Source organism: Pteronotus mesoamericanus, unplaced genomic scaffold, assembly GCF_021234165.1.
Source record: "Pteronotus mesoamericanus isolate MK-2021 breed Mesoamerican mustached bat unplaced genomic scaffold, CSHL_Meso_final contig_202, whole genome shotgun sequence".
Classification (NCBI taxonomy): domain Eukaryota; kingdom Metazoa; phylum Chordata; class Mammalia; order Chiroptera; family Mormoopidae; genus Pteronotus; species Pteronotus mesoamericanus.
In genome coordinates, this window is record NW_026555086.1 from 2,524,920 (window position 1) to 2,593,409 (window position 68,490).

Genomic DNA, 68,490 nt, shown 5'->3' on the forward strand with positions numbered 1-68,490 from the left:
GCCACCTTTCCCGTGCTGTCTCTCTGTGTTGTGCTGTGACCCCTGCGTCGGGTGGCACAGAGCCGCAGACCTGGGGCGCCAGACCTGCTGGCCAGCAGCCCGCTGGCCTGGGGGCCGGGGTCTCCGTGTAGGCGGGACGAGGGCAGCCTGCTGGGCCAAGGCCACCGCCAGCCCGCGCTGCCCCGTGGCGGGGGCAGCCAGGCCCTGCCGACACGGGAGCCCGAGGCAGGTGGCCCCGTGCATCAGCGGGCAGCACGGTCCGGCACCGGACGGCCAGCGAGAGCGTCTGGTTCCTCCGCGTGCCTGGCCGACAGCCCCCGAGGAGCGCTGATGCTCGGAAGGAGAACGAGACGAGGCAAAGGGCCTGGCGGTTAAAAACAGAGCTTTCTTGACAGCTTGGCTTATGGAATTTGACAGAATTTTTCAAGACACAGAAAAACACCTTCTGACAGCACGTTTAAAGCGGAGATGTGCCTGTGGCACTTCCAACGTCAGTCACCGCCAGCCTTCGGGCGCGGTAGGGGTGGGGGGAGAGGCTTCTTGCCTTTCTCCTTCCTGCCCAGAGCCTCAGTCTGCCCTCTGCAGCGCATCGTAGGGAACAGGCAGAGCCATTTCCCTCGGGTTTCCACTAGTGTCCAGGGCGCGTCGCCTTGACATCCCTGTGCAACAAGGCCAGCAGTTCCTGGGGGGCCACAGGCCTGGGGCTTTGTAGGACCCCGAGCTTCTCAAACCTGCTCCTGAGAGTCTTTGCGCCAGAAACCAGGAGGTGTTTCCTGGCACAGCGCCAGCTGAAAGGCTTTGAGACGGAGCTTCGAGAAAGCCTTCCTTTCACTGAAGGGCGGGGAAGGAGAGGGCTAGTTGTGGAAACATGGATGCAGCATGCAGTGTGGCCTTCAGGCTGCACTTTCTCCAGGTCTGGGGCTGCAGACTACAAAGAGCCCCCGTGAAGCACGGGGGCCGCGACCTTGTGCTGCGTGGGGCAGGCAAGACGCCGCTAGCCCAGCAGCCAGGGGCTCTCCAAGCAATGGGAGGGAGAGTCTGTCACGTCCTCCTGCAAGTTGGTGGGTTCCATTTCTGTGTTGGGGGCGGAGAGCACTCTTCTGTGTCAGCGCTTGCATTGCCTGTTGCCCTCCCTTCCAGAATAAAATCCGTATTTGTGCACGGGGTTCCGTTTTCCCGACCGCTTTGCGGCACCTCTGGGCACGGTTGTGCTCTCTGAAACTTCTGCGATCACATTCCTGAATGATGGAGGCGTCAGCCATAAGCTTCCCACTCCTTCCGCGGAGAGAGAGGCAGCCGTTCACTGCTCCCTCGGGCGCCTGCCCTGCCTCAGCCCCGGCTCCGCGTTAGACTCAGTGACTCGCGCAGCCCTTCGCGGGCCGATGGCTCAGGTCAGGGGGCACCGCCTTTGTCAGACGTGGCACTTGGCCAGAAGTGAATGGGAATGTGTTTTAACTTTTTTTTTTTTAATTTATAATCTGTGCTCAAGATCACCCTTAACCTAACAAGTGGTTATCTCTCACATCAGATTAGTCATCCATCCATCCTTCATCTACTCATCTACCCATCCATCCATCCATCCCCCCATCCATCCATCCACCTACCCATCCATCCTTCATCTACTCATCTACCCATCCATCCATCCACCTACCCATCCATCCATCCACCTACCCATCCATCCTTCATCTACTCATCTACCCATCCATCCATCCATCCCCCCATCCATCCATCCACCTTCCCATCCATCCTTCATCTACTCATCTACCCATCCATCCATCCATCTACCCATCCATCCATCCACCTACCCAGCCAGCCATTTAACAAACATTTTGTAAAGTGAATACTGTGTGCAACTCATGAACTGATTTATTACTCTTCCCAGCTGCAATTAATATTCAGATAAAAACATCAAATCAAAACCCCATCTCTTTTCTATTTTAATTCATCCCAGCGCCATATGGAACCAGATCCATCACTAAGCACAGCCGTTCTTAGAACAACCGGAGAAACGATGGACTAGGCAACTATTGTATATGTAACTGGGCTTTTGGGGGACCGTGATCCCCAAATCTTTAAAAGTAATTGTTATTTGTGGACAACTATATTTTTTAAAAGAAAAACAAAAGGATGGAAGGAGGGAAGTGAAGGGAGGAAGGAGATGTGAGAACATCACAGACGTCCCCCCGCTAAGGTCCCCTTGCCCCCCGCCCCACCCTGCACCCCTCCCTTCTCCTCGATGCCGCCATTGTTCTGAGATGAGGGCTGCAGGCCTTTCTAGGTGCATTTATATAAACACACGATTGTATGATACAGTTTATATTAAAATACACAGAATGATGTCACAGATTTCTCCATGGGTCAATAAAAACACATGCACTCCCCGATTTTTTTATGACAAGAAATTGCAAAGATTCCCCATGACTTCAGCGGAAGTGGATAGGGTGCTCGGGTCATTTATTCCTTGCTTTTGGGCATAAACCTGGGAGGCCTTGGTTAAACATCCATTTGTTGAAGGGCAGGCGTGCCTGGGCTCGGGCCAGAGGTCGGCAGAAATGTGGAGACATGTAATTTGCCCAGACGGATCAAAATGTAAAAGCGCGCACTGTGACAGAAGGCGCCGCCTTAGCGACCGGCCTTCCCCGGCGGGGGCTGTTCCTCAGGAGGGGCCCCGGGACCGGGAGAAGCCGCCTTCCATCACCTCGACTTCACAGCGGCCTTCCCCAGCAGCCCACTTACTCTTCGCAGCTCACACTCCCTGAACTGAGAGCAGAAAAATTGCCACCCAGGGATAAATATACTGAACAAGAGAGAGCCTTAAAGCATGGGGCTGTCACTGTATCAGGCCCAAACGGGAGGTGGCGGCGGCAAAACACCGAGTCTTAAGTCACCGTGTTAAACTCGCTGTCACTGGCAGGGGCCGGCCCTTCCCGCTCCCCCCTCACGTTGCCAGCTCACGGTGTGTTCACGTTCGCTTCGCCCTGGCTGTGCTGGTCATAACCAATGCGTTTGCCTTTAACACAGGCGCGTCCTTCGCCCGCCGCTCTGGCTTCATCACCAGCTCCGCACCCCGACGTGACTTAAAAACGACGCGCGGGACTCTTCCTTCAGCGGGACGGAGCCAGCCTCGAACACGCAGAGACATTTCCAGATCGGAAGTCTTTAAGCTTTCGCCCTGTGTATCGGAGTCACAAATCAGCAGGATTTATAGTGTATTCAAAAAGTGATGTAAACATGAACGATCGTGCATGTTATCCTAAGAGTCCACATTAAATTATTCCTCTTGACAGCGGATTTTCCAACCAACCCAGAGACCTTTTCTTCAAGATGCCTTTTTGGAGGGTAATGATGGCATTTGGACTTTTTTTGTTTTAACAGTTTGTGTTTATGACAAAGAATTGGAGCAGTGCCAAATCTACAGAGAAGAAAATAAAAGAAATGACCTCACTTTAACCCCTAGAAATCGATGCCATAAAAATAATGTGAATATTTTTTAAACTACAAAAATATTATTCCAAATACCCTTTGTCCTTGTGTACGTACAAGTGAGAGGTGAGATAAATCGAGTCAACTACATTTCTAGGAAGTGGTTAATACTGTACATGCTATTGAAAAATAAATTTAATTTTAGTATAAAACAATGGCACTAAACTAAAAGAATGGGTGAGTTTCAAGTAAAAGTCATGGCTTCGCTGGAGGCATTTACTCCACATTGTGGAAGTCAGGGACACCAGCACCACCCTCCCCCCCGCCCCCGTCTTTGTTGGTGGCTGTCTTTGTTACTGATGTCCAAGGTTGATGGCAGCAGCGGCTGTCCCGTGGTTCTCACTACCAACTTCCCAGGTTCCGGTTCACACCGGAGGCAGCCCTGTGGGCAGAGCCGGAAGTGGAAGTCCTCCTCAACCCCTAACTTCTCCGGCTCCCATATATTGGAAATATAGGGTGTTTCAAAGTTGATTGTATTGTGGTACGAACGCTTGAGACACACCCTCTTAGCAAAATGTAGGTGTGCGGCGCGGTGTCATTGACCGTGAGTACAGCGCTGTGCCGATCTGTGAAAGCCGTTCGCCTCACTAACCGAAACGCCCCACCTGTGGGCTGATGGCCCTGTTTCCCTCCCTACCCCACCCCGGCAAGAGACGATCGCTCCTGGCTGAGTCTATGAATTTGCCTGTTTCGGAGAGTTCGCGTACGTGGGGCCATGCAGCGTTTGTTGTCTGCGGTTGGCTTGCTTCATTTAGCGCGATGTCCTCAACGCTCAGCCCCACCACCAGAAAGTGCAGAAGGTCCCACTTTTCTAAGGTGCGACAACATCCCACCGCAAGTGTTGCATACACCGCGTCCCCCGGACCGCTCGCCGGCTGAGGGGGTTGAGGTCGCTTCCACGCCTCGGCTGCAGTGAGCAATGCCCCAGTGAACGCTGGAGCGCGAATATCTCTTTAGGGTCCCGAGTTGAGTTCTTTTGGATAAATACCCAGAAATGGGATGACTGGATAAAAAAGAGAAGAAGAAGAAAGAGGAGGAGGAGGAGGAGGAGGAGGAGGAAATGTGACGTGGAGCACTGGATTCTCAGAGGTGCGAATCAGCGTTGAAAGCGTCGCTCGGACAGGCCGGTGAGCACAGGGGAAGGAGGGGTCTGAGGGCCGGTGGTCTGAGCACCGGCTGAACCCGGGGCGGGGGGGGGGGGCGGCACGGGGTCGGGGTGGCTCCAGGCGGGACAGGAGGAGCATTGTGTGCAGAGCAGCCGCGGTCACGCACGCACAGCTTTCCTCTTCTGCAAACACTTAGCATGGAGTGGGCACATCATAAATATTTGGCAGGTGTGTGAATTAATTGCTTTCCCTGGAAGAGAAGGGGCGGGATCACTGCCTGCGGCGGCGGAGAGCTCCCTGACAGCTCGTGAGCGACTGGGGAGGAGCTGCCTGGCTCGAGGAGCGGGGGTCACCTGCCGGGGCTGAAGGGCAGAGCTTCCTGGACCGCAGCCGCCCCCGGAGGGCCTGCGCAGCTGCCCGCGCAGCCCCTGGTCCATGGGGCGGGGGCGGAGCTGAGAGTCCGCCGTGTCAACAGGGAGACAGACGACAGGCCTCAAAGATGGTCGTGCCCATGATCACTTTCCGACACGTCCGTCCCTCAGAGTCCCTGCGTGTTGAGCCTACGCCAAGAGCGACGAAGCGGAGGGATCCAGCAGGTGTGCTGTCCGGACATGCAAGCTCATCTTTCTATTTGCGTAAATCCAGAGATCTCTGCGCTGGCAACGAGGAGGCTTTTGTCCCTGTGTGTTCCCAGCAGAAGAGAAGCACCCTGGCGGCTGTGCATCCACTGAAATACTCAGCCTCTCTGTCCCCAGCTCACTGTCAAATCTGCTCTGTCTCAGGTGCTGAAAATCTGTCGAGTGCCTTTCAGGTGGAAAATACATAACCCAGGCAGGACCCAGGGACACTCCGCCGCCCCAGCGAGGTCCCGCAGGCCCCTAGGGTCTGCGCAGGGCCTGTCTCTCCGAGTCGCCGGCTTCCCCTCCGGGCGCCCGCCCTGACACCCCCCGCGCCCGGCCCTGGAGAGCCTGGGGCAGCCGCCCTCCAGCCCCGTGGGCCGGCCGCGCTGGCCGTCCTGAACCGCCATTTTTTCTGCCACCAGAGATCACTGAGGTGACAGCGTCTGGTTGGAGGCAGCGGCCACTGGGCAGGGAAGGAAGAAGACAGGAGGGAGTCCCCCGGTTGAGCACCTACTGCGTGCCAGGCAACGAGCCAGGCCCGTTCGTCTCGCTTTCCCCGATGCTCACGGCACCTGTCGTTAGAGAGGAGAGGAGCATAAGAGAGAAAGAGGCTCCCTGGGGCCCGTGGCATCAGGGTGGGGTCAAACCTGGCCCTCTCCCCGCAGCTCCTGGCCTCGACAGGGTCCGGAGTCTCCCACTGTCCCCGAGGGGGGTCAGCAGGACGGGCACCCCAGCGTGCCTGGGTCCGGGCCACCTGGACCGAGAAGCGAGCGGCCGCTGGGTCCCTGCAGCGCCATGTGCCCCCAGGGAAGGGCCGCGGGCCGCAAGCGCCTGTCCTGCCTGGACTCTGCCCTCACGAAGATGACAGCTCTGCCCCGGAGCCCGGGAGCGCCCAACCGCCGAGCGCGGGGCGGGCCCAACAGCTGTGGCACGAGGACCCCATTACTAATTCTGCTGGTTTCAGGCCTTTTTCCAGTAGGGGAGGAATCAGTTTTTGTTTTGTTTTGTTTCAAATTGAAAAGAGCTAAATTGATAAGCAACGAAGCGTGTCTTTTGCGGACAATTGCTCACACTGGCAAAAAATGTCCAAGATAAGAATGACAAAAATAATAACAACAACAACAGTGCCACCGTGACCTTTGAGCAGCACGGAGGAAATCGCTCTTCAGCAGGGACTCGTTTCTCTGGCTTTCGTGGCTTCAGCCGCGGGACGTGTAGAAAGCCTTGCCCCTCACCCTTTAATTCACCGCTTCCCCGTCCCGTCTCTATTTCCTGGTAAGTTAAATGGATGCGATTTTACAGGCTTTTCTTACGTCCCTAGTTCCTGTGAGCTCGGTTTTGAAAAGCCCGTTGGCTCTTCCCCAGCACCTCCCCCCAAATTCCTAACTCGGCGGCTCTCCCAAAGGAACGTAGGTAAACATCACTGACTGAGAGCAAGGTCTCCGAACACAGTCAGCGCACAGTCAGTGCTGGGCTGGCTGAAACGGGAGCGCTGCCCGCCCCCTCTGGGGCTCTGAGCCCCACGGAGATTGCGGGATCTGGGGAGATGTGCTGACCCTCCCCCCGCATCCTCAGTCTGGCTCACCCTCTTCCATGTTCATTGCCGGAGACGGGCGCCCGGGGTCCGGCCAGCTCCGTGTCCTGGGGAGAGCGCGCTCCCCGGCGAGCGGCGTGGGAGGTGCAGCGGGGTCGGGCCCAGGTGGGCCCGCCGCAGCCACGGGGGCCTGGGTGTGCTGGCCAGAGCAGAGCCTGAGGGTCAGCAGGGACAGTGGGATGGGGCCGCTGTGCAGGGAAGGAGCCGCACGATTGCAGAATGGAGGCCAGGGGCCCGGCACGCTGCCCAAATGCCCTGAAATCTCAAAAATGTCCACAGACTGAAATAATCGAGGCTTTGTCCTTGTTTTCTCGTTTCCCTCTTTGTCAGCAGCTCTCCCTTCCTGCCTCTCCGCCCGACCACAGCAGCCCCTAGTGGCAGCCTGCGGGAGCGCGCAGGGCCGCCGGGCAGAGGACTGGGGCGCTGGGACTGCGCTTTCCTCTCTCTCACGCTCTTTCCCCCTAATCCCTTCCCCTTCCCCCCAGCCCGCCCCTACCCTTCCCTCCGACAGCCGACAGCCGTCAGTCTGTGGTCTGGTAGACTAAGTGCAGCCCCAAGCCCCTCGGAGCCTAAAGCCTCCACCCCGGTTCCCAGCCACCGTCCCGGTCCCTGCCTGATTCTCACTTCCTGGGGCTGAGGTGAGCCTCCTGGTTTGTCAGCGCCGCAGCCCACACCGACCGTGGGTGGGGACGGCACCCGGGTCAGGACCCCCGGGGCGGGGGGCGGGGGATCCGTGAGGTCACCTTGCCCGTGCCCTGGCCTGGGGTGGCCGGGGAGACCGAGAGGCGAGAGGCGACTCGGACTTGATTTTTGTCCAGAAGAATCAGCTGTCAGAGAGGGCGGGGCTCACGACGTGCTTTTAGTCTCAGGAGCGGCCACCAGCCCAGGTGAGGAAAGCGGAAGAGGCCCCGCGAACAGCGTCGCCTCTTCCCGGGCCTGAGGCCTCTGTTCCTCAGGCAGAACAGCGTCGGCCTTCCCAGGGAGTGACTTCGCCCAGCGCAAGCTCGGCCTTGGATCACAGCCTCCAGCTCCTCCCAGGGAAGCCCCTGTGACAGCTGCCCGGGCACAGTGCCCACGACCATGGGCACAAAGACGGCTTCTCCTTAGAGGGGCCTGAGGCTCAAGTCCCCAAGTCCCTTGCGGTTCCTTTCCTGCAGCCAAAGGCCAGCGTGGAGCCCCAGCCTCCTCCCCCGCCCGGACCCCTCAGAAGGGCTGAGAAGGAAGGGGAAGTGGGTTTGTGGGTGCCTCCGGGGCGCGGACCTTCTGCCGCGGGCGCTCCTTTCTCGCAGCCTAGCTCGCCTCGGGCCCACGGGCCCACGCGAGGGGCCCCGCTCTAGGTCTTGACCCCGACTCTAATGAGCCCTGCAGAGGTTTCCGTTAGCTCCGTAGGGCTGACAGGGAGTGGAGGGATTTCAACGTCGATGAAGGTGCTCCTGTGAAGTTAACAGAAGGGCCCTTTGAATTAAACTGAGCAGAACGGAAAGGAAAACCAGTCCTTGTAATCCCTGCTTTAAATTTTAAGAGCGTACACAGAGCACTTCGCCCAGGGCTGATCACACAGGCCCAGAAGACGTTAACCCCCAAGAAACAGCCCAGAGCTCTGCGTCTCAGAGGCGAACGTGAGCGAGCCGTCGGCGCCGCGACCCCTGTTAGCCAGCCCCGCGTGGTCCTGGCCGTGGGGGGGCCTGTCCTGAGCAGCCAGACCGGGCGCTTGCGCGTGAACCGAGCCCAGGGCAGGAGCGAAGGAGCCCTTCCAGGACCAGGCGCTGTCAGAACCTGAGCCTCCTCCCCTCGTGGCCCCTCCCGAGTGCCCAGATGTGGCACGCGCGTTGTTTCCTCCTGTCGCCGTGCCCACGGGCTCCATGCACCGAACAGGTGTGGAGAGGCTCCCCTGCCCAGCCCCCTCGGCTGCCAGGCCCACGAACCCCCTCTGTCCTGAGGGCCCTGTGAGTCCCCTCCCTGTGTCACTCCAACAGCCCCTCCAAGTGCCGGGGCTCGCCCGGTGCAGCAGTGAACCCCAGTCTTCACATCAGCCCCCTGCCACCCGCCTCCCCTCATCTATTCAGCCACAAACACGCACGAAGTGCCCACCGCCTGCCAGGCGTCCTCTGGTGCTGGGGGTACAACATCGACCTTAACAGACCTGGGTTGCTGCTCTTGGGGACCTGGGTTCTAGAGCAGAGGTTGGCCCAGAGAGCGCGCGGGGCCGGCCCTGCAGGCCAGAGGTCTCCGCAGCGACGGCTCAGCCACGCGCTGCGGCCGGGAGGGGCCGCAGGCATGTCACTGCAGGTGGCTGTGGGCCCACAAGACTTTGTTTGCCAGGCCGGGTTGCGGGAGGGACAGGTTCGGCCTGTGCCCCTGAGGAGGGACACAACAGCACCTCCCGTGTCCCCCTGAGCCACTCCCTTCTCTAAGTTCGTGTTTGGGGGGCCAGCTCACTCCCCGTGTGTCCGAGGCTCGGTCAAGGCCACAGTGGTCGCCCCGGGGGGACGAGCCCAGGCCCAGGGAGCCTGGGCCCAGCCAGGCGCGACCCCCTTTCCACGTCCTGCGCTCCCCCTGCCCCGTGAGTGCCTGCGGCCGCCTCTGGGCCCAGAGCCGCTCCATCTGTGCTCCAGGCCCTAACGTCAGCGCTGGGCCCGCGCTGCCTGCTGCCCGCTGGACCCTTCCCGTGACACACTGTCACCTGCCCGTTCCGAGCCGGCCGGGTCCCGCCCCCGCACGGCCTCCGGCTTCCAGGCCCGCGACCCATGCAGGAGAGAACGCGAGAGCCAGTCCAGGTGAGAGCCAAAGCAGGCGTCAGTCGGGTAGAGAAAAAGAGGCCAGGGCATGGCTCCTGGAGACAGAATCGGGGGACCCGGGACGAGCCGCTCCCCTGGCTGCCGGCCCCTCAGGGCGCTGGCGGGACTGAGCCGAAAGCAGGCGTCCAGGTGGGCCAGGGCCGACTCGCCAGGTCGGGATCAGTCCGTGCTCGGGGTTGTACAGGTTTCCACGGGCGGGGCCTCCTGAGTGTGTGGTGCTGGATTCTGCCCCGCCTCCAGGTCCGGAGGGGGTCTGGCTGCTAATGTGGCTGTTCCAGAGGTGTCGGCATCGGTCCCCCTGGAGGTGGGGCGCCCCCGACTGACGGTGTCTGTTTCCATGGTGAGGATGGCGTAAGGAGCTTCAGGCCATTCTCTGGGCGGGTTTGCCTCCATCTTGGGTTGATCTGGCTTTCGCCAGTCCTTGCTGTTGCAGGGGTTTCCTGCTGTGAACTGTCCTGCTCTGATGGCGGGGTCGGGGCACGGGGGAAGGTGGGGACCCTGGTGAGGGCGCCCAGCGGCTTCCGGGCCTGTGGCGTCAGCTCCTGCTTCCTCACCCACCCCCACCCCCTCCCCCATCAGGAGCCCTCCCCGACGGCCCAGGACCCTGCCCCAGCGCCGTGGCGACGTGCCACGATGCTGAAGTATGATCTGGGCGCGCGAGCGCAGCGTGTCTGAGACGCAGCCCGGCACGCTGCCCCGTCCCCCCAGCACCCTCTCCTGTGTGTCGCAGCGTCTGAAACGCCAGCACCAGCGGAGCTCTCGCTCCGTGCGAGGCCCCGGGTAGGCGTCGTCTGCCTGCCTGGTATCTGTCATCTTCCCGGCCAACGAGCAGGCCGATGACGTCAGCCCCTCTCTCCAGGCGGGAAACGGAGTCTCCGAGGGTCTGAGCGTGTTGGATCAGTAAGCAACGGAGCCGCCGTGTGACGTCAGGCCGGCTGCCTCCCTGTCGGGTGCGTCACACCACCACCCAGTCCCCCAGGCAGGGACGGTAACGTCCCGTGGGTTGCCAAGGCTCAGGGACTCGTCTGGCTTCCTCTGCCTACACGGCTTTGTCCTAATCAGGGATCTCCCTCCCGCGATGACGCAGCGGCCTCCGAAATGCCCTCCGTCCTCAGGCTCTTCCCTCCCCTCCAGCCCACACCCCCGGGGAGCAGAGCCAAACAAGGCTCCGCACCTTGCCGCTCGCCCACGCAGGCATCAACAGCCCCTCCACGCCCGCAGGGTGAGAGCCCCGCGCCTTAGCTGGAGGGCAAGGCCGTTTTCTTTGCTGAGCTGTACTTGAGGGTCAAAACACTGCTCGTTTCAATGTGTACAATCTGGCAAGTCCAGACACACTCACACCCGTGAAGCTATCACTACAGTCAAGGCAGCAGGTGTTCCTGTCCCCTCGGAGCTTCCTGTGCTCCCCCTTATCTTTGTGGCAAAAATTTTAACACAACAGCTACCTCCTTAACACATTTCAAATTTTCAGGTGCACGGTATCCTGTGGTTACGTAGAGGCGCTGGGTTCGATGGCTATAAATGTCAGCTGTGCCCAATAAGAAAGTTCTAGAAACCTGCCCTGCGACAGAGTCAAGGCCATTTTCCGTCCAGCCCCTGGCTGGCCTTTCCAGTCTCCTCTCTTACTGACCCGCAGCTTCATACGTTCCTCATCGCCCCGCCACCCCTTCCGGAGACGGACGAGTCCCATCAGCTTTCCTGGAGCTGTTGAGACCGCTGCCGCTCGATGATGCACCTGCGGTCTGCCTCTAAGTGCCCCCGCGATGTCCGGTCCTCCCCAAAGCGGCCCCGAACCCTCGAACCCGCGCTCTTCTCCACGGCGTCCGAACCTGTTTGTCCCTCCCACTCATCTGGCAAGTTCTCTCTCCCTCTTCCATGCCCCCCCTCACCCCCCAGGGTAAGTGCCGCTTTGAAGCATTTCTTGAGTTGTTGTCTGCCTTCATCACTTAACACATGCATCGCCATCTAACTGCATTTTCTCTCCCTTACGAGGCAGCAAGCACCTAGAGCCCAGAGTTTTTCTGTTTAATCTCTCTACTGTTTCTAGAACATTCCTGATGACAGCTCTTCCCAAAGGTGGCTGCATATTAGCGTCTCCGGTGGAGATTTATTTTTTAAGAAGGACGAATGCCAGGTCCCGCAGCCAGACATTCGGATTGAGTTGGCTTGATGTGAGGTCCCGGCCCAGGGTTTCTTATAAATCCTTCCAGGTGACTCTTACATGCAGCCAGGCCTGGGAGCTAATGGATCAGCGCATCGCAGGGCCTCAGAAAGCGGTTGATTAGTATTTGATCGATGGTCTGGAGCCCAGAGCGGGGCCCCCATCTCATAGTCAACTTCTCCACGTTTCTTTGGCCGCCGACACGAGGTGCCTACCCCGGCCGACTGAGTCGGCGCTGTCCGGCCTGAGGGTGGCCACGTCGGTGACGGTAACAGTGACGATAATAACCCCAAACAACGGCGCGCCTGGTCCGAGCACCAGGCGGGAGCTCTGCAGCAAGAAATCAGGTCAGCCCCGTTCGGTCTTTGCAAACCCTCCGCCTCCTGAGAGGCGCCTGTGGCTCCCAGCAGGGCTCTTCGCGAGAAGGCAAGCTTCCTGTTTCCGTGGAGCGGAGCCCTCGCGGGGAATAACCCAGTTCCGCCTCCCCCCGGGCCGCGCTATGAAGAGCTGCACTTCCTTTGTCGTTCCCAGGGACTTCTGGACGCAACGCAGCTCTTTTCTTAATGAGGCCTGGGTCCCGGGGAAATGGGCGGGGACGCGGCCTTCCGCCTGCGGCCTGAAACCTTCTTGGAAGGGACGGGGTTGGCGTCAGTTCTTGTCACCAGTGGAGAGGCATTTGCTAATGAGGCCAGTGACAGGCTCTGAGGCCCGAAGGGGGCCCACCCTGGCCTCCCCCAGCATCTGGCTGGCATGGGGGTAGCTGCTCCCTGCTGGGCGGGGACAGCGTCGGTAGCCACGAAGCGGCCCCGCAGCTAGAGCCGAGCCTTCAGGACCCAGGGCTGTTTCCGCTCTGTTGTGCAGAGCTGAGTAAGGAATTATCTTGGTTAGAAGCCAGATGAGATCTAAGACGCACACATCAGGCTTGGATTTTCTTCTTCCTTCGCTCAGAAGCCAGGAGGAACCAGGAGGGGTCTGAGCCAAGCCAGAGCAGAGGGCCCGGGGCCGCGCTCACAGAGGGCCTGTGGGGCGGATGTGTCAGCAGAAAGCCGGGTCAAGAGCCCAGCCCCGGGGCCGCAGGCCGACTGTGCACAGGCCCCCGGCTGGCCCTGCGCCCTTGTTCTTGCCACGATAGGCTTCAGGGTCCCTGTCGGACAGATGGTGGCACCAGCAGGTGCTAGAGACAGTCCTGGGTGCTCTGGGCCAGGGCAGAGGGAAATTGTGGCTTTTGTGTGATCATGAGTTTGACCCTAATCCTTGCTCCGGACACCTGGCCTCTGTGTATCGCAGCTGCCCAGTGGGGCGCGTCGGCCTCTCACCCCCGAGGCCACATCCGGTCCCCCACCCACAGGGCAGACCCCTGCTTCCATCGGGATCCCGTCAGAACAGCTCAAATCAGCCCAGGCCTTCTGAACAGAGGCGTTTCAGTGCAGGACGTGGTAACCCCGGCGATGTGAGAGCCGAGGCCCAGCAGAGGACAGCGAGGCGGGCCAGAAAGTATCGATGGCAGGAAGTCCCTGCCGTCTGAGGCTGGAGGGGTGGCCGGGAGAGATGGGTCCACCGAGTCCGGCAGCCAGGCCTCCGGGCAGGAGCTGAAGCCACGCTGGGCTGTGGGGAAGCACCCGGACCAGTGGAGGGAGGGATGGGGGAGATCCCCCGGTAAACACGGGAGGGGGAACCACCCCCTGGCTTGTCCCCTCCTCTCCTCCCTCCCAGGGAGCAAGGGAGTCTGGGAAATGTAGTTTCCCACGATGCAGGAACTGGATTTGAGAGAAGCAGGAAGTTGACAGGCATGGCCTCCTTTTCCTCTTCCTAAGCCGAGAATTTTGACTCCTCGGGTGAATGACAGTGCAAAGGGCGTCTCTCACCAGGAAGCCCCGAGACGAGGGTCAGCCGCGTTAGAGGGGCCCTGGGACCACGGCACACCTGGGGCTCCAGAACATTCCGAAACATTCCAGGGAACGCCGCTGCCACCAGGGGTTTCGACTGCTTGTTTTCTCTCTTCTTTTTCTTTTTCCTGGCAAACGCCTCGGCTTTTTTTATTATTAACCTGGGATTTTTCTTTCATGTGCTTTATGCGTCTTTGGAAGATGAATTTCAACCAAATCTGTAGGTTCTGAAGGAAATCCATTCTAATCCATTCTTCCGCCTCTTTGAACAAAGGACATCTATTCTTTCCGTCCAACGGAGAGCACACCGTGGGAGCTGAGAGCGCCCCGCGTGCCCTGCCGCCTTGGCAATCTGGGGGCCGGAGACGGGGGACTAAGCTTCAGTTCCGGGGGTGACGGCCCCCTTGCCGCCCCTTCTTTGGCTGCGTTTGCTTCCCTTCTCACGTCCCCACTGTCGCTCCCCATCTCTCAGGAATCGGCACGTCCCCGTCGTCAGCGCCCACGGGAGACCCAAACTGGACGCCGCCTCCCTGCACCGGGAGCCTCCGGCGGCTGCTCCCAACGTGCCTGACCGAGGGGCCCTTGCCCCGCAGCCCACCGTGAGGGACGAGGGTCCCCGAGAGCACCCTTTGGGAAGCACTGTCGTAACTCCCGGGCAGGGTGCCCCATCCGCGGAGCCGTCGAGCAGGGAGACGTCGAGGAGGCGATGCATGGCCGGGGTGAGAGGCGGGGGACACTGGCTAGGGAGACGCCCGGCCACCTCGGGTGCCTGGGGCAAGGGGTCCTCGGGGACAGCCCGTCAGACCCCGTCAGCCGGGAAGGAGGTGACACGGGCTTAAACCGGTTCGCCTGCTGTCACGGGCCTGCTCTGCATCACCGTTCGCACACTTCAGGTGCGGCGTGTGGGCTAAGCTCCTCCCCAGAGGAGTCTCACTTCACACAAAAAGGAGACACGCCGTGGCCTGTGGGGGACCAGGAGGCGGCCCCCCCTCCTCGGGCCGTGAGGCAGGGGCAGGGGCAGCGGGTCGGCGAGGGTGTCGGGCAGTTCAGCGGCAGAGAAGAGCGGTGACGGCCGGGGGGTTTTTTCCCAGCAGCTTGGCCTGAGCAAGACTGGTTCTCAGGTCTGGGAGGCGTTCAAGGGCCGCAATGCCTGCAGCGCCACAAACAGGCCCTTTTAGAGTTGGGAGAGCTAAGGAGGGTGTCCACCTTTCAGGGAACAGCCTGTGCCAGTCAGCGGGCCCTCGGGGACCCAGCACTGGGGGGATTCAGGACCCTCAGCCGCCCCCCCTCCCCCACTCTTCGGGTGCCCGGGGGAGCGAGTTTGACCCTTTGTGGGCCTCAGTTTCCGAATCTGTGTGCAGAGGGGATGGGACGGCGCGTGGGCCCTGGGGTGCGAGCCCCGTGCGCGGTGCCTCCTGTCAGGGTGACCTTAGGCAGGGGGCGTCACGTCCCGGGCAAACAGGAAGAGCCGCTTCCACCCCGTGAGCCGCGTTAAACCACGGGTGAGACGTAGGTTGGTGCTCGGCCCGTGGCTGATCGTGAGTCTGTGCTCCGGTCCACGTTCTGACACAGGACGAACGTTCCCGCGCAAGACGCCGCATGAGAGAAGGAACTCGGCAAGACGGCAGAACCGCATCTTCTCTGTTAAGGTTCTTCCACGCCGGGCACTTGTCTCCTTGAAAGAAATACAAGGCCAGCCGTCACAGGAGAGATGCTCGGTCTCACTGAGCGTCAGGCACAAATGGAACCGCAGGGAGGACCGCTGCGCCCTGACTGGGGCGGCCTGGACAAGGGAGGCCGGGCCAAGCATCCCTGGGGACAGCGTGCCCAGACGCCCGGCCCAGTCACACACGGCTCTGTGATTCCGCTTACGCAAGGGGCGTGGAGCCATCAGGTCCTGGAAACAGGAGGGTGGATGCAGGGCACCGGGCAGGGTGGGGGCTGCGTGGGGACACAGGCTGCTGGGGGCACAGAGCTCCCCTTGGGACCGTGGCAGAGGCCTGGCGCTGGGCGGAGGTCCAGGGAGCATGGCAGTGTGAGTAAGTGGGGCAAATAGCAAATAGGACTTTAACATAATAAAAAGGTTTTTAAAGAAATGTAAAACAATGGCCGCGATGTTTAGGTGTCGGGGAGGGGTGTTGCCAGGTGTGTGAGGCCCAGGGTGCCCGAGGTCCCGGAGCTGAGGGCGAAAGCCAGCCCCCTCCCCCGCCCCGCCCCCCATGCTTTGTGCAGAAGCTGCGGAAGAGCCCTGGGCCTGCCCTTTGCTGCTGGTCCCACGGGGGGCAGGGGCGGCGGGGGGGCGGGGGGGGTTGGGGGGAGATTCTCCGCAGGAGGTCAGGCAGACCCTCTCCGTGGAAGGGGGCACATCTGCGGAGACTTTGGTGCCCGCTGGAGGCTCACCCAGGGGTCCCCCGCCCCAGACACACAGGAGAGGGATCCCTTTGATCTGTCCATCTGTCCATCAGACCCCGGGTGACCTGTGTCCTTTTCCGTTCACCTAACCCCTGCTGTTCTGGCCAAGGCCATCCCACCTCCTAGCAAAGGGCATGTGACATTTTAGCCACCAACTCTGGGCACTTTCAAACCTGTTTCCTTGAAGAGGAAAAATAAAATCGGTGCCATCTTGCAGTGGCCCCCTGACCTCAGGCAGCAGGGAGGGGAGGGGAAGAAAATATCCCTCAGTGTCAGGACTTGGGGGGAGACAGGGGTGGGGCCTCCCGGGGCGCCAGCCGGTGTTTGAGCGAGTCCCCCCGGGGCCTGCGTCCCTGCGACTCGTGAGGGCGCACGCGCGCCCAGCCCCTGCCGCCCTATTTGCAAGGGCTGGAGGAGTGTGGGACCAGGCCTGAGAGCAGGAGGGGCCGGAGACGTGGACTCGAAGCTTTGCTGGCCGTCACCGCATCACTGCCCTGTGCCTCCTCCAGCGCTCGCCCGCCGGGGCCTCCAGTCCCGAGGGCGAGGGACAGCCGGGCGGCGGCAGGGCCCTGGGCAAGCACCTCACAAGAGCCCCTCACGTTTCCTTATTTTTCCCCACAGTGTCGCTGTGAATGAGCAGCTCTCAGTCCTGGGCCCCGGGAACACGCCTTCGCTGCCCCTGTCACAGCGAACCCTGGTGTGGGAAGAGCTTCGCATGCGAGACGCGCGGCAGGCTCCACGGTGGCGCCCGTGGAGAAAGCAGCAGGCTCCGGCCGCAGCAACAGCTCAGGACCGAGGGCGCCTTCGGTAAAGACAATCGCGAGACGACATTTCGAGGTAGTTAAATTTCCTGCTACATTTTAATGACCAACAGAGAGGATATAAAAATGTCATTTATAGAGAAACGCCAACATTTCACCCTCCTAGTTATTTGAATAGGTCCACTGGAACCTGCAATGTGATTTTTTTTTTTAAAGTTTTCTCGCCAAATTCTGTCATCCGTTTTTTGTGCTGCGAGTCCATGTAGGTCCTGCTTATTGCACTCAAGATGCACTTGAACCGAAGGTGCACGTGAAGAAGACTCAGCTCCTTCCCCTTCTGACAGCAAAGCAGGAAAGCTCGGCAAACTCCATCCTGGGAATTTGCCCATTCTGGTTACACTGACCGGTTTTTAACCGAAGGTACTATTTTTCAGGGCTGCACGTGGCGCTGGCAAGGACACGGGAGGGACCCGCGGGGTTTCGGGAGGCGAGGGCAGTTTGGTGGCTTTGTCTGCGTCTGTTCGCCACGCAGAACCAGCCTCGAGCCCTCCAGCGAGGTCCGGGGGCGCGGGCCAGGCGAGGGAGGCAGGGGAAGCCGCCTCTGCCCAGCTCAGCCCGGGCGCCAGGGGTGGGGGTCGGGGACCAGGCCGCCTGTGGGGGGTGACAGCCCTCCTCCTACAGGCTCCTCCTCCTCCTCCTTCTCCTCCAAAACCAGCTGATGCGGCCCCCACAGGGGCCTTCACAGTCGGACTTTGTTTTCTGCTGCTAGCAACGTCGCAAACGCAGAATCTGGGTTCTCAGCAAGGACTTCGGGCCTGTCAAACTCGACCACCTGCGGGTCCGAGGGGGAGAGCTGCCGCTGCCTGCAAATAGCCGCGCCGCCCCTCGCCCCGCCCCGGGCCAAGACCATCGAAGGTGGTGACGCCAGCAGCTCCCTGTACCTTCCCGCCGTCCATGACCAGGACGAGGTCGCAGTTGAGGACGGTGTTGAGGCGGTGGGCGATGGTCAGCACCGTGCAGCCCGCGAAGGCGTCCTTGACGGTGCACTGGACGAGGCTGTCGGTCTTGGAGTCCATGGAGGCCGTGGCCTCGTCGAGGAGGATGATCTGGCGAGGAAGAAACGTTGGAAACGTCACACTGGGCCAAAGATGCTCCTGAAAGGAAAGGGATAGTCTCGGCTCTCTCTATTTTCTCTCTCTCTTTTTAAGGAGAAGGGCTGAAAAGTAATGAGCCAGACATCCATCTCAAAACGTTAGAAAAACCATGGCAAAATAAGCGTCGCCCCACACCGCCTGCGCCTCCTCAGAGGGACTGGCCGGGGAATGCCTGGCTGTACCGCCGCTACTCCTGTTTCAAAGAAAGCGGTTGGCGCTAACCCTGCAGACTCAGGGGAAGACGCGCCCAGGGTTAGCTACCTACTGCGCGGCAGCGTGCGGCGTGGTAATGCCGCTTACGCCCGCTCTGTGCTGCCGCCGTGACACCTTCCCACAACGCGGAGGTTTAACATGACACGAATGGATGGCCTCCCAGTTCAGGGGGCCAGGAGCCCCCCAGTCAAGGGGAGCTCCGGGCTGTGCTCCTTCCGCGCCTCGTCCGGCTCCTAGACGCCGCCCGCCCCCTCGGCAGCCCTCTGACCTCCACCCCCACGGTCAAGTCTCCTTTCCCTTCTGGCCCTCCGGCCTGTCTCTTCTAAACACCTGGGCCCACCCAGCCGCTCCAGCACAACCTCCGCATCTCAAAACCCTTGACCGAACCGCGTCCGCAAAGCCCTAGCCCAGGAAGGGCAGCACAGCCAGGGCTTCCGGGCCGTTGCTCCGCGCGCTGCAGTGCCCGCCTGCCGGTCAGAGGGCCTGAGCCCCGCGCTCCGCTTGCCTCACTTTGGCTGAATTGCTTAACTTCCCCAAGGCGCCATTTGTCTCCTTGTGGGTGAAGGGGGTTACACCTCGTTGAGAGCATGAAACGCAACCACAACACAGAAGGCCATTCAGCACTAAGCGGGGGCCGGCCCCTCTCGGCCGTCAGCTCATCTGCAGGACACACACGAGGGGCAGCCCTTCGGTTGGGGTCCAGGGAGCGGGCTTCCCGCAGCCCCAGCAGCCCCTCCCCAGGAGCTGGTACGTAAGGATGTCCAAGTTGCTCAGAATGGTGGGCACACCTTTGACCATTCTCGAGTGTCAAATCCTGGCATTCTTGAGTGGCCCGGGGACTCTTCCTCAGGCCTCAGAACCGTTCAGGGACAAAGCGGAGACGTCGAGAGGGAGGTTTCTCAGACAGAGACCCCTCAGGAGGACAGAGAATACCCAACCAAGAACCCCCAGGGAGAGCCCTGGGCGAGGTAGGCGGTCTGGCTGGAAATGGCTTGCGATGATTCAATTTTCACCTCTCACAACTTTGTCTTAAGAAAAAGTGATTGGTTTTTAAGCGGCTCAATTGCTCTCTCTTTGCTGGAAGACAAAAGCTTGTCTCTACTCTCCCCCCCCCCCCCCCCCTGCATTGAGCGGTGCTGCGGGGAAATCGACCGATGCGTTTTGCATGCTGTTTCCTTACTTTTGAATTACGGAGGAGTGCTCGGGCCATACAAAGCAGCTGCCGTTCCCCTACCGAGAAGTTTTCTCCGTTTTCTGTGACTTCTGCCTCTAATTTCTCCGGGAATTTCATTATCTATAAAACAGAGAACGCCGCGTTTATCCCGCTGATCTGTAAACCGGCCCTGCGTCATCTGCGTGGACCGGCCTCTCCTCTCGCCTTCATCAACTGCTTGATTTTACTGAGGGAAAGGAAGTGCAAAACAACAATCACTCCAGCGCTGCGACAGGCACCAGGGAAAGACCGGGGAGGAGGCAGACGTTAATAATGCAAAACCGCAGCGTTTGCGTTCACCCCATCGACACCGCGCCTAAAGAAGACAAACGACGTGCAGCGGGGTCTGGAGGAGCACAAGAACCCGTGGCTTCCAGGGCCCCGTCCCACGGACAGAGGAGAGGCGGGGTGGGGCGGCTTCTGGGTCATCAAGAGAGGTAAGACGGGGTCTGGTTATCCCGCAGGACAAGTCGAAGCGGCTCAGGGACGCGCTCAGCTTGGACCCGAGTCCGGGGGGAAAGGATGCCCTGTGGGGCCCAGCCGCCTGCATAGCACAGGGGCCCTCAGACCAGCCCGCCTGCCGGTGCTGGGGCGCGCCGCGCCCCTCGCCTCCCTGGGGCTTAGGGTTCCCAGAGGCAACCGAGGCTCCTGGCAGAGCAGTGGGGCACTTGCTGGCCCTCCGTCATGTGGACGTGGGTTCGCGTCTCCACCCCGCCCTTCACTATACCCGCACCTGCCACTCCCGAGTATAAATTTCTGTGTCTCGAACGAAGGAGGCAGGTGCAGAACCTCAGAGGGTCAGGACCAGGTGGGGTGATAGGTATGGAGGTCCTGGCTGAGTCGCTGCGGAGACCTAGTAAACCCGATCTATTGCTTTTTAAAAACCATAACAAGGAAGCAAGGATTGTGTCTTCTGACGTGTCTGGGGCCAACAGGAAAACCCGGCCCGGTGCTGGCCCCGTGCCTGTCGAACGCGGGCCTGGGCCAGGCGCCTGGGCTCGGCTGCCAAACAGACCCATCCGGACAGCGGCCCGGGACCTACTGTGTCTTTCATGAACGTTCTTTCCAGAACCTGCCAGAGCATCTCGTCCGTGTGCCTCTCAAAGGGATCCAGGTTGTACCTGCAACGAAGGGAAGCAGGGGGAGCTGGAAGGCTGCGGGCGAGGGGGCGGGGGGAGCAGGCCGTGGCCAGGGCCCAGCGGCTCCCCTGGGCGGTGCTTCCTCAGCCCAGGACAGCGACCTGTGAATTACCAACCTCCGGCCCAGGGACCAAGGACCGCAACCCCGTGGTGGCGCGGAGGCCGCCCAGGGGGCCGTGGGAAGGGCTGCCCAGACGCAGCACTGAGCCAGGAGCTCAGGGGGACTCGCTGGTCCTCCCAGTGGCCACAGGCGGCTGAATGGCTTCAACCTTCTGCACATTCGTGGCAGAGAGGAGGGGACAGGGAGAACGCGACAGGCCATCGCATTCACTCTGCCTTCAGAGGCCGCGTCTGCAGCTCCCGGTGCTCCCGAGGGCAAGTGGCTCGTTCGTGGGATGTGAGTGTGCACACGGAATGTTTTCGTACAACACTAAACGCGGCCCCCGCCTCACGACCCTCTGGGAAGAGGCTCAGCCGTTCCCTGGGCCAAGTGAGAAACCAGCTTCCGCCTGGAGCCTGGGCGTGGGGTCCCCGGCCCTGTGGAAGCGGCAACCCCACTGCCCTTGTAGCCGAACGCCCGCTCCGACGCGCCCCTCGGCAGACAGGCGCCTACGCCGGGTTGTACGGCACAGTCTCAGAAGCGGGGGTGCTCCTGAGAATGGCTGTCGCTAAACCTGGCAGGATGCCGAGACGCAGGCGTCACCCAGGGCCAGCCCAGACATCTGTCCGCTGACGTACAAGCACCGTGCGTCCTAGCCATGGAGTCTCTAAGCCACGCGTGGCGTTCGGGGCCCTAGTTCTCGGCGGCCCCCGCGGTCTTGCTGGGGGACAGGTAGCAGCCCCTCGGCCGCCGCGTCCCCCGGGAGAGCAGCCCTGGCCGGCCACGCCGTGGGCGCTTCTCAAAGTCCCCGGTCGGTCTGATGTCACTATCCAAAAACAGGAATGCCGGCGATCGCAAGCAGCTACCTTACTGTACCTACAAACAGGACAGGGTCCTGGGGGATCACAGTCAGCCTGGTCCGGAGGTCCTCCAAGCCGACCGTGGAGATGTCCACCTGGTCGATGAGGATGGCGCCGCCGGCAGGCTCCACCAGACGGAACAAGGCCACTCCCAGAGACGACTTTCCTGGGGACAGCGAAAGGGGCATGAGTCTAACATCATATCCAAGCACCGGGAGGTCACCAAGAGATTCCTGACGCGGCGAAAGCGGCTCCAGCTCTGCGAGGATGGCAGAGACCCCGCCCCGAGCCGGACATCAGCCGCCCTCATGGGGTCACCGCGCCGCTCCCCGCGGTGGCTGCTCACACACGGCGCCTTCTCTGGGTCTCGTTTCACCAGAACGGTTCTCATTTAACCAGAACTGTTCCCAACTCCACCACCCGTTCAACTTGAAATTCTAATTCACAGTAAAAAGGTTTGAGGGAAAAACAGCCGGCCGGCCGCACACACACGTGCACCCTGTCCCCCACCCCCACAGGCGGATCCAGCGGACACCCCAAGAAAACAACCCGGGAGAAACACCGTCAGGGCGCATCCTCACCGGAACCGGTCCTTCCGACAATCCCGACTGTCTGCCCGCTCCGGATGTTCAGGTTCAGCCCGTCGAGGACAAGGGGGGCGCTGTCTCTGTATCGCATCCGATAGTCTCTGAATGTTATCTCCCCCTGGCTGGGCCAGTCCTGGGGGCAGGTCCCCACCTGGAGGGGCTGCGCGCTCTCCGGGACACAGGTCTGAAAAGCGAATGACCGGAGAGGGGGGCGTGCTCGTTGGCTTTTCTGTTTGTTTCGTGTTCTCACCCCTGCAGGTCTAGGGCGAGAGCGTTTGCAGAGGCCTGGACCAGGTAGGAGCCCGCATGCGGGAGACTCACCCTCCGGCGGAAAGGCCTGATGTTGAAGAAGAAAAGACCTCGGATATGAAGACAAGAAACAGAGGGTTGCAACAGCCTATAGACCGTGTGTCCCAAGGGGTAAGAGGAGTAAAAGTAGCGCAAGGGTGGAGGTGGGCACCGTGCGGATGGGACGTCCGAGCAGAGACACGAGGCGAGTTGAGTCCAGAGTCCCCTGAGCTGAGTGGGTGGCTCGTGCAAAGGCCCTGGGGCCAGAACAAACGTGGAGGAATGGAAAGAAACATCAGGCAAGGGTGACTACAAGGGACAACTCCCAGGGGGCCTCGCGGCCTGGGCAAACCTCAGCTGTGCAACCTCATGGCCTGGGAGCTGTGTGGCACATGGAGACCAAGCCTTGAGGGTCGCAGGATTCGTCCAGACACAGTGGCGGTATCTGCGGGAGCCCCGTGTTGGAAGCAGGAAGATGACAGGAGCACAGGGCGTCGGCGTCAGAGTCCCCGGGAAGGACATCTAGCTTCCCAAGGAGCCCATGAAGTGCCAAGTCCCAGGAAGGACAGAGCAACCCAGCGGCAGGTCCTGTTACAGGACCAGCCCCTCCTCTGAAGTCCCTGTGAGCGACGAGGAACAGGGCTCCCGTGCGCCCCTTCGTGTGGCCGACCAGCCCCCACCTCTGGTGGTGGATACGCAGCCACCGCCAGCCAAGAAAATGACTGTATTTCCAGACAGTATGTTTAACCCACGGAAAATTTGCATTTCACAAGAAAAGTGTTTCAGAGAAGCAAAATTGTAACAATAATATTTTTTAGCTTAAGGAATCTGCGTATTTGGCGTGTTAAGATTTCATAATATTCGGACATGTGAGTCTAATTTAATATCGTAACTGAATAACTTATTGAAACAGGATTTTAAGTTAAAAGCTTCTTGTTTGTATACAGCGTTGGGATTGTGAGGCAGAGTCAAACCCACTGTATTTATAAGTGAGCTGCATGAGGCTTTATTTATACATAAACTTCTATTCCTTAGATTTCTGTGGCCTCGGGAGGGTTTGTTTGTTAAATCAGATAATCAGGGCACTTACAAAGGAAATGTAAGTGATTAAATTTTAAAACGCAGTTCTAAATGTTTCAAAGCGTTGGGTTAAATTTGTAAAGGGGCCAAATGCGACTCACAGGCCTTTCAAAGCGGGTGCTTACAGCCGCTGGACTCCTGTCAAAGAGGAGCAGGGTTGGTGAGGCGAACAGAAAAGCTCTTACAGAAAAGTTAGACTAGGTTGTTTTTTTTTTAAGTCACTTCTTAGTCAACCAAATATTAATTTTTAGAGACCGAGGTAAGCCACCGAATTCTCTTCTCTGTGTGCAGACACAGCCCAGGGGACATTGTTTTTAAATGGAGCCTCTCTCTCAGCATCAGGCACCTCAGACTGTATGGTCAATATGGGTTTTGAGAAGGGAGGCGTGGTCTGACTTCAGTTTTTACAACGGTCCCTTTCACGCGTAAGAACATCGCACCTTCACACGGCCGCTGCCGGAGGTGAGCGGGGGCGCGCACGTTGCTCACCGAGATGTATTCCCTGAGCAGCTCCACGGAGGTGAACTTGGCCTGGGTCTCCGTGCCGGTCCGCACGCACACCTGGAGCAGCCCGCTGAGCTGTGGGAGGTGAAGGGGCCAAACTTTAACACTAGGTCAAGCCTGGGCCGAAACAAGAAACTAGAACAAACAATACCCCAAGATGAAGGGAAGAATTAGAGCCCCCCCTTAGTAACAAGATAGGACAACGGCTGAGCCTTGACTCAGACAAATAGCCCAGAAAAAGCAGGGTCGGAGCTGAGGATAAGGGAGAAACAAATACCAAGAAAAACATATCAGGGTGCAGCCCCCATGCAGCTGGGCCAGAGTCGACAAGAATGAGGAGGAGGCATAGGGCGAGGGTTGAGCCTTGCCTCAGATACACATCCTGACCAGAGAAAGAGTAGGGGGCCCAGTAACAGCCTTGAACCTAATCAGCAAAAAAAAAAAAAGAAAGAAAGAAGCTGCCTATTGCTAACTGCCACTTCTCGCCCTTGTATCTTGCTTGCTTGCTCTGCTTATAAAAACCCGTGTACCCTTACAGCGGTGCGCCTTTTTCCTTTCGAGGGAAAGATGGCCCCTGCGCAGGTAAAACTTGGCCAAATAATAAAGAGTGTGTGATCAAACTCTAATTTCTGAGCTCATACTTGTGGGGATCGTAACAGGAGGAGCAGCCGCCGCCGTGGGGCGGGCCGGGCCGGGCCGGGCCGGGCCGGCCTCGGGCGCCCAGCGCAGCCCCGCCCCGCTCGCGCAGGATCGCGCCAACAGCCAACAGCCGGCCTGCCTTCCCAGCCAAGCGCCCAGAAGTGCGGCTCCTCTGGGTGGGTGTTTGCCTGTAAACACTTCCTTTGTATTTAGACACAAATGGTGAGGCGCTTTCCCTGGCACTCCCCCCGGGCAAGTGTCAGCCGCCGCAGCACCACCTGGCCACCGCCGCCCCACCCCTCGCCCCATCTTGGCTGCAGCTGTGAGCAGGGATTCCACCCAGGGCTGCTGGGTAACCGCCTTGGCTGTCCCCACCCCCCGCCCCGCCCTGGGGGTGGGGGTGTCCTGCTCCACCCTCCCTGCTTCACCCCACCCACAGCCGAGAGGCACCCAGAGGATCAGAGGTGGAAGAAACCCACCCAGCGCATCTGCCCACTGGGCAGGTGGCTCGGCAAGGTCACCCCCCTTAGGCCCAGGCCGTCCCCAGAAGCCCACCCTGAGAGATGGGTGCAAAAGGCTGTGCTGGGGCAGGGCGAAGGGCGGTCCCCCAGGAGGTACGTCTACGTCGACACGCCTGGGGTCTGCAAACGCTGCCTCACTGGGGAAAAGGATCTTTGCGGGTGTAATCAGGGGACTTGAGGTCATCCTGGGCGACCCAGGTGGGGCCTAAATCCGATGACAAGTCTTCTCACAAGAGATGGAAGAGGAGACGCAAGAAAGAGGACATGGACCTGCGAACCTGGGGGCAGAGCGGGGAGGGACGCAGCGCCCGCCGAGGAGCGCGGAGCAGCGCCGGCAGCCACCAGAAGCTGGGGCAGAAGGAACGCCTCCTCCTGGGAGCCTTTGGCAGGTGCGGGGCGGGGGATGGGGGGGGCCTTCAGTTTGCACCTCTGACTCCGGAACCGGGAGAGAATAAACGTCTCGGTTTCAAGCTGCTAGTTTTTTGCCCATGTGTCACAGCGGCCCCAGGAAGCTCAGCCAGGAGGTGGCTTCAGAAAGGCCCAGCAGGGCCTGGGAGAGGGGGGCCCAGAGAGCGGGCGGGGGAGGCGCCAGCGGTTCCTGGTCCGACCGCAGGCAGCAGAGCTCCATCCCGCTGGGAGGCGGCATAGGCAGGCTTTGGGAAGTTCAAGGGCATCCGCGCCTCAGGGCCTCGGGCCGCCCTCGGCGGGTTTGGAATGGGCCCCAGCGTGTCGGGGTCCCTGTCCCATTCCATTCCCTTTCTGCTCCGGGGCAGTGACCCCAACTCTCATCCACGAGGGAGCCTGCTGCGTTCCCGAGGGACGCTCTGTCACTCGGCCGCGTGTTCTCCCAGGAAGCTCAGCTCCATGACCCCGGGGTCTCGTGCGGGCTGGCTCTTCCCGACTTACGGGGCTGCCCGTTCTCAGCCTCAGGAAGTTGGCGGCACCCCCAAAAGCGCGACCTCCGTGAGCCAGAGCTGTTTCACTTGGAGTAAGAAAATCTGTTCAATATCGTCTGTTTCGTGTTTGACTCGGCGGCAGGAAGCCGCACACCCAGCAGCAAGGAAAATCCGCTTTTCCCACTGGAGATAGAGTCCTGCCTATATGTTTCTCAGGGACAAAAAATATATTTTTGCCCCTCCTTCCCAGAACACCATTAAAGCGATATCAGATAGATTATCCAAAAAGAAGAGGCCTTTACCAGCAAGGCGGTTGGGAAGAGACGTCATCGCAGGAGAGCGATGGCTTTCGGGGCGTCGGGAAGCGGCGGGCAGCGTTTTGAACGTGCCGGCAGCAGTCGGGCCGGGCCTGGCGGGCCTTCGGGCTAGCAGAGCGCAGAGGGGCTCCCGGGGCAGGGAGGGGCCACAAAGAGGCTGCGGAGCAGGCTGTCTCCACACGACAACTCCTCTCGGACCCACCGGCTCCGAGCCCCGCTTGTCCCTCCAGACCCGGGGCAGCCAGATGGGCACGCTACCCCTGGGCCAGCACACGCGTACTCACACGCGCACGCACACGCTCTTCTCTAAAGAAGCTGCGTGAACTGCCTGGGACTCAGAGGGGCCCCCAGAACAGCGCCCGAGATAAAACCCCTTTAAATCTAGCTCCCCGGCTGCCCTGCAGCAGCGAAGCCTTACCCACTCACGCCCCAACAGTGGCACCGTGTCTGTCGGGGGAGACCCCTCAGGGCCCGGGCAAAGGCGGAGGAAGCCCCGGACACCCCACCCGAGTTCTCCGCCTTCGGCACCAGCTGACCAAAGCGCATACAAACAAGGCCGATGGCACGGAAGGCCAGGAGCCCGGGAGACAAAAGAAAGAACTGACCCTGGAAGAAACTGATAGCAGACAAAGGAGAGAGGACGGCTGGAGACAGGGAGGGGCCTCTAAGTAATGTGCTCAGAGGGATTTAAATACGTAGAGAGGCATCGACTGAAAAATGATTCTTTTAAAAACTCACTGAGACAGAGTCTGGAAATTAAATTTATGAATATGTGACTGTCGAACTTCAAAAGAATGGCTGAATGGCAACGCTACAGAAAATTCCGAGAATAAAGGCAGAAAGACAAGAACACAGAAACCTGAGGGGAAAGAAGGGAAATGAGAAACCGCTGGTGTAAGAAACGCAGCATTCACCAGCAGGAGTCACGGAACGAGACGACGGGACTGGGAGGTGAGGACGCTGCCAAGAGCAGAAAAGCGAAAAGGGAAACATTTGTCCACCTTGAAGAGAAGGTGGACTTCGGTGTGAAATAAACCCAGAGTCTTGCACAGAACAAATAAAAAGAGGGCCACGCTCGGGTGCGTCGCGCGGGGACAGCCGAGCGCCCTGCAGAAGGGCGGCGGCGGCAACGCTTCCCAAGAGGAAGACACGGGTGTCCGTCGAGGCAGGAGAGTGAGCCTAGGTGGGACCCGGCCCGGCGCTCACGTCCTGCCTCGCCCACGTGACCAGCGCGCGATCCCGGGCACGTCTCTCTGCCCTGCGCCTCTCACCCGGGACGCAGGGAAGTGGCAAAACCTCTCCCATGTGGCTACCGTGGGGACAAATGACTTATTTATGTTAGCCCAGTACCGGAGACATAGCCAATGGCGTGTGATTCACTATTATTCTTTTTCAAAAGGAAAAACCAAAGCAACCAAAAAAGAGAAGTTAGCGATTCCTGGCCACGGACAGCGTGGCTGCCTCTCCAGCAGCCTTCTCCCTCTCCCCGGGTGGGGCGGCTGTGTGACTTGGGGGTAGGACAGGGCCTGACTGCACCTCTTGGCCTAAACCAGTGACCCTGCTCCCACCGAGCCACGCAGGTGCTCTCTGATGCCTACATCAACCCAGCACGAGCACGGAGCCTGGGGCTTCGGTTCAGCGGGCCGGAAACGCTCGCCTTTTGCTCTCTTCCTTCTGAAGCCCTCAGAAGCTGCTGGTCACCGCAGCCATGACCAAAGTCATCGCAGGAGGGGGACAGAGCCGGGGCCGCGACCCAGCCACGCCCGCAGCCCACACCACCGCCAGACCCTGGGGCAACGCACACCACGGAGCCCTCTTTGCCACTTAGGCCCCATCGAGCTGGGTTTTCTATTACGCCCACCCTCCCTCATGCCTGGCCTCGCCCCGGCTGTTACCTGGATGATGTAGGACAATGACAAGCCTTTGGACGAAGCGCTGATGGCGGGGAAACTCAGCGTCACCAACAAGGCCACAATGAAGGTGACGATGTTCATGAGGATATCCATTCTCAGAGCAAACCACCTGAGAGCGCAGTTGAAGTACAGGAGGTGGCTGGAGTTTTCATCATTGAGCGTCTTAAACCTGAGATTAGGAAACGGGACAGAACAGGAGGGTCAGCTGCGCGTCCACAGGGCGGCCAGGGCTACCGGGGACACAAGGCAAGGGGCGTTCTTAATCGAGGGCGCATGCACTTTTACAAAAATGCCCACATGCCCAAAATCTGCCGTCACAGACGTCTGTGGTGTGCACGTATTCTGAGCCATCCCACGTGGCAGTACAGCGTGTCCTGAGCGGGCCCTCGCTGTCCTTCCCAGATCCGGCCCCTGGAACCCCAGCTGAGAGCAGAAGGGGGTGAGAGTACCTCACGCTCTACCTTCAAAGGATCCCTGTCTTGGGGTCAGCCACCCCCACAGTCCTTGTGGAATTGACCACTGGCACCTTAATCTATAAGAACGGGGGGCCGGGCTATGGAGGAGGCGGCCTTTAGGGGTGATCAATATTTGGGGCGGTAGAGGAGGGAAGAGAGGTGCTTGATTGGATCCCCTCCCCGAATAAGGGCTTCTTATTCGAATAAGAGGCCTCGAGGTCGTTGCTTCTGAAGCTGGGGCTCTCTTTCAGAAGACGGGCACATGCTGTGCCTCTACTGTGTGTCCGCTGCGTGAAGGGACACAGGGCAGAAGCGACAGAGGGGTTCGTGGCTCAGGTCCTGCCCGTTCCTGCCATTCCCAGAGTTGGGAGCAGAGGGAAGGTGCCATCTGGGCCGTGGTCTGGCTGCGCCATCGCTCGGCATGGGGCAGAGAGCCCCCACGACAAAGGACCGTGGCGTGGGGCTGCCTGGCAAAGCTCCCTGAAAGACCCAGGCGGTGCTTCCCGCCGCACACGGCCCCCCTGTTGCGGGACCCCTGCTCGCGGCCCAGCCTGACCGCGCCAGGCCTCTGGGACGGGGGCCGGGGCGGGGGCGGGGGGAGGTCTGTGTCTTGAATACATTCCAGATTGAGCCTGAGCTAACCCGTAGCCAAAAGAGACGTCAGAGTCAACTGCCACCGACATTTCCCCTGACCCACTTGGAGCAACGGGTAGAAATTATTGGGAAAAATGGAAACTTTTCGATGTTCAAACCCATAGCGAGCGACGGGAAGGGTTCTGAGTGGAAGCCCCTCCAACCGGCTGGGCCGGGCCCTGCTGTACCTCCTTCCCGCCTCCTCCAAAGCCTGTCCTCAAAGCTTCATTAAAATATTCTGGCGAACGCCGTGGAGTTCTATCGTGCTGCTATGAAGCCTACATGTAACTCAGCTGACGGCATTCAGTGACTCTGAAGTCACTCAAGGTCTTATCTGTGAGGCTGGCTAGGCGGTGCAGAAGCCCTGGCTGGGATCGCAGTGGAATTTGACCTCTAACCTGTTGATGCTTCAGCACCTTTGTCGGGTGGCGCAGGCAATAGTGTCAGAAGCCCCAGCCCCCTGCCACGTCCGTGACAGGCAAGGACGCACTGAAAGGGGGCAGCCCCGCCCGGCAGGCAGGGCCCCGCCCCTCTCTGGGGTCCCCCCGGAGGCCTGGGGGGGACACGCTTGGCTCTGCTCCGCGGACAGACAGACACTGGGAGGCCCGGCGTGTGACACAGGGCTGCTAGCACACGACATTGAGGTCAAACTAGTTGGTAACAGGACTGGCCGATGACAACCAGAGTCAAGGATGCCAAGTCCACCCTGAGATTGGGGGTGGGGGTGAGGAGGGAAGAGCAGAGAGAGGGGGGATTAGATGCAAACTTCAAGTGTGTGTTAGGTTTTTAAGGAAGGAAAAGATTTAAAAAAAAAACAATTAAAAAAAAAAAAGCTCTCGTCGCTCCAGTATCTTCTGAAGAGCATAGAAGGCATTCTGTGCATGTTGGATGAATGAATAAATGAGTAAAACACAACAACAAAGAAAATCTATGTGGCAGAGACTGCTATAGACTCCCCAATTTCTTTGCCTCCTATGGATACCGTGGACTACATTTCCCAGCCTCCTTTGCGGTGAAGGGAACTCACGTGACTGAAACCTGGCCGATGAAAGGGCAAAAATGACGAGCATCTTCACTGGGGTTGAGCCAGTAAAAATTTCATGTGGGTCCGCCCACCAGATCTCTCCCCTTATCTTCCAGTTGGACCCAGAGGACCGGGGAGAAGTCCCCAAGACCCCTGAGACGGGAAAGCCCCAACGGAGAGCAGCTGTGTCCCTGAGTAGGGAGCAGAACCCCCGCCCCCGCCCCCAGGACCCCGTTCCACTGTGACTTGAGGAGGGATGAACATGTTTGGTGGGAAGCTCCTGGAGCCTGAGGCCCCCGGTTCCCACAGTGAATCTACTGCAATTGCACCCGGAGACCGTATGATACTGCATGGTCTTTTAGAAGCTTGGGGCTGGCCGCCTCCAGGGACCTTTTCTAATCTACTCCCCACACTTTACGAAGACGGAAACGGGTCCCTCCACTAAGTAAAATGTCATTTGACCTTTAGAAATCATCTTGACAAGGAATAGGTAAGCATAAAAGATGCTATTTAAAAATAAAGCAGGACCAAAGTGGTTATAAGTATTTCAGAAAGAGAAAAAAGACTGGAAGGAAGCATATGGAAATATTAATAGAATTTGGGTTGGGGGCCTATGGGTGAGTGTTTTTGTTTTTGTTTTTTTTTTCTGTTTTCTGTTGTCACTTGTTTTCCTAAATTGAACACATGTTGCTGTTAGTGCGAAAGAAGAAAATAGATCCAATCCCCCACCCAGGTTGTCACGGAGCGCGGTCCCGTCTTTGGGAGCCCCAGATGCCGGGGGCCCGAGTGTCTGAGGGGGCTCCTCCCCCAGCCTGTCTGGTTGGTCCCCGCCAGCCCGGACTTCCCTTCTCGGCCCCAGGGAAGCCGTGTGTCGCCGCTGCCTCCTGTTCGGGCGCAGGCGGGCGGCGGGGCCGCAGCCAGCACTCACTTGCTGATGCAGTCCTCCTTCCCGTCGTAGGCGTGGATGACGCCCAGGCCCTGCATGGACGAGGTGACGTGCGAGAACCAGGGGGCCCGGCTGATGTTCTCCACCGTCTTGAGCTCCCGGATCCCTCGGTGGAAAATGCTGTGGGGGCATCAAGAGGGTGGCCGGGTGGGGTCTCGGGGGGCTCCCCTCAGCACACGCAGACCCGACTGTGCGCTCGAGACACGGGTAAAGTCCGACGGGTGGCATCGAACTAGGGGTGGGGGTTGGCCCACCGCCCTTCTCTAGGAGGGCCATCCGGCTGGTGTGTTGGGGGTGCGTCCTGTAAATGAGGGTCTCAGCGGTGGGACCGTTCCTCCCTGTGGTCCTGCTCTGGGTGCTCCCGGAAGCAGGAGTGGCTCGCCACCTGCGAGGTCAGTCCAGTCTGCAGGACCAGACCCTTTCCCACGGGGAGCCTGAAATAGAGCCGGCCCCTTCTCGGTGCCCAGCCACAGGAAAGGGGGTCTTTTCCGGTTGTGGGGGAGAATCCGGATCTGGGGTGTCGCCTGCCTGTCTCCTGAGGGTGTTTCCAAAGGCAGCTTCGAGCCGACGTCTCCGGAGCTGACCTCAACACCAAGCCCCTCACTGGGCACAGCCCCCTGGGATGTCGGAGCTTGGGGACTCAGGACTCGAGCCTGGGGACTCGGGACTCGAGCCTCGAGCCTCGGGCGCGGCCTGGGCCTTGTGCAGAGTTACCCAAACCCGCGCGGGTCTTGCCTGCTCCTTTCCTGAAGTGGCGTCGACCTACCGTAGAAGCACCCAGAAGCCGACGGCCAGGCCGGCCAGGACGAGCAGGACGGCAGGGAACACGGCCCCCAGGACCACGAGGATGGACAGCACCATGAAGAGCTGCTGCAGGAAGTTCTCTGTGTGGAAGGGCAGCCGCACGTCCAGCTCGTCCATGTCCTTGGAGAACTGGTTCATGAGCCTGCCGCTGGGAGTCACGTCGAAGAAGCGCATGGGGCTCTGCACAATCTGCAGGCACAGCCGGAGGGCCCGTGGGCGGCGCGCGTGGGGCTGGGGAAGCCCGGCTCTCCGCGGGGCCGGGAGGCTGCGCACAGGCCTGGCCTCCCTCCCGGGGCCGTGCTGGGCCCCCGCGAATCAGAGTGGACATGGGGTTTGGCCTCTGTGTGGAGCTTCCCTCCCCTCCCGGGGGGCAGCCTGGGGTCCCTTTGGAGGACAGAGGGATTTTGTGCCTGAGGCCAATAAAAAGCTAAGTCCCACTTATATATGGACCATGCCTGCGTACTCTGGCCCTGGGCTCGCCCCGGGTGTGGAGGGTCCCAAAGCACCTCCTGAGGCCCTCGAGGGGCTCAGGGCTCCGGGAGCAGGAGACGCCCGCTTGGCCGCTCCCGCCTGTCCCAGCGCAGCACCCTGGGGGCCTCCGTGAGCACCCGCACGCAGCCCCAGGGCCCACAACACCCCCTGCAGCAGCTCCCTGGAGTCTGCCTTCACTGTGGGTCAGCAGACAGTGGGAGACCCTCCCCAGACTCGACAGGAAGCCCCACGGGCGTGGGGCCCAGCCCCAGAGCCCATGCAGTGCCCAGGGTGCCGCGGCGATAGGCGCACCACCGGCCGCGCTGGCTGACGGGCTGGCGGAGCACGCGGCCCCCAGGCGGTACCTTGTCGAACGTGTGGTCGTGCAGCGAGGAGGACGCCATCAGGGTGGTCTTGGTGAAGGTGAACCCTTTGGCGATGCCAAACAGCAGCACGGACACCATGCTGCCCACATACACCCACGGGAACACAGGCAGCCCCGTGCCCGCCAGCACGGCGTCCTGCTTGCACGAGCTCTCGTTGCCCTGAGGCCCGCAGGTCGCCTTTGCGGAAGGGCGAGGAGAAAGCAGGGAGAGTCGGTCAACAGCCGGGAGAGTGGGGGTTTTCCAGAAAGAAGAAACTGGAAGGAGGTTGTTATTGTTAAGGACGAGCCAGGTGGTAAAAATCGAGTCGGTTCCCTTTGGGGGCCTCTGAGCGCTGCCTGGGCCCTCCTGCTGGGCCGCCGTGATCCCAGGGGGCAAAGGAGACAAACCAGGCAGGCACAGGGCAGCCGTCCCGGAAGCCGGCTGAGCTCAGGGCACCAGAGGGGATGCTCGGCCGGGAGGACGATGGGGCAAAGGAGACCAGGACTCCACGGGGCTGGCTGAGCCTCCCGTCTGCCGAGCTGCCTGGCAGAAGCCGCAGGCCTCTGGGGAGACACTGGCCTCTCTGCGTGTCAGGGCGGCCCCAAGCCCCTCCCCTTCCTTTCCTCGGGGGCCCTGCCCTGGAGCCCCGGGGGGGCCGGAGGGGGCCTGGTGAACCCAGGGCCCTGGGGCAATCAAAGAGACCTCGGGCGGCAGCGCCCCCCCGGGAGAACACGCTTTTTTTTGCCAGCGTTTGTGGAGAGAGGCCGCCGCCGCCTCCTCCTGGGAAACCAGCCGCTCCATTTTTCTCCGAGTCGTGAGCTAAAAGTCAAGACTGCCTTTGGGGGGCAAACAAGTGTCTTCCTTCTAAACTCCGTTCCGCTGATGACAGCAGCAGCGGAAGCGCGCGCCCGAGGTGGCTGGCGGCTGATGGGCGAACACCCACAAAAGCCAGAGCATCCTTGGGGTGCTCCCTGATGAGAGAGGTGGCCTCGCAGGGCCTTCGGCGGGGCCCCGTGTCGGGGGCACGGGCAGCACGGGCCCGCCACCGGCCGCTGCCTGCTCCGCTGGCCGGCGGCACCGCCTGGGAGCTGGCTGCACCCGGCCCGAAACCCCGGGCTCTCCGAGAGCGCGCAGGGCGTGGGGGCGCACGCGCTTCGCCGACGCGGCCCTCCTGCCGCATGGGGCAGCCGCCCACTGGCTTCCCCCTTGGGAAGGGCCTCGGGAAGCCGTGCCAGACTCCAGGGGGGCTGTAGCGCCTCTCCGCTGCCCACGTTTCCCCAGTGCCTCCTCACTTCAGTTGTCATAGCAACAGAACTGTACCAAAATTTAACCTTGGAGGGTGCGCAGGCAACCCCAGAGCATTCCCTGGGGCTCCAGTGGCCAAGAGCTGGGTGAGTTTCCTGGCTGCTCCGGGGGGAGCCGCCTCGTCAGTCCCCTCCCCCGCCCCCCTGAGAGGGACCCTGGCCCAGCGAGAGCCCTGGGAGGCCGAGAGAGAGAGAGAGAGAGAGAGAGAGAGAGAGAGAGGGAGGGAGAGGGGCACCCCGGGGTCCACGGCATGCCCAGGGGCCAGCCGGCTCTTGCATGCCTGGTTCCCACAGGCAGGGCTTGGGAGAGCAGAGCTGGGAAGGGCGGAGCCCTCCAGTGCCCGGCAGGTCCGCAGCAAGATGCCGGTGCCCCCGCAGAGGCAGGAAGACACAGATCTGTTCGGCCTCCCCAGCCCCTGACAGCAGAGGCCGCGGAAGGGACGCTGTGCTGCGCACCGTGGCCCGCAGACCATCTGTGTTTGCTTGGCACCATCTGCGACCTATCCTCTAAAGACTGACGGTGGCAAACAACACCCTGATGCCCCGTTCGTCTTGAAAAATGGGAGGGGGTTTCAGGATCAGGGTCCTGGGGTGCGAGCCGTGGGCCTCGGCTCCGTGGGCCGGGGTCCCGGGAGGCACGTGAGGTCCCTTCGTGGCGCCGGACGGGGCAGGGCTCTCGGTGAGCCATTTCTCAACGCTCTCCAGGGCCCGAGGGACACTCACCTGGGAGCGCTGGTCTAACCAGAAGCCCAGCCACCAGTTGCTGAAGGCGGAGCTGCCGATCATCAGGAGGAAGAGGGACACAGTGAAGAGGGAGAGGAGGTAGCCTGCGAGAGGAGGGCGTGGTCCGGTAGGTTCTGGGTGCAGGGGCTGGGAGGGGGCGCAGCGGGCCTAGCTTCCTCGGGCCCGGCCCCAATGGGAAATTTAAAGCCTGTGGGGAAAGGGCCCCCCAGCCCCGGGAACCTCCTTCCAGGCTGATGGGCCGCTTCTGGGTGCGGGGCCCCTGAACCCCATTGGGGGCACCTGTCCACCTGGTTGGAAAACAGACCCGAGTTGTCAACTTCTGGAGAAACCGCCAGTGCGCCCCCTAAGGGAAGGGACTTGGCATTCTTTAGAAACAAAGAGGTTAAAGCCCAGCCTTGCCGTGGGGAGACGGGGAGACTGCAGGGGTGCGCCTCACGCCCCACACCGGCACGCTGCCCTGAGGCGGGTGCAGACGCAGAGGGGAGGACGCGGGGACCTGGCTGGGCTGCGCTGCCGCTCGCTCCACTCCAGCCAACGGAGCCCGGCAGCTTCCGTCGGGGGGGAGGGCGACCCCGTGTTACCCGGGCTGTGTTGCCAGGCTTTGGAGTTTCAGGGGCAAAATGAAAGGCATTGACAAACAGCCCCAGCCCAGAGAGAGCAGTTGACAAAGAAATCATATGTGAGCCCAGCAGTCCAAGGAGGACGTCTAGTTTTTAAATGCAAGTGAAAGCATGCCGTTGTTGAGTACCGAACCTCCAGCCGCCTTAATGTACGTGTGATACGTCTTCCAGGTCACGGTTCCTTCCCGGGGGGCTCTGGTCTGGACCAGCTGGTGCAGAGAGTCTGTGGACACAGACACAAGTCCTGCGGCTCCCCCCGTGGGGGCCGGAGTCCCCGGGGGGCGGCCCCCCACCACCCCCGACGCCACACGCCCCGGGCTTCCAGGTTCTCGGCACAGCTTGGTTGTCTGGTTTGGTCCCCACGGCGGCCCTGGCAGCAGCGGCTTTTGGTCCTTCGGGAACTATTTGCTAAGCACCTACTGTGCGCTCAGCCCCGAGGACACAGGCATTGCCTGGTTGAGTTCTCCCGCAGCTGGGGGCCGAGATGAGGCTAAGACGCTGGGGGTTAGGCAGGAGCCAAGGGGAACGGGGGAGCCCGTGAAGGCAGCAGTGACAGGCGCCCCATTGCGCCAGCCTTGTCTCAATCCCACGAAGAGGATTCGGGCCAGAGCAGATCTCAGAGCCTAGGGTTCCTCACAGGATCCGAGGGATCTGGGATCTTGCGGCACCAGCTTCCGTCAGCCCCTGTGGGCAAATTCCCAGCACTTCCAGCTTGACCTGTGACCCGGCCCCTGCTGCTGCCCGAGAGAGGCCCCAGACAGAGGGGAGCGGGCCGCCCACAGCGTCTGCTACAAGGGAGCGAGGAGGAAGTTGCCTGTCTTCTCGCAGCTCACGCCACACAGAAGACACCCCGGTGTCCTCCTAGGTCAGCCCCTGCCTGGACTCCTGATCCCGCCATGTGGCTGTGCCACGTCCTCGCCATTTTTCAAGGGGAAGGAAAGTGACCACCACGTTCCCATGGAAACCTGACGCCGTCCCAGGACTGAGAGTGGCTCTCCTCCAAGGAGGCAGGAAAACACCAGCCCCAAAGCAGAATCCTTAACTTTACTCGGCTTCTGTAAACTGCGAGGACGCACAGAGCTGGACGCGGCGCCGGCCCCGGGCTGTGTGCGCCCCGGGCAGGCAGGGCCCCGCACCGCGAAGGCGCCTCTGTGGGCGTGGCCGTCGTCAGCCCCTCGCCACTGGGAGCCTTTCCCTTCTGGCGTCTGTGAAACCAGGCGGCCTGACTCTGGCTCACTGTGCCTCCCCCTGGGACTGTGACGCGAGGGAGCCCCCAGGCGGGCGTCCCGGAGCGAGGGGCCGTGCCAGGTCCCGCCCGGACTGCTGCCTGCCCACCGCTCGCCTTTGCCGCGCTCCCGCCCGCTCCGGAGCCGGGCCGGCTGGCGGGCAGCTCTGCCTTTGACCGGCGCCCTCCCTGTGGCCCCGATGTGTTAATTCCACGATTTCCCTTCGCTCTCCAGAGAAGGGGGTGGGGGAGCGTGAAAGCGGCGCAGGACCCCGACCCCGGGGCCCCCCGAGCGGCCCTGGGCCAGCAGCTCGCTGCAGCGCTGGCCGCCTCCGGAGCAGCGAAGACGCCGCCTTCCCCACCGCGCACGCCTCTGTCACCAGCGCATTGCGGCTGCCAAGCCTCACCCGCTGGATGAGGAGACGCGCCGCCCCCCACATTTTCACGCCTCTGAAATCAGACGAGCTCCCGCTCTCGCGCAGCCCGGCGCCTCTCTGTGCAGTTGGCAGAGGTCTGTCTTTCTAAGCACAGGAGTGCACACAGTGATGGTGATGTCAACACAGACGGCATCTGCGATCCGATGACAGAGACTCGGGGGCGGGGGGGTTTAGCTACACATCATCGAGGAAGAGAGCTCTCGCTGAGAAAGCCAGCTCCCAGTGGGCACTCCGCGGAAAGAGACGGAGGGTCTTGCTCCCTGGCCTCTCTCAGTGCCCAGCGTGGGCCGGGCACAGAGCGGGTGCTCAACCGTGCTGAAGAGATGACGGATGGACAGAGACAGGGTCTGAGGACACAGGGAGGCCGCTGGACCAGCCTGGCTCTTGCCAGCCCATCCGCCACCTCTCTCCTCTCTGCCCTCCTGAAACTTCCTCTCACCCTCAACCCCAAGTCTTACCCGCCCCTACCCTGCATCCCTGGCAAACTCCTACATATCCGTGAAGGACCAGCCTGGACGTTGCCCCCTCTGGAAAGCTCTCCCTGATTTGCTACTCAGGCCATGGCTCCCCATTACTCTCATCACAGCGTCCCATGATGCTCCCCTGGCCTGTGACCCCCTCCCCCAACCTCCAGACCCTGAGGACAAGGACCTATTGCTTTCTCCGCCTCAGACTAGCGGGGGGCCCAACACAAGCTGGGTGCTCAGGCCGTCCTTACGGAGGCGTGGATAACCTGATCGCGCCTCAGCCTCTTCTCTGCCGCCTGGTCATCTTACGGCGCCGTGCACTGGGCGCCTGCCTCCAATTAACCTAAACGACCTCCGCTTGGCTTCGACCTCCTCAGCTACTATTAATAGTCACTGCTGAGGGTTCTTGTCTGGCAGGCACTCCGCTCATTCTTTTACGTGCAGCTTCTTCAATAATCGCGCAAGAACCCGCGAGGCAGGTATTATTGCTTTCCCACTTTACGGACTGATAAGCCAAGGTTCAGCGCGGCCACGTTCTCCTGCTCAGGGCCGTAAAGCCAGTCGGCGGCTGAGGCGGCATTCAGGCTCCGGCAGCGGAGCCCCGCGGTGAACCACGGAGCCCCAGGCAGCCCGAGGCACACGCATGGCACGGCCGCTTCGCTGTCCCGAGCCGGGGATGCTCAGCGCACGTGGGGCCGCCGGAAGCAAGGCCTGCTGGAGCGCGGTGGGTCGGGTAATACTATGGGTGTCATCGTTTACAGTTTTAATGGGAACAGTTCACCTGAAATGTCCCGTGGTGTGCTCGAGTGTGCTACGGCCTTGTTACAGAAGGACGGGGCTTGTCATGTTGTAAGAAAACAGTGGCATCATTTGTGCCGGACCCTGTGTTTAGAAGCATATAACCAAGGGGATGAATGGTAAGTACCTTTGATGCCTAAGAATTCTGAGTCTGTGTCAGGCTCTTTTCCTTCCTCTTTCTCCTCCCCTGGAGCCGGAACTAGGGTGAGAAATAGAGAGAGGCGTGTCCCCTCGGGAGCTGCGGGGAGCCAGGGGGGCGCGATTCGAACCCGGGACATACCAGCCCCTTCCTCTGTGTCCTCAGGGCTCTCCTTGGGGGCTTCCACCATCGCCGCGTTGTAAAGGTGCTCGGGGTCCTGCAGATGAAATGAGACGCCTCCTGGAAGCGGAACGACGGACGTTCCCGCAGGCAGGGGGCCGGGAAGGGGGCCAGTCCCGGGGGCCGGCGCCCGGTGTGCACGCACCTTGAATTGCAGCCCGCGGAGGTTGTGCACCAGTTTCGCGTAGCGCCCTCGCCCCTCCATGAGCTCCTTGTGGGTTCCCTTCTCACAAATCTCTCCGTCCTCCAGCAAAATGACTTCGTCGCAGGACTCCAAGAACTGCAGAGAGCACACCGCCACCACAGTGAGCTGCCGCCCACCGCAGAGCAGAGCCCCGAGCGGGCTCGGCCCGGCCCCGTCGACCCCAAGGGCCGGGTCACGCTTTGGTGTGGAGGCCCGTCCCGGGCGCTGCAAGGCCCTCAGCCTCTCTGGCCTCCTCCCGGGAGCGGCCGCAGACCTGGCCGAGGGCCCCGTAGGGGCGAGATGGCCCGCACTGGAGAAGGGTCGATCTAGTGACCGCGGGTCTCCGGAGTGCAAGGGGGGGCTTGGGAGGTCACTGGGAAGTGCGTCCTACGGGACCATCCCCTTGGAGGGCAGGATGTTTGACGCCAAGGGTGGGCAAGGCACTGGGCGGGTTGGGGGCAGATCGTCTGAGCAGGAGCGGCCTGGGTTTTTTGTTTGTTTTTAAAAAGAGGCTTTATTTGCTTATCTTCAGAAAGTGGGGGAAGGGAGGGAGCAGGAGAGAGGGAGAGAAACATTGATGTGAGAGAGAAACATCGCTCGGTTGCTTCTCGTACGGGCCCCTTCCGGGGACCACACGTGCAACCCAGGCCTGGACTCCGACCGGGAGTCAAACCCGCGCCCCTTCCCTTGGCAGGGTGACGCGCAACCCCCTGAGCCACACTGGTCAGGGCGCAGCCTGGCTTTTAATATCCAGCTGGGATATTTTCTGAGAGAGACCCTTTCCTGAAAATAGCTGCCCCTCTTCCCTCGGGATCTCCTGACTTCCCAGAGTCTGACCTCGCCTCTCAGTCCTCAGCCTCCTACAGTGCAGTCAAGAGAGCAGGAAGCTTGAGGATCAGCCTGGTTTCCAGACGGGGAAACTGAGGCACGGGTGCGGGGCCTGCCTGCGTAGGGCACATGTCCCAGCCCCAGAAGCTCCTGGGGAAGCCGCTCTGGCCAGCGGGCCCCAGTCCACCCCCGTGCGACTCGGTGTGATTTGCGCAGCTTTGTTCTGCAAAGGCGTGGAGCCCGGTGGGGCTGGAGTTTGGGGGCCTAGAACGCGCCTCAGTTCTGTCTGTCTTCCCGGGTTGCAGGAGATCAGTCACCCAGCCCACGCGCCGGGGAGCACCTGGCCGCAGGCCCGGGGGACCGAGGGAGAGGGCAGCTGAGAAGTGTCCAGAAAAGCCCTCAGCCCCGTTCCAGGCTCTGAGCCACCTGCTCCCCCAAAATGGGCCGCCGGACAGGGCTTGCGGGACCATCTGGGGGCTGCCTGCATTTTTCAATGCGCAGAGGTGACCTGAAGGGACCTTGGCATAAGGTAGCCTCTTCGGGAGACTGAGGCCTGAGGGAAGAAGGCTCTTGCCTGGGGTCACGTCGCCAGTCCGCGAGGTTCAAGCGTTGGGCCTGGGCGGAGGCTACTATGCCCCCGGCGAGGACCCCCAGGGGGGCAGCTGTGACTGCATTTGTCAGGCGCCAGGAGTCCCTCTGCAGGTCCCCAGGACCCCTCAGGATGACAGCACCCCCCGCCCCCGGCAGGCCTGGGGTCACCACATCAGCACCCTAACTGGGCAAGAGCCTGCCCCCGCCCCCTCCCGGGGTCCAGGAGAAACACGGCCCTCTCTTCCACCGGGGCCTCTGGCCGGCCGGGGGGCCAGGGGCTCCTGCCCTCACCGGCCCAGCCTGCCGCTTCCTGGGGGTGACACCGCGAACCCAGAGGCGGCCCCGCAGTGTCCACCAGCCAAACCCAGAGGCCGGGATGTGCTTGGAGGGCTCCAGCCCCCGGCACAGAGGGGTGCGGCCTCGGGGCAGAGCCACGGCGGCAATAAGGCCTGAGTTTCCTGGGTCTCTAAGAAACGTCTCTCTTTTGTGCTTGGAAGAAGGGCCTTGGCCTCCCTGAGCCCAAAGTCAGGACCAAGAGAGCCGTGCGGACAGGGGCCGGCAGGGTGGCCGGGGCCGCCGGCGTCTCCCCCGGGACCCTGTCCAGGGAGGGCAGCCTCGCCCAGCAGAGCGGGTGTGGGCGGCGGGAGGGGAGATGACCATCGGGGCCACACCGCCCCGCGACCCGTGGGTCCTGCCAGCCCGGCCACCTGCAGCTGGTGGGTCACCAGGACGACCGTCTTGCCCCGGAGCGTCTTCCGGATGCACTCCTCAAAGACGTGCTGCCCCACGTGGGCGTCCACGGCCGACAGGGGGTCGTCCAGCAGGTAGACGTCACGGTCGGAGTAGACGGCGCGGGCCAGGCCGATCCGCTGCCTCTGGCCCCCGGAGAGGTTGAGGCCCCGCTCCCCGATCTGCGGACGGGGGCCACGGCCACTGCCCGTCTCGGGGCCCCTCCCACCACCCCACAGCCCTCGGGGAGCAGGAGCTTCCTGAACCTCCTCGAGACACTTCTGCAGACTGGTCGTCAGCTGGTCCCAGCTCCTCCACCCCTTGCAGCTGCCCCCAAGGCGGAGAAGCGGCTTCGGCCAGACACCTTGCCTGAGAGGACAGTCTGACAGAAGTGGCCCCAGGCGTGAGCGGGCCGAACCGACACCAGCGGAGCCGGTGGCGCCTCCATGGTGACACCTCCCCAAGGACAGACGCAGATGGAGAATTCGAGGCAAAAGGACCTGACTTTCCCCCGACTCCTGGGACCTTCCTGTCCTCCGGGCGTCGGAGGTGGTGGGCGCGGGGCGGCCGTGGGGCCAAGCTGCGGGGCCGGCTCCGCTCACCTCGGTCAGGTCCCCGTAAGGCAAGCCTCTCAGGTCCTCCTGCAGGGCGCAGACCCGGACCGCACGCAGGTACCTGGGGGCGGGAAGGTCAGAGGTCAGCACGGGGAGGAAGCCCCCACCAGCACCGCTTCCCGGGCTGCGCCTGGAGGCATTGCTGTTGTCACGGGGGCCAGGCGAGGAGGCGTCCAAGGGCAGCTTCCCCGGGACCCCTCGCCTCCCCTGGCCGGACGCAGAGCTGACCCGGGACGTCCAGCTCTCCTCTCCGGGCCTCAGCCTCTTCGCCTGTAAACTGGGGGTCTGACGCCTGGGTCCCCCTGACTCGGTGGTCACAGAACTTGAGTGAGAGACCGGACAGGGCAACCCCTCAAACTCGGCAAAGAACCACGGGAACCAGAGGTAGGAGACACTGGTCCAAAGCATCTGCAAAGTTAGGACTGAAGCTTTGTTTCTATTCCATGCGATCATTTTGAGAACATCAACGGCAACACCTCCCGATACCTCTGCTGCCAGCTGATAACTGCAGGGCTGATTCACTGCACGCGTGCCGTTCACGATGTCAAGACAGCTTTTGGCTGCTTGGCCTAACGCAAAACCGCCAGGTTTATCTTCCTCCCGTCTCACAGCACATGCACGGGAACAGAACCCCCGAACACACGCTGCTCTGCACTGGGATCCGTCCGTGTCCCGGGCGGGGCACAATCCCACGTCTGCAAAAGGCGCCTCTCCTGAGCTCTCGGGTCGGGAAGACGCCAACACCCGTCCAGGTCCGACCAGAGTTTGATCAGACCTCGTGAGAGGGGCCCACATGGCGGCTGTGGCCCACGGCGCCGGCGTCGGCCGCAGGAGGCCTCGAGCTTTCCCAGGTGCCAGTACCTCTGTTGCTCGTACTTCGCTCCAAACAGTATGTTCTCTCGTACACTTCCGTGGAAGATCCATGCCTGCTGGGACACGTAGGCCAGGGTCCCGCTGACCGCCACGACCCCCTGTTGTAACCGCATCTGCAGGCCCAAGCCCAGAGGACACTCAGAGGCCGACCTCGCAGACTTCTCCCCAGGGGCCTGCTGGCCCCTCTCCGTCCCTCATCCCGCGGCATTCGTGCTGAAGGTGCTGGGTGCTGGGTGCCAGGGGGTGCGGGGGGGAGCAGACAGGACGTCTGCAAAGCCCAGCTGTGCAGACCGAGGGCTTCGACACGGCAGCCAAGGCCAGAAGAAGCCTCCCTGCTCAGAGGCACCTCTGAGCCTGGTGTCCTTGTCCTTTCAGAAGCGCCTCCCCTCCCCCTCGCGAGAGTGAAGGCAAAGCCAGGGGCCCCAGGACCACCTGAGCCACGGGCAGAGGTCGGGGGGCGTGCAGGGAGGAAAGAGGTCCTGCTATTTTTGCCCAGAACGTTCCTCATTCATTCGGGATGAGATCCCCTGGCCACAGAGAGGCTGTGAGCACAGAGGCTGGCTTGACCATTTCCCTGGGGTCCCACCGCAAGAACTAGCAGAGGCGAGGCAAGAACCCGGGCCCCCCCTCCTTGCCTGGGTTTTGCAGAGAAGCTGGGGGCACGGCGCCACTCTAGCCTGGGGGTGCGCTTGGCCCCCTTGTCCAGGAGGGCTTGTCTGAGCAGCCGCCCCAGGCAGACGCTGGGCGTAGGGAGGCCACACGGGAGGAACACCTCCAAAGTCACGGTCTCAGGCGCCTGGATGCCGCTCCCCCTGCCCCCCCCCACCCCCGCCACCAACCTCTCTGATGAAGGCCTGGAGGCCCGTGGGTTTAACGACCCGTCTCCTCCTCTAACCCCGACAGAGCTTCAGGCAGAGACGCGGTCCCCACTTAACACACATCGGGGGGCAAACCTGGGGTCTGTGGAAGCTCAGCCCCCGTCCCCCGAGGGCCGGGCGCCACGGGGCACAGGAACCTCCCGGGCGTGGCCGCCCACCATGTGCCCAGCCTCCAGGTCCCAACCCGGCGGGCCGGGACCCTGCCGCGGTCAGGCGGGTGCTGCGCCCTCACGGTGTTCCGCACAGCTCACCTGCCCCAGGAGAGCGGCAATGAGGGAGCTCTTCCCGCTGCCGACGTTCCCGCAGATCCCCAAGACCTTCCCCTGCCAGAGAAATGGAAAGGGACCCGGTCACTCTCCCTGTCCTCACAGGGTCTGGGGACCAAGGCGTCGCCTCTGAGCTGTGCAGGTGGGACCAAGGGGTCACCGCTGGCTCTAGGAGGTGAGGCGGGTGCAGCCAGGAACCAACTCAGGACAGACCGGCAACAGCCAGTGGTTGAAATCTGCTCCCCGCACTGCAGGCGTCTTGGGACTTTGTGGGGGATGGGCAGGCCCTCAGGCCCAAAGGCGGATCTGGCCATTGAAAGGCGGCCAGAGCTCAGGGTCGGTCCCCGGCAGACAGTATCCACTCCAGGTGGCAATTGAGTACGACCCGGCAGAGCGGGAGAGGGAGCCCGTGGACCCCCGGGAGCCCCCACACGCGGAGCAGGACACCAGGGAGGCGGGCACGGGCCGCTCTTGTGTCCAAGCCGACGCTGCCGGGCCGTTGCCGGAACATCCGAGGACATTCTCGTTAAGCCCTGCGCCCTGCGGCCCCTTAGAGCAAAAATGCCCGCGTGGGGTCAGTACGGCTCCTTCCACACCCGCGCGGGACCCCAAGGGCCTGTCGCCGGCCTGCTTGCCCAGCACCCGAGGGTCACCGCCTGTCATCCCGAGTTCCCATGACAGAGTCTTGGCCGCGCACCGGGCGCCCTGCTGGGCCCCGAGGGTGAGGTGTGCGGCCACCAAGGCAGGCGCGGCCGCTGCCTCACGGGGCCCATGTCATCATGGGAGCCACAGGTGGGTGAGGCTGACCCACTTCAGCGGGAAATGGGGGCATCCTGGAGACTGTGGGACAAGAGGCCCCAGGTCTAGGCCCAGCCTCCCCGGGCTCCTGGCTGTCCTCTGCGTCCGGCCCACCACTTGGGGCCAGGCCTGAGCTTTCTCGATTCCTCCCTGTCTTTAGCGGAAAACCCACGAGGCCGACACGCCCCGGTTTCTGCTTATTCATTCGTTTGTTGGGAAAACGGTATTGGGAAGCTTCTCTGTGTCAGGCGCTGGGCTCGGAGCAAGGCCACGGCTGGGACCAAGAAGGACGCACGCCCCCACCTCGCGGGGGCCGCCACCTCACAGGGCCACCGCTGGGGCAGCGACGGCGCCTGCCTCGCAGGGTGACCGGGGTGGCTAGAGGAGCTACTTATGCGCCTGCCCGTAGACATCAGCTGCGGCTGCCTGCGGTAGCACTCTGGCGGGAGGAAGGACGAAGCCGGAAACATTTACAAAAGCCGGTCCCTTTGGGCCTCGGCCCCCTGAGGGGACCATGTGTTCGACATTGACATGGGCTCCGAACTCCTCCGGGGCTCGGAGCCCGGCACCAAGCAGCCGCCCTCCCCTCTCAGCTGGGAGAGGGTGTCTCTGCCGCCCAGGTGCGTAGCTTTAAGATGTGGGGAAGGACGCGGCCTGGTCAGAGACACCCCGCCGCCACCTGCAGCCCAGACAGGGCCGGGGGAAGCCGGGGGGAAGCCGGGGGGAAGCCGGGGGGAAGCCGGGGGCGGCCACGGCTGCGTGGCCCAGGGCGGCGGGCGGGCGGCCGGCCCCATACCCACCTTCCTCACCACGAAGCTGATGTTGCGCAGCGCCGCCTGGCCGCCGCCCCTCTGCTCCTCCAGGCTGGCGACCCCCTGGGCCGCGGGGCTCGGGCTGCAGGCCTCCCGCCGCTGCGTTTTGAGAAAACGTTTTTTCTGGGTCTCCCCTTTCTTTGGGTCGCCTGTCCTGCTGGCGTCTTGCTCCCATGTCAGGGTGGCATTTGCTAAAAGCAAGGCAGTGTCTGGGCCTTCCGGCTGGGCGATGTAAGACGGGGGGCTTTGCGCTATGAGAATTTTCTAAGATTAAAGAAACAGAAGTAACTGGGTAGGCATCATCCATTTGCAAGAATCGCCCCGAGAGATCTTCTACTGACCCCAAATCACCATCTGGGCGACGGTGCCTGGGACACTCTGGGAAGACGTATGCCCCCGGGGAACCTGCGTGGAAATAGTCCGCTGGCTCGCACTGTGCAGGGTGGCGGCCCGCAGCCACCAGGCTCTGGGTCACCCTCGCGGAGCACGCTGGTCCCTGCCACATGTCACCCTCACACCCAGGACGGGCGCTCTGGCCACTCAGCCTCTGGGTAGCGGGCTTCTGGCCTGGCACTGGTGGCTATGAAACCATGGCCACTCGCCCAGTAGCCACCGTGTCCTCTTCTCTTCCTGGGTCCCCACTCCACTCAGGTCAACAAAAGGTCTGCCAGGTGCCCACTGCGCACCAGGTTTGGGGTGGACCCCAGAAATGCCAATGTGAAAGGGCACGGTCCCTGTCCTTGAAGAGAGCGCAGTCCGGGGAATGAGGGGACGGGCGCGGATCACTTCAGTGGAGTGTGGCAGGGACAACGCGGAGGAGGGACACCTGGCTCCCCATCCTGGAGGCCTGTGCAGGGTGGCCCGGGCCACGTGGGTGCAGGAGCTGGGCAGCCAGGGCGGGGCAGGGTGGTGGGGAGAGGGCTTTCCGGTGCGGGGTGCGGCGGGAGCCAAGGCAGGGAACCGCGGTGCCGCAAGCAGCCAGGGTGACCGAGGCCCAGAGCTCAGGGCGGGAAGGGGACAGGAAGGGAGGCGGAGGCGTAACTGGGGACCCACTGACGGAGGGCTCAGCCTCAGGCTGGCGGCACAAGGGCTCCGCCATTTCTAGCAGGTGAATATCAGTGGGCAGGCCAATATTGTAACAGCTCCCCGGGTGCTGAAGGCGGCCGGCAGACGGGGAGGACAATGTCGGGAGGGGACAGTGGCTCTGTAAGCCACGCGGCAGTTCAGGCGAGAGATGGTGAGGCTCTGAAGGAAGGCGGCCGCCACAGGGTCGGAGGGGAGGCTGGGGAGTCAGGAACCAGCGTGTGGCTCCGGCCTAAGGTGCCCACTGTCGCAGCTGGGACGGCCGATGTGACGACGCGTGCCTGCGCGCGCAGGCTTTGTTCAAAAAGGAAAGCGATCGTTCGAGAACACACCTCCTCATCGACCTTAGAAACGGCGCCTTTTAGAGCGGAGGGAGGCTGACGGCCGACAGGGCTCTTGCTGGGTTAGGCATGGGCAGGGGCGGTGGGGGTGTGTGGCAGAGGGACACAGACACCTGGGACCCTTACGGTGACCGCCAGGTGTCTGGCTCCAGTGACCGAGGCGCTTCGGTCGGCTCGCAGACACGGGGGCAGGCCGTCCTCCGGACCGGCACGCCCGGCCTTGCCCTGTCCCGACCGCGACTCCAGAGCCCCTTCGCCCGCCCTCCCTGTGCGTCCCTTGTTTCCCTACTGTGCGTCCCTTGTTTCCCTACTGTGCACGGCAGTTACCGGGTCACCTGGTCCCACGCGAGACCAGGGGCCCTTGAGAGCAGAGGCTCTTGCTTCCTTGCCTGTGCACGTCCCACGGTGCCTTGCGTTAGGGAAGCGCACAGGAGGTCTTGGATGAACGGACAAACAAGTGAATGAAGGGGCTGTGTAGTGGCATAAATAGGGTGCCCCTCATCACCACACTCATCACAGGACAGAGCAGACGGGGGGCGGGGGGCGGCTCCCTGAGAGCCCGCCCCGCTCCTGGGGGCAGAGTAGAGTGTCAGTGTCGTCTCCGCACACACAGGCTCCCTCTCCGCGTTCCCCCAAGGGTGGCCCCCCCGGTCCTCTCTGCCCGTCCCACCCTCACGCCTGGCTCTGCACGGGGCCCCCATGGCCCCCCAGCCAGGGCCCAGCCCCCCCCATGGGTTGACCCGGCTTCCCTGCACCTCAGAGCTTCCCCACCCCCAGATGAGTTCTCCCTGTGCTCCGCACCCCGTGCTGGTCGTACCTTCATCCTCCTGAGAGAGACACTGGCTTCGGCCGCCGCCTTGATGGAGAACGGCAGGATGGCGATGGAGAACTTCATCACGTTGAACATGGCGATCACGCTGAATGCCTGGGGTGGGGGAGGGGAGGCTCAGGGCGGCGGCGGCAGCGCCGGGCCCGACCCCGCTGGGGGCCGCGCTCCCCGGCGTGGCCGACGGTGGCGCAGCTGCGGTTCTCAGGAGAACCGTGTTTTTCATTTCGTGGCTCAGAGATTTCACTTTTGGATTTGCTCCAACGTGGTAGGAAATCTATCCCGCCCGCCCCCGCCTCTGTCGATCCGGAGAAAAGGCGGCCAGGAGGGGCTCTGACCGATGGCCGTCGGAAGCCCCCACCGATCCACACCCGTGCTGGCCCATGCCATTCACTCAAAGCCCTGCGCAGACCCTCCCGAGCCATCCCCTGCTCCCGGCCGCCCCGGCAGCAGCTGGCCCCGGAGCCTGAGGCTCCTGCCCGGCACCGCGCAGGCCCCAGGGGCGAGGGGATGCTCCTGGAAGGACCTGCTTGGCCCTGCCGGCTCTCCCGCCGCAGGGGCCGGCCTCCACCCCCACCCCTCCGCGCACCAGTTCAGGTGTGAGAGCCTTCGTTCACCTGCCCCTCCTTGCAAAGTCCCCTCCTGCCTTCGCTGGGGCCTCCCTCCCTGAGCCCGGCCCCGCGGGTGGCCGGCCTCCTCACTGGGGACTCCATCCTCTCATCCTTGTAACTAGCGGCCCTTCCCCCACCACCCGTTTAGAAGTGAACGACACAACCTCCACCTCCACCGACAAGTCCAGAGGGGCCCTGCCTGCTGCTGCGGGGGTTCCGGGGCCCCTGGCTGCCGCTCAGCCTCGCTGGTCTCGAAGGGGGTGACGGAGGTGCCCCGTTCACCGCGCCTGGGTCTAAACCCACCCCCAAGAGGGCTCAGCGCCCGTGGGGCCCACAGCATGACCTCCACCCCGGACACCCAGGCCCTGGGGGCGGAGGGCCCGGGGGAACCCAGCACCCTGGGCGGGGCTGACCTTCCCCGGCCGGGAGGGGCCCTGGCAGGGAGGCAGCCGCAGGGTTCCTGCACCTATAGAAGCAGGAGCCTGGCGTTCAGGGGATCTGCTCTTGGTCTAGGTTTCTTCTAAATCATCATTTTAGGAAATATTAACTGTGTGTGTTCCATTTGGTTTCAGATTAATCTGTTTGCAGTGTTGCTGCAGGGAAAAATTTCTTTATTTTGTTTGCGGGGGGTCACGGAGCGGTCGCAATAATGGGGCAGCGTTCTGCTCGGTGCGAGGCTGGACTCGAGGACCCTGACGGGGTGCGAGTGAACTGGCGCGCAGGCCCCCAGAAAGTACCGTCGCCTCCCGAGGAAGCTCGCGCAGTAACTGGACAGGCGGTCTCTGGGGACGGCCCCTCACCAGCGCCCTCCACTCCCCTCCTAGAATCCCAAATTCGAGTGCAACCCCGCCCTGCGAGCACCTTCGTTCCCTTTCCTTTCTCTGCTTCTCGCTTCCGCTGACTTCCCTCCAACCACTTGCCCTTCAGACAATGGGCTTTAACATTTTAGCCGTTTGTTCTTTTCCCTCTGCTGGGACCATTTTCTGTCCAGCTCAGAGTTTCCGTGCCCGTGAGTGCACAGCCCCCATCAAAACGCCGGCGCGTCTTCCGCTCCCCCGCCCCCCGGCCCCCGGCGTCCCTCTGGGCCGGCCTGGCGAGGGGCACACCTATTCGGCATTTACCGCGGGCTCCGCGCTGTCCCGGGGCCTTGCCTGAAAGGCCTCCCTCGGGCCTCACAGCCGCGGGGGGCTCTCCTCACCCCGTGGACAGATCACAGAATCACGGCAGGGGAAGTCCCGGACACCGCCCGCGCCAGGACCTCCCGCTCCGCCCACCCAGAGAACGCCCACAGGCCCCCTCGGGGTGGCGGCCGCAAATCCATGCGAATGAGACAATCCGCCTCGTGCGTCTGCAGTACGCCCAAGCCCTAGGCTCCAATGGCGTGGTGGCTGCCAGAGCCGGGGGAAGACAACGCGGAGGTGGAGGACGGGTTCCGTGAGGGCGGAGCAGCGGTGGCCGTAGGAGGGAGGGCGCATCGCGCTGCTGGTGCCCGGGGCCAGGGCTGGCCTCAGGGAGTCAGAGCCCGGCCTGGGCCCGACGTCCACGGCCTGGGGGATCCGTCGGGACCCTTTCACTGCCAGTCACAGGAAAACCAACCCACGGCGGTGAGCGCGCGCTTCACACCTGCGAGGGCGGCAGGGAGGACGACAAAGACGACCACGGGAATGGAAGTGCGGGGGACAGCGCTGAGACACGGGACCGTGGCAGGGCGAGGCCCGCGGGGACCTAGAACAGCGCGGCTGCTGTGGGAGGCAGGCCGGCCCTTGCTCGTTGGGTCTCCACTGTGTTTTCCCAACGTGAGATGCGAGAGGCGTTCCGGCGGCCCCTGCGGCCCCTGAGACCCCGCCGCCGACCAGGGAGGCGCGGGAGGCTCCCCGGCCCCAGGCACTCGCGTGCGGGCGCCTGGGTGCTGCCGTTGCAGCCTGGCCCACCGAGAGCACAGGCGAAGGCGCGGAGGGGCCGCGCACGGGGCGCCGGCTGGAGCCGGGAGCGCGAGGCCAGTGGGCGAGGGGCTCTTACCACGGCAGCGGTGAGCCGGTGGCCCAGCAGCACGTGGCCGGTGAACGTCAGCACAATGGCCATGGTGGACGCGATGGGGGCCAGGGCCGAGTTCCCGCTCTGGACGAGCCCAGCTTTTTCCAGCAACTTCCGCTCCCGCTGCCTTATATCTGCCACACAGAAAACGGGCGGGGGAGGGGGCGTTATTTTGCATGCCGGGCACCTGCCAGATCCTCCCGCCAACGTGCGGAGGATTCCTGCTGCGAGGTTTGAGCGGCAGGAAGAGAGCCGCGGGCACAACGCCAGCCCCGCGGGGAGCTCAGGGCCAGTCGGCTGCCGGCTGGGAGGCGTCCAAGGGCCCCTCCGATCCTTGTTCTCTGTGTGTCAGGAGCCAATACTCCGATGCCTTCAGGACCAGGCAGGTAAAGGTGACCAAGGGGCTGGGCAGAGAGTAAGGCCAGAGGGAGCGTGCAGACGGAGCCCAGTGGATGTTGGGAGGAAGGAGGACGGCGGAGGTCGCACCTGCCCGTCCCTGCCAGGGTCCAGGAGAGGACTTTGGCTTGGACTGGGGGGGAGTGAACTGAAGAGAAGCAGACAGATCCCAGAAACGTTCTGGAGAGAAAGCCACCGAGCTCACAGCTATTTTTGAGCCGGATGAGCTCATCCGTCCTTAACCTTACAAGCAGGCACCCTTTTACCAATTGCTCGGTGCCTCTCATGGCCTTGCACACGGCAACAGCATGGTAACCATTTACTGACTCCATCTGACCCACGTTAAATTGAATCAAGTCAAATGGAAGCAAATTTATCCCCATCGAATCAATTGTATTGAAGTGAATTCAATGGGCGAGGAGGTATTGCTGGATCCTGAAGGAGGGTCCCCGGGGGGGCGGCCAGCGCCCCCGCCTGGGGCCCTCCCTCTGTCCAGCTCAGAAGCCGGGTCCCTGAAGCCACTCCCTGAAATGCAGACCCCCCCGCTCCAGGCCCGATTACACGCTGGTCGGGAAGTATAATTGTAGACCTGGGGAGTCGATTGTAGCAGTGGTTCAGATCATTAACCGGCCAAGCACCTGAGTCTCTGTCAGCAATTATGTAAATATTCCTGCAATTAGATTTGCATTTATATTTGATCACAATGGTTTTCATATCCCCTTTAAAAGGGGAGCTATAGATGCGTGCTCCTGTCTGCGCCCCGAACGTCAAGCCCGGGGCCGCCCGATGAGGACGAGGCCCCTGAAGGCAGGGAGGGGCCTTACGTGGAAGTGGGGGGTGTGCGCGCACACACGTGTCGACATCCAAGTCAAGGGAGTAGCTGGAGACAGCTCTCCGTCGGCGCACAGTGTTGACTGGGCTATTTTTGTAGAAGGCAACTCTCCGGTCAGTGCCGGTGTCCATATGCCCCGGTAAAGGCTAAACCATATGGTGCTCGCCTGCTGAGCCCCTGGTTCACCGGAACAGATGCCTGTTTCTCTTGTACAACCTTCCTCATCCTTTGAAAAGCCTGCAGGACCGCTCAGGGGGCCCCCGTAGCCCCCTTCTGCACCGCCTGACCCCCGGAGCCTTAAGAGCCCCTTGAAGAGCCATTCTACCAGGTACGCACTCCCGTGCGCAGCCGCACCGCCTACCTCGGACGGTCTTGGTGAAGGGCTTCTCCCAGGCGTACATTTTAATCAGCTTGATGCAGGTCACAAGCTCACTCATTGTCTGAACCCGCTTGTCTGTCACCGAAATTGCCGCTCGTCGGAAAGCCGAATTGAGCTTCGCCATAACCACCTGAAATCAAGGGGCAAGCCCTGTGCTGGGGGACCGGCGCTGGGCTGCTGGCGCCTGAAAGCCCAGGGCGGGGCGGGGGCAGGCGGGGCCCCCGGGCGGGGGGGCGTGGGATTCTCGGCCGATCCCTTCCCTCGCGCGGTGGCAGCCAGGGTGGGCTGGGGGGCACCAGGGATGGGGCCGGCGATGGAAACACACGGGTCCCACGGTGCAAAGATAGTGTCGGGGACTTAGACCAACGGGGACGCACGCCTCGGCCCCTCCCCGGGGCACTCCAACTCAAGTTTCTTTAAAAACTACACGGTTCCTGGGAAACGGGGCACATCGGTGAGCCCCCAGCAGGGTCCACGCCCCAGAAACCAAGCCTCCCCTCCAATCCAGGGACCGCGTGCGTGAGACGCAAGCGTGCAGCGGCCGCGGCTGCCCAGGCCGGCCAGTACCTGGATGGGGACGAACGTGATGTGCACAGATATCCCGATGAGAGCCGTGGGACCCAGGATGAAAAAGGAGTACACCGCACACACAGCCATGAGGATGGGGATGGTGGCTGGCAGGGGACAAAACAAGGCAGCTTCAAACAGGGAATAGCTATCGCTCGATAGTATATTGAGCACCTGGGGAGAAAGCACAGGGGTTCAGGCTGGGGGCGGATCGGCCGGGCGGGTTCTCGGCTGAAGGCACTCGCGGTGGCCGAGGGGGGCACGGGGGTCCTCCGGGGACCGGCACGGAGAGTTCTGTGGGCCGCGTCTGGGTCTGACTTGGAAGCGGTCAATCTTTGAGGACGGAGAGGGCTAACGAAGAAAGACAGAGGGGGCTGTTACCACAGGGCAGCCTGACCCCTCCTTGTTGGCACACCTTTGCCGGAAGGAGCATTTCCCAGCCTCCGCCGGGGAAGGGGAAAGGCCACGGGGCTGCGTGAAGGGCAACAAGATAGAAGCCAAAGAGTCCTATGGCACTTTGGAAATGAAAGCGAACCAGCTCAGCTTAGAGGACACAGCCTTCTGGCTCTTCCCTCCTTCCTCCTACCAGCTACCTGAGACACGGTAGGGTGGCTGGATCTCCAGAGCCCACCTTGAACGCTCTGGGAGCCGTGTGCTAGCATAAGGGGAAGAACAATAGAAAGATCCAGAAGTCCCCATACTGGCCCTGGATGGACCCCTTCTGGGTTCTTTTTAGACAGAAGGAAAGAAATTCATTTTGTGAATCCATCATTTTCTGTTCTCGGCGGCTGATTCTAATCTTAATTGACGCAGGATGCCTTGAACATACGTCGCACCATCTGGGGTTCCCTCGGCTAGGGGGGGTTTCCTGTGTGCGTGGCGAGGGTTTCGTTGCCAAGGACTAAGAGCTGCAGCAAACGTCGCCTCCGAGGTCCAGCAGGTGTGGGGTCTACTCTGGCTTCGGACCCCACACACAACCCAAATGGCATCCCCGGACCTGCAGGTCACTCCGTCCTATCACATGACTACGGTGCGCTCCATGCCGCCCCCGTGTCCTCACTGACAGTCAGAGGGAGGGGGGAGGTCGCCCCAAAGCCCAGCTGGGACGCGGGGCCTTCCCAAATCCTCCGGCTTGAACGGAGCGCTTTGAGTCTCCACCACCTCCCTCCGCCCGGAAATGGGACCAAACAGGCGGGACATCGACAAACCACAGGCGGGCAGACGCTCCCTCCAGGAAGCGCTTCGCACACGGTCAGAAAACGCGGCTCTTGGTTTTCCAAGTCAGGCGCCTCCGGACCCGCCTACCTCGCCCACTGAGACATGTGTCAGCATCTTGAAGGACATGAGGTGCTCGAAAACCAGGGTGGAGACAGCCACCTTCAGCCGGATCGCCGTGCGGTAATTGATGGCCCAGGCAAGGGCCCAGAAGAGGACTTTGGTGAACTCGGTGGCAAAGAGGGCTACGCACAGGCCAACGCCCACCCAGACGTCCCCGGCGGCGCTCTCGGTCTGCCAGAGGATTTGGTGAATGAGAACCGTCTGGAAAACAGCGCGGCGGGGAGAGGAGAGGGCCGCTGGGGCTGGGGGTCGGGCCGGGAGGCCTCTGATAATGTCAGCGAGCCAACTTCATGAGGCAAACTTTTTAATTAATTTCAGGGGCTGCCGCTGTGCTCAGCAAGGATTCGCTTTATGAAAATTCGCCCCCGAGGAGCTCGGGGATAATGACAATGCACTAAACCCACCGGCTCGTAGAGAAAGTAACTAATGACATTCTGTGCCCGTCTGGGGGCCTGGGAGGCCGGGCGGGAGCCGGGCGGGAGCCGGTCCGCCCCACTCACCGGCCCGATGGCGGCCATGACGATGCACAGGATGTTGGCCACTATGTCCACCCACACGCGGGTCCTCTGGAACCTCCAGACCACTCGGCCCAGAGAGGCTTTCTCAGGACCCTCTCTTTCCACCTCTTCCTCCCACAGCATTCGAAATCTGTGAGGAAAGAGGAGGAAGAAAAAAGGACTTACGTTTCCACTTGCTGCTTGAAGCCGCTCCGGGGGGACAAACCTGGCTAGGGCGTTTCACACACCCCTCGGCCTGGCCGAGGTGGCTTCCACCGAGCAGCGTGGACTCCCCGTCTCCCCTCCCAGGGGGCAGGGGACGGCAGGCGCAGGAGGACAGCCTGGACTGGCGCCCACGCTGGCGCCTGGCATCGGGGCCCTGCCCGTGCTTCCGTTTCCCGTGCCTGTGGCCTGCCTCCGGCGCGACAGCGGTTCTGATCGGAGGCAGAGGCGGCAGAGGCATCAAGAGAAAAACCTCCTCCCGGGTGGGAGGAGTGTGTCCGTGTCAAAGATGAGAGAGAAGGGCAGTGTGACAGGCAGGTGGAGAGCAAAGAAGGGCTGACGCGCCAGCGCTCACGGGAGCGGTTACATTTCACTCCCGACGCCGAGGAAGCCATTGAAGGCTTTCCAGCCAACTTGCTACGATGATGCTACATATTTAAAAACAAACGTTCTGGCTGCTGTGAGATCGTGGATTATGGGGGAGGCAGAGGTAAACACGGAGACCACAGGAGGGAACTCAAACTCGGCGTCCAGGTGAGACGCAGCCTGGCGCTGGGCACGAGGACAATGGAATTAAGGAGAGACGGATGGAGAGACGGCAGGACCTGCTGATGAGTTAGATCTATGCCCAAAGGGAAGAGGGGCCCAGGACCCCGGGCGTCTGGCTTGGCCAACTTGCAGAGAGGGGCAAGGAGGAAGGCGGGGAGGTTTCATCAGGTGGGGCCGAGGACCGACAACGCAGCCCCGGACAGAGGACGCTTTAGCTGTGAGAGGCCCGGCCGCTGCTCAGCTGGACGCTGGGCATCCAAATCAGAGTCCGGAAGAGAAGCGCGGGCTGAGGGCGGCATGTGCTGAAGGCCGTCAGCTGCATTTGGTGTCCAAGCCTCCGGAGCAGACCTACCACCCAGGAACAGAACACGGCCCCCAACGCAAGGGGGTCTGGGCTGCTGTTGGGAACGTGGAAGGAGACGTTGAAGGCGGAGACGTGCTGGCCAGAGAGGTAGGAAACCCCCGCAAGAACCCGGGTCCAGCTCCCTTTCTTTCTGCATCCCTGGCAACTTCCCCCAGGCCGTAGGCTTGGAAACTCCTGCAGACGGAGCTTCCTGCAGGGCAGGAGCGAGGGGACACAGGGCCACAGCGGCAGGAGCCCTCGGCGCGCGCTCCAGGCTGCACCTTGCACGTCGCCCCTGTGGCCAAAGGGACAGCGGCTTCCAGGAGACTCCAAGGCAGAGAGAGGGCTGTGAGAACTTCCCCACTGTTTAAGACGTTGTGGTCCATCCCGAACCTCAAAGTTTAATGCAGCTGTTAGAGAGCATGCGCTGACATCGAAAAAACCGTATGAACTCTTAACTGAAAATAGCAAAATGGTTAACCAACATATGAGTGTGCTTCGCCTTGTTGCAATGACGACAACAACAACAAACATGACCGTGAGTGGGAGGAGGAAAGAAAGACCTGATCTGCAGAAGACGGTGGCAGATCCGCGCCCACGCTGAACCAGGCTCGCGGGCGGGCGCGGGCACGGGTGGGGCAGGCGCGGGGCACCTCCACCGCCGAACATTCTGCAGCTTCTCCCTTTCTATAATGGCCATGAACTGGGTCAAACCAATGAAACGGACGTTTTGACAAGACAAAATTGTCCAGTACTGGCAGCTTCGCTGCGTTCAACCTAAACCTATTTTGTGATAGAAAAGTCCACCCACGATATTTAAAGGGAAACACAATGTGGTGCGTGGAGCTGTGGGCAACATTCCCACGGAGGGGGGGTCTGCCTGGCACAGAGCAACACGCAATTCCGGACGCTCTCATCCTGCGGTTGTACGTCTACAAACCAACGCACACCTCGGTCCCACGGCCCTGAGCCTCCAGCTGTAGCCCCAGGCAGTCCCTTGTCCCCACCAACCCCACCCAGGCCTCACTTCCCCAGAGACTGGCCCAGTCAGCCCTGTCCACATCTCAGGCTCTGAGAAAGGCCACCAGGACCCATGGGTGTCAATTCCACGCTCAAATAATGGGCACGCACTAAAGGGCTCACAGTCCCCTTCCCGGGGTGGGATCCTCTCCAAGGGCGACCCAAAGGCATCCTGGTACCTTTTGGCGTTGGTGTCGGATGCGTCGTACGGGGACAGCGGGGGCAGGGTGTCCGCCGTCAGCGTGCGCTTGTAACCGCTCACCATCACTGGTGTGAGCCAGGAGAACGTGGCAAAGGAGAGCAGTCCCGCGTCATCCACGGGGTTGGGCGCCCGCCTAGGACAAACGAGGCACGCGGGGTTCCAGGGCGCCGGGGTCGTCCACTTGGCTACAGGAGCGACCACAGCCAAGCTCAGAAGCCGTGACTCGCACCCGGCAGCGCTTTGAGCAGCGGCGTGATCGGGCCAGCTCGTGCGGCTCGGGAGAGCCAGTGGCGAAGTGGTCAGGGACTCTGTGAGTCGGTTGGTAGACACAGGCAATATCAAAAATTAAATGATGAATGGGAATAAGTTATCTTAAGGACAGAGGCAATGAGTACTTGAAATTCATCACTTCCTGGTTATTTTTTAGATCTCAGGAGTATGTAATCTCTTCAGATTACGTAAATCTATTGTGTGCATGTGGAGCCACCACCGCATATAAGTGGGTGCTGCTGAGCATCTCCTTAAATATTAGCTATTGTCTCCCGCGCACCCAAGGAGAGGAGGGGTCAAGGAATGAGGGGGTCTTTCAATGAATAATGGTGGATGGATGATGGATGGATGGGTGGGTAGATGGATAGATGATGGATGGATGGGTGGATGGGTAGATGGATGGGAGGGTGGATGGATGATGTATGGATGGGTGGATGGGTGAATGGATAGATGGGAGGGTGGATAGGTGGATGGATGATGGGTGGATGGATGATGGATGGATGGACGATGGATGGGTGGATGATGGATGATGGGATGGATGGTGGATGATGGATGGATGGATGGATGGATAGATGGATGGAAAGACAAAGGGACAGGCATGTAGAGGACAGTATGGGGAACAGGGGCTGCACCCACTCTTCTGATGGACCACAAACCACTCCTGGAAGCTCTGGCCAGGCCTCCCCCTACCCCCCCAGCTTACTTTGCGTGGGGCCTCACTGGGATCAGGGTTCTCAGGCTGGGGTCGTATCTCTCTGCAAAGGATCTGCGGTGGCCTCGCCGGTCCAGATCAGAGATGAGGTAGGGGCCCTCCCCCACCATCATGATGGCGGTCTGGAGCCCTGGGCTCGCGGTCCAGGGACACTGTCACTCTGCCGCAGAGAGATGAGGAGTCTCACTGGGAGCCGCGGGCCCTCTCACAAGGCCGCCGCGCAGGGCCCGGCACGTGCGGATGGGCTCCCCTGGCCCCCACTTCCGTGGCCACTGCCCCCGAGGAAGACCAGAGTCCAGGTGGGAGGGCACCTCAGAGTGCCCGTCCCGCCCACACACCCAGCACCCCGCTTCCCAGGTGCCTAAGCCCGAGACCAGAGCCCCGGCCTGGAGCGGTCCTGGCCCAGGCCGTCCCCGAGGTCCCCTGCAATCAGAGGCCTCTCCATTATACGTGGCAGCGAATTCTCCCCGGAAGTTTTCATGGCCAGAAACATCAAATAAACCCAACCCCATTGTTTCAAAATAAAAAAATTAAACCTTTTCTAAAGAAGTGGCCCTCAAGGGCATGACTCGTTTTCCGACGGGACTGAGTGTGACGTCCCCCCGGCCGCTCTGCCCGGAGGGGCGTCTGCACCTGCTTTCCAGGCACCGTGTCCCCTCTCCCCAGTGGCCCGTGTGAGGGTCCTCTCATGTCCAGCCAAACGTCCCCAGACCCTGCGGCTCCATCCTTCCAAGGGCTGGGCCTCCCCGTCCTTGGAGGACGCTCCCCGGTGGCCTCTGTGATTCCCCCTCGCTTTTCTAATGACCGTGTCTCCCGGCCGCAAGCCGCCATCCGCTTGCCCCAAGGTCCCCGGTGCAGGAGACAGGAGTCCCTGGCTGCTCCAGGGACTCAGAGGGCCCGGGCAGCTGGCGTGGGAGGTGATTTCCTTGAGCACGCCCGGGGGAGGACCGGTGACTCCTCCCGCCCCCCGCCGGTGGCCGAGAAGCGCGGCCGCGGGAATGGTGCTGTGCTATATCTGGCCTTCCCGGGGGAACGAGGCTTTGTAAATCAGGACCTCCGCTTTGGCGGACGTCTCTATCCCTGTGTGTCATGCCCTCCTCTGCCAGGAGTGGGTTGCTGCCCAGAGGGACAGGCCTGCTCACAGGCCCTAGGGGGGCGGGGAGGGGGCTGCCGGCGGATCTGCGGGGAGGGGGGCCCAACCAGGCCAGGACACGGGCTCTGCGACTCTGGTCCACTCGGGGCACCTGAGGGTTGGGGGGGTGGGCGCAGGTCCCCCCCCAACCCTGTTCATCCTCCTGCTTGCTGGGGGGCATCCGAACCTGGTGTTAATAGTGGGACAAGGTCTGGGTTTAAAGCAGAGGACACAGACTGGTCAATTCCGGACCACACTCAGTGTGCAGGCCCATTTTCTTTGGGCTGCACTGTTGGGGGTTTTTTGCTTCATTTTAATTCTCACCTGAGAACATGTTCATTGATTTTTTTTTAGAGAGAGGGGAAGAGAAACATTGATGTGAGAGAGAAACATCGATCCATTGCCCCCCATAAGTGCCCCTTCCAGGGACCAAACCTGCACCCCAGGCGTGTGCCCTGACCAGGGATTGAACCCAGGACCTTCTGGTGCACAGGACGCCGCCCGACCCCCTGAGCTCCTCTGCCAGGGCACGCACAGCGTTTTCAGTTTTTTGAATTTGAATGAGGAGACCCCACAGTAAGAACACAAAGCCCGTTGCTGCGCCAGCTCGTCCAGAGCCCTGTGCGCCCAGCGGCCGCTCATGCAGGGCACAGCCAGGCCCTCTGAGGCGGGACGCGCAGGCTGTGGTCTGCCACAGCCCCCACCGTCCCCCGTGTCCGGTGCTGGGGCTCTGGCGCCCTGCCCTCTAGCCCCGCCTTCGCACTGCTGTCTTCCTCACAGCGGATCCGTTTCCTTGAGGAAGGACGACAGATACCCAGAGGGCATTTCAAGAAGAAGCCCTTCCCACTTGGCCCGGTGGCGTTCGGTCTTTGCCTCTCTAACCCAGCAAACGAGCAAGAGCACTATCTCGTTGCAGAACTGGACTCCGACTTTTCCCGGGGCCCACAGCGGAAGCCCTTCCGTGGGGCTCCCCCGCACCAGCCAGGTGACTAAAGGTGCACTTTGTTCAGAAAGCCCTCCGGCTCCTTGCTTGTACGTCCCTTCTTCACGAAAGCCACCCCCACGACCAACATCTGGCGACCTGACGCCCTGCCCCAGCTCTTGCTGCTGCTCCCTTCAGGCCCTGACCCGCCTCCGGCTCAGAGGAGAAGCCACAGGAAGGCTTCCTCAGCCCCTGCCCCTCGCCTCTCCCACCGGTCCTCCCAGCTGCCCCCAGCGCCCGCGTGGGCGGCCGGACCGGGAGCAGGTCCTGTGAGCGCCCGCCGCTGGCGTGGGAGAGGGTGCGGGGCCGCCAGTGTGGGTGTGAGGACTCAGAGCCTGGGGGGCAGAATGGGGAGGGCTTTGCTAAAGTGCTCTCATCCCCAGAAGCCCCAAATGGTGACTGTGGCCGGTGACTGTCTCCGGTGACTGCGGCCATATCGCCAAATGAGGCCACCCGCTCAGTTAGAGAGGCTCGGACAAGAGGGGAGAAAGACGAGGTCTCCTGTTTCAGACCCGCGCGAGCCACATGAATTCAAGGCCTTTAAAAATAAATCCTGTGATTAAATTGTGTGTGTGAGAGAGAGAGAGAGAGAGAGGAGGCTTCGTTTAGTCAACGCAGGCCTTTGTGCGTCTCAGGTTTGGAAAGCCGGTCCTGATGCCGCTACTTTTTCCTTTACGGAGGTGCCCCAGGCCACCCCCTCCCCGTGCACTGAGAGGTCCCCGGCCCTGCTTCCTCCCCCAGGGCAGCCACGTTCAGTGCTGGAGCGTGTCACTCAGCTCAGCCTGTCCCGGGGTGAGCGGTGAGCGGCAAGGCCCCCTGGACTGCCGGGTGCTGGCGGCTGCAGAGAGGAGCTTTACCTGAGCAGGAAACACTAGTGCCCTGGCCGAGAGGGAGAGGAGGAGGCGTCGGAAGGTGCGGGGCTCCGGGGGTGCCGGCGGCCGCTCTGCGCGGCCCCAGGTGCCGCCGGCCTCGCCCCACCTGCCCAGAGCTCTCCTGCCCAACCGCCCTGTTCAACTGCCGCTGCCCCCGCCCCGCCCCCTGCGCCTGGGGAGGGAACTCTGGGGGACCAACATTCCTTCCGCCCGCAGGGAAGGGCTCTGCCCCCTCTGGGGGGGGGGGGCTAGGGGAATGTCACCCCCGCCCCAGCCTGCCGCAGCCCGGCGTGTGTAAGAGGACAGGAAGACCCTCCCGTAGTCCCCATTCTACCCATGCGGGGACCAAGAGACAGAGGCTTCCCGCCACAGGCCTGGGGCCCGTGACAGGCTCAGGCCAGCAGCCCACGGCCCTGCTCCCAGAAGGCGCGCGTCCCCGCCCTGGGTCCCGGCAAAGGGAGCAGTTCTGTGGTCTGGGAAGGGAGGAGAAGCCATCTTCCAGGCGGGTTCGTGCGTTCGTTCCCCATTCACTGAACCAAAAATAAATGGCCATTTGAGCTCAATATTTTTTTGTAAACAAACAAACATCGGGGACTGGTGCTAACAGCCAACTCTGCAGTATGAAATGGTCCCGGGTATCTCATTTCAAGCATTCCAAACTCCGGAGCGCGGGCCTCTCCCGATGCTGCGCGTCCCTGGACAGGCCCAGGCGCGGCGCCTCACTCGGATGCGAGCCCCGGCTCGGAGGGGCCGACGGAGTCACGGTGGCCAGCGAGCGGCTGGAAGGGAGCAAGGCCTCCAGATTCAGATGCAACACATCTGGACTTACTTGAAAGAGTTATTCAAACACCTGAGAAGACGTGTTCACCTGACTCCCGTGGATTTTATGACAGATTTTGCTGTAGTATTTTAAGCCTGCCTAAGCCCTCTCTCTACTCATAACCTGATCGCTCCCTCCCCCTGCTGGCTGCTTCTGGGGACAAAATTCACAGAGGAGGAGGTGCTGTCCCAAGAGGATACTTCTCTTCCTGCCCAAATAGAGGTGGGGACCAGGGAGGCCTGGGAACAGCAGCCTTACAGGAGACAGATCCCGAGGGGACGGTCTGGAGATCTCTTTGTCTTTCTAGTGTGCTCTCAGAATGGCGTTTCTAATGTGTCCAATGAAATACCAAGGCTGGCAAAGAAAACCAATTATACTAAAACAGGGTCACCGAAATTCGCATTAAAAAACAAAATTGAATATGGTAACATATGCTTCTATATCGTTGCATCGATAACGTGATCTAGCAGTAAGCGGTTATTAGACTTAATAGCCACTATCAGTTCACAGCAGCGAGGCCCATAAATGATCGTTTGGGAGATCTGAAACAGTGGAAATGAGATCTGAGAGTGTCTGTGATTTTGGTTGGGGACAAAGTCACCGGCACCGCTAATGCTAGCATAGTCTGCCGCCTCGTTCATACTGAACGGGAAGGCTGAATCTCAGCGAGTCAAAAGGAAGACGTCATCTCTTTCCATCTAAATCCACGGCTCCCCTGGGCCTGGCTGAGGCACCCGTGGGCCACAGGCTCGGCGCGTCCAGATTGACCATCTCCGAAGTTGCTTCTGACTCCAGCGCAGCCGGATTCCATGGCATTATTCAATGAGACGGGGACAGGCTAGGATAATGGGGCGAGATTTTATTGTCTTAACAGCTGGCACCAGGGCATATCAGAGGGTGAAACTGTTGGTTTAGAGAGAGCGGCCTTGGTGTGTCTGTGGCGGTGGACAATGGGACCCTGAGGATTTTTTGGCAAGAAGAGGAACCCAGCATGAGAGAGGAGCTGCCCTGCCCCACACAGGCCCAGGAACAGGGAGGTGGGGCCGGGCCCGGAGGGGGCTGGGGCCCAGGGAGGCTGAGACAGGGAGTCTCCTTAAGAAGGTGGGTGCTCATTAGTGGAGTGGCAGTTGTTGAATTGCTGGAGTAGAAACCCGTCCTTCGGTCCAAAACTTCACTGAGGCCATTGACATGTAAAAAAATCATCATAATAAGGAAATTCTCCTTCCAGGTCATTGTGATGGAGAACTCATGAGTTTTATGGCTTAGCTAGGCCCAGGGCCTCTGAACCAAAACAGGTCACAAAATTAAAAGTGCCCTAAAAGTCCTCGGACACTCAGGGGATGGCGTTAGAACCGGGTCCGAACCCTTCCCTTCTAGGTCACGTGGGACAGAGCCGTCCTGGCTCATCTCGGGGTTCTCAGAGCGTGGACCCCCGATCAGCAGCACCAGAGACAGCTGGAAAGCTGTTAGAAAGACGCGTTCTCCAGCCCTGCGCCAGGCCCGCGGAGTCCGAAGAAGCGCGGGGGTGGAGCCACGCGAGCCCCGCCCCCCGGGCCGCTCCGACCGAGGGCGTCCAGTTCCAGGGCCCCGCCCGCAGGCGCCATCACTCCGGAACGGCGCCCTGGGTCCTCTCCGCCCTGGAAGTCACCGGGTCCCATCTCCCTCCCGTGCAGACTTCCAGCGCCCGGGGCCCGGCCTTGGGGCGCCCCCTGCCCCCCAGGCAGCCATTCCCTGGGAGCCATTTCTAGACGAGGCCTTTCAGGGAAGCGGAGACCGGATCTGCGCCCTTCCTCTCCCTTCCTGGCCCCTTTCGCAGCGCGGCTTCCAGGCCCGGGCTGGCTGTCCTTCGAAGAGCCTCCATTTACCAGAGTTTCTCCTCAAAGACAGTGTCCCGAGGGGGGCGCAGAGGGCGGGGCGGGGCGAGGCAGTGACAGTGCCGCCCACTGTCACGGGGGGCGCGTCACAGAGCTGGTGCTGAAAGTGGACCACGCAGGGAGGAGCCCCCGGGGACAGAGGAAGGACGCAAAACCCCTGGCCTTTTCCCCTGCCCCGCCCCCGGCCAGGGCGCAACTGAAAATGCCAGTTGAGAGCAAACGAGTAAATACAAGTGAGGAAGTAGAACCAAGTTCTACGTTCTCTCATCACACTTATTTTTTAAATATCAATTTTTTAAATGGCATTACAAAAAAATAGTGCTGGTGCCCCCAAATAGGTGAAGAATTCTTCAAAGCCAACAAACTCCTCTATCTCATCACTCAGATTAAGAAGATATTGCCAAGGCTGTTAAAAAATATGCTATTTTTTTTAAAGCTTCGTTTTTATTGCTGCTGGAAGTCGAGGGTTCCCGAGCTCCGCCACCGCACATCAGACCCCCTAAGGCACCCAGAGCTCAGCCTCCACCGCGAGCCAGTGAGATGAGACCTTCTGGGGGTGGGCACCAGTATTTTAAAAAATCGGCGTGACTCCAATGTGCAGCCTGGGTTGTGAGCCATTCTGGGGAGAGAGGCTGCTGGAGGGGAGGTGGGATGGGGCCCTGGGGATGAAGTGGACAGAGTTCCCGTCCTCTAACTCGGGGTCAGCCCTTGCCCCACGTGGATTTCAGCGTCTATGGATTTTTGGGAAGAGCCTGCCATCTGCTGGCCACTGTGAGGAACACATGCATGCTGAGCACTTTCTCACAGGGCAGCTCTTGGAGGGGACAGGTCCGGTGAGCAGAGTCACCTCCACGCCAACCAGCAGACCCTGCAGGGTTGGGATGAGATGGGAGCAGGAAGGGCCCCCAGGTACGCTTCAGGGCCCAGGAAGAAAAGGCAAGAACTGAGGAGAAGGGGGTCCACTAGGGCAAAGGGGCTTTTAACAGAGAGAAGACCGTTGCCCAGGAACTACCCTGGGAAGACACGCCCCGGTGCTGCCTAGGAAGCCCCGGCAGGGACAAAAGCGAGGGACGCCTGTCACTAAGCAGGAGGGGTGCATCATAGTTCATCCCCGCGGGGATTCATTTGCTGTTCTCTGCCTGGAGCCCCGTCTTTCCCGCCCCAATCCCTTGCGTCGGAGCCAAAGTTTATTTTTCAGATTTCAGTAAGCCGCAGCCTCCCTTCCACCAGGAAGCCTGCCCTGACTGCCCTCACCACCTGTCCCTTGGTTCTGTTTATTTGTTCCCTGTTTACGCACGAAGGCAAATTCCACGAGGGCAAATTCCACGAGGGTGGGGCCATCATTGCGCCCCCAGCCCTTCCCCCCAGTGCAATAAACAGGGTAGGAAATATTTGTTGACTCAATTGCTGTTTCTCCTGGCAAAATCAGACCCTGTAATCTGAAAACAAATGAAACAAAGATACTTTGAAATGTATTTCCCCACAACAAGGAGGTGTCCCTGCAAGTAAATTGGAAATAATTACCTTTTTCTTTATCTATGTATAACCACTGTGGGAGGGGACAGCAAGTGGTCTTATTTACAGTTGTCATTTGTGACAAATTAACTCTTTATTCGACCCATCTGGCCGCAACCAGTAAACAAACACAAGGCAGGCAGCTGGGGCCCCGGGCTTGCTCAGCCTCTGTACCCACGCTCCTTCCTGATGTAGCAGCACCCCGACTTTGTTTTGGAAAAACAACCCCTTCCATTCTCAGCTTCTGTGTTTTGGAGCAGCTGAGCCCACCCCCAGGCCCAGGTGTGAGCATGTCACATTGCATTGCAACAGCCTAGCACGGGATTGGTTCAGGGATGAGCACGTGACCCGAATCAGCCCAGTGAGAGTTTGCCCTGGAGCTTGTGCTGGACTCACTGGAGATTCCAGATCCCGGGGTGCTGGGCTGGCGGGATAAGAACCCAGAGCTGCTGGCAGCCATTCTGCCACCATGAGGAGGGTGGTGGCCAGAGGGTGAAGCCAAACAAAGGAGAGCAGAGCTGAGAGAAGGAGGGAAGCAGCGTCTGCAAGTTGGGCATCCTTCTCCTGGACCTTTCCGACACCTGAGCCAATCAAGCTCCCTTTCCCAGGAGGCAGCGTAAGGGAGTTTCTGTTCCCAGCAGCTGAAGGAATATTAACTCGCATACAAAGCAGGACAGAGATGAGACTTTTTTTTAACAAAATTAATACATCATTTGTAACACTCTTCACACAGATCAGAAAAATATAATAAGCTTTTACGTTACGATGCAATTACTCAACACATCAGTTAAAAAGGGACGCATGATCATTTGACCCCAGGGTCTCAAAGGAGGCTGGGGTTCTCAGGTTTGCAGAGCGACGGAGCGGCTCACCAGCTTTTGCTCCCTCAGTCTCCATCCCTCCCCAGCGCCCCTCGGGCCACGTCAGCCTGGCTTTCAGGAGAAATCTCTGTGGCCCCTGCACCTGAAGGTCGCAGCCTGCCGGTCTCTCATCCACGTGCCTGGAGGACCTCACGGATGAGCTGGGTCCCCAGTCCCCGCGTCTCCTTAGCTCAACGAACCGGCCTTTGCCAGCAGGGCGGCGAACATGGACTTAAGCTCCCTCTGCAGGACCACAGGGCTGTCGAACTCCGCCACCTGGGAGTGGAGAAAGGAAGGGACAGGGACCCGCAGAGCTCTGACTGGAAGCATCGAGGACCCCCCAGGCACTGGCCTGCACCCCTGTCCGCCCCTAGACCGGGCGCTGCCCGCCCCTTCCCGTGGTCCATGGCCAGGATGAGGCCGCAGTTGAGGACGGCAGTGATGCGGTGGGCGATGACCAGCACCGTGCAGCCCTGGAAGGCCTCACAGACCGTCTGCTGCACCAGGGCACCCGTCTCCACACCGATCAGGCTGTGGCTTCATCAGTGAGGATGATCTGGCAACAGACAGGGCTGGGGGCGGCCACCTTGGGCCCCGAGACCTGCCTCTAGCCCTGGGTTGGCCCCTAATTCGCCGAGACTCTTAGCTGCAAAGCGAGAGCTTGGGACTGAGTTCAAAATCCACTTGGAGCTCTTGTTACTGGTTACGTTATGAAGACACTATTAGGTCTCCACCAAGAGCTAACTCTTTTCTAGTGACCAGAAAATTAAAATCTTTTTTTCTATGTATTGATTCGAGAGAGAGAGACAGAGAGAGACATCGATTTGTTGTTCCACCTTTTCCTGCACGCATCGGTTGGTTCCTATATGTGCCCTGACCGGGGATGGAACCCGCAACCTTGGCCTATCGGAATGACGCTCTAACCAGCTGAGCTACCCGGCCAGGGCAAGAATGAAATTCTTGAGAACGTCCCAGCGGCACTTCTAGTTTTGTGAACTGCCTTCCTGTTTGCGGAACAAACGGAGAGCGACCCTCTGCACGGCAGGGCCGGCGCACGGCGTGGGGGGGAGAAGGGGGCTCGCCAGCTGATACAGCCGGTCTGTGCACTGGCGTTCTCAGTACTTGAGCGTTTTTCTGTTTGTTTCATTAACAACATGCAGTAGGGAAACACAACTAGCACAAAGGAGGATTTCATGAGTGTTACTGCTTATGATGAGACCATTCTTAAAAAGAGGGCTTCACGAGTAACTCCAAGGACACGCAGACGTGACAGAAGTCAGGGGGACACATATGTGCGTGTGCGTGTGTGTGTTGCTTTGCTTGCGAGAGAAAGCTTGCTGCCAGTGAGCGCAGGCAGGCAAACACCTGAAAATACCAGGGAAACTATTTGGGAATCTTCAAGAAACACCATCAGATGAAAGTTTTCAAACCTGTATAACTTTGCCCTGGAAGGACAGAACTGAGTCTCAGTGCTAATACAGACAAGGAGTCTCCGGCCCCCAAGTTGTTAAAAGAACATGCAGCGCACCACCTGTTAAATCAGTCAGCTCCTGCCTCTTAGCGTTTTTGTTCTGCGGTGGACCCCTTCAGCTCGGGTGCGGGATGTCGGGGCGGAGTGCCCGCGGGCGAGCCACGCACAGCGCCCCCGCCAGGCGCGGCCGGTCCTGCAGCAACGGGCGGGCGCCGCCCTGGCCTCCCCTCAGAGCTGCGGCGCAGGGCGCAGGTGATGCAGAGCCGCTGCCTTTCCCCCACGGAGAAGGAGTTCTTGCCGTCTGCCATGGCTTCGGCCTGCAGCCTTTGGGGCAACTTTGAGATCTGTCACACTGGGGCAGAGGAGAGGCAGGTCGTGTGGGCTGGTGGGCGCTGTGGGGGGGAGGCCGCAGCTGACCCCCGTAAGGCTCCTGTCCCCTTCCGTCCCTCCCCTCCGTCCCCTCTGAGCTCCGCGCAGCCCCTCTTTCCTGGCCTGTGCCCGCCCACGTCTGGCGCCAGCTTCAGCCCCTGCTGGGCCAGCCCGGCTGGAGCTGCCCCTGCCCACGGACAAGGCCTTGCCGCGCCCCCTGCAGCCCCGATGGCCTTCAGAAAGTGTCTCTGTGGTCACAGGCTGGCTGCGTTGCTCTCCCACTAAATGCAAAGGAGGACGAAGACCCTGCCTGCCTGGCCTCTGCCGTGTCCCCAAGCCCAGTGTGTGCCTGGCACACTGTTGGTGGCTGGGGGCCCTCAGCCTGTCCCCAGGAATCTCGGGCCAGGCCACGCCTTCCCCAGGAGATGGCTCCGCCCATGGCCCAGGGCGGCCCCATCGCGTTCTGGGTGGGAGGTGCTGGCTCAGGCCGCGCATCGGGCTCCTGGCCATCTTGCGCAGAGACGTCCTCGCCAAGGCCGCCCAGATCTGCTCGTCCATGCGGCAGCCGAAAGGATCCAGGTTTAGCCGGCACAGGAGAGAAAGGCGGCATCCAGTGACCACTGTGGCCGCCGCACGGCCTGCCCTGGACACAGCAAATAGCCAAGGACGGTAAGACCTGGACACTGGGTGTACAGAAGCCCGTGGAACTTCCGTGCATGGACGTCTCTTGTGCCGGTCAGTACCTGCTCCTTAAGCAGGCAGCGCCCCTGGATTTTGTTTGGGGCCACCTGTCCCCCAGCCCCCAGGCCCGCGCAGTGCAGGCGGGGGCCTCTCACCAACCCCAGGCGTGGGTGGAGCAAGTGACTCAGGTGTAAGCAGGTCAGCACACGGCACCCCCTGGCCACAGGGGTCTGTCGGGGGTGGCAGGTCACCACGCAGAGGG

General features: G+C 61.3%; 2 protein-coding genes across 2 annotated transcripts in view; both read right to left on the reverse strand.

Annotated features, from left to right (window-relative positions):
- Nucleotides 1–17,560: 17,560 nt before the first annotated feature.
- Nucleotides 17,561–57,762, reverse strand: LOC129068124 (ATP-binding cassette sub-family C member 12-like). The gene is made up of 29 exons (XM_054570237.1): nucleotides 57,644–57,762; nucleotides 56,648–56,803; nucleotides 54,338–54,485; nucleotides 53,805–54,038; nucleotides 52,500–52,673; nucleotides 51,915–52,062; nucleotides 50,311–50,459; nucleotides 47,672–47,779; nucleotides 45,419–45,694; nucleotides 43,806–43,877; nucleotides 42,665–42,789; nucleotides 41,792–41,864; nucleotides 41,168–41,371; nucleotides 39,003–39,137; nucleotides 38,819–38,894; nucleotides 38,666–38,737; nucleotides 35,745–35,834; nucleotides 34,971–35,074; nucleotides 32,944–33,141; nucleotides 32,070–32,296; nucleotides 31,286–31,423; nucleotides 28,228–28,414; nucleotides 23,945–24,034; nucleotides 22,082–22,271; nucleotides 21,507–21,666; nucleotides 20,444–20,522; nucleotides 19,369–19,482; nucleotides 17,763–17,927; nucleotides 17,561–17,653 (listed from the first exon to the last, which is right to left on the reverse strand). The coding sequence occupies exons 1-29, from the start codon at nucleotides 57,760–57,762 to the stop codon at nucleotides 17,561–17,563; spliced, it is 4,104 nt and encodes a 1,367-aa protein (XP_054426212.1).
- An 8,131-nt stretch (nucleotides 57,763–65,893) lies between these two features.
- LOC129068159 (ATP-binding cassette sub-family C member 11-like) overlaps nucleotides 65,894–68,490 on the reverse strand; it is a 4,848-nt gene continuing 2,251 nt past the window's right edge. The window contains 3 exon segments of the mRNA XM_054570272.1: nucleotides 65,894–65,983; nucleotides 66,094–66,238; nucleotides 67,401–67,522. Coding sequence (XP_054426247.1) covers nucleotides 65,894–65,983; nucleotides 66,094–66,238; nucleotides 67,401–67,522 — 357 coding nt within the window.

What these genes read in the sequence shown, in the direction of transcription:
- LOC129068124 (XM_054570237.1), bottom strand. Translation starts at nt 57,762, where the DNA reads ATGGTGGGGGAGGGCCCCTACCTCATCTCTGATCTGGACCGGCGAGGC. An exon ending in GTACATTAAGGCGGCTGGAG is followed by an intron (nt 35,075 to 35,744) that starts GTTCGGTACTCA and finishes CTCCTCTCGCAG; the next exon opens with GCTACCTCCTCTCCCTCTTC. An exon ending in GAACGTTCATGAAAGACACA is followed by an intron (nt 19,483 to 20,443) that starts GTAGGTCCCGGG and finishes TCTGTTTTATAG; the next exon opens with ATAATGAAATTCCCGGAGAA.